Source organism: Nannobrachium achirus (assembly GCF_963921795.1).
Source record: "Nannobrachium achirus genome assembly, chromosome: 10".
NCBI classification, from domain to species: domain Eukaryota; kingdom Metazoa; phylum Chordata; class Actinopteri; order Myctophiformes; family Myctophidae; genus Nannobrachium; species Nannobrachium achirus.
In genome coordinates, this window is record NC_137819.1 from 17,500,308 (window position 1) to 17,552,616 (window position 52,309).

Consider the following 52,309-nt stretch of genomic DNA (forward strand, 5'->3'; position numbering starts at 1 on the left):
TAGCAACCAACTGTTTACCATAGCAACCATGTTTTTTTACCCTAGCAACCAACTGTTTACCATAGCAACCATTTTTTTAGCAACCAACTGTTTACCATAGCAACCATGTTTTTTTTACCTTAGCAACCAACTGTTTACCATAGCAACCATGTTTTTTACCCTACATCCCTCCATATATGGAGATAACCGACGAATCTCACTAAGTCTGACCTCACAAGCCCCATATTTGGACACGAACAACATATAACTCCATATATAGAGACATAGCTGCTGACATCAGTATGACATCACACTGCTGACATCAGTATGACATCACACCGTACACAAATGACCCTTATATAAGACCGGCATTATTTACCGACAGATTTCACGATGTAAAGTCCAGTTCAACATTTCAAACACCAAAAATGGTAAAATACCAAACAATACAGGTTCTCAGGGTTCTTGAAGATCAAGAGTCTTGGTCAAATACTTCTGTTGGTTTCTGCACTGATCATCTATCTATAAATGCGACAAATCTCTGTCTGTTTGTTTGTAATCCGCGTATTTCGAGAACCGTTCGTCCCACCGGCTTCAGATTCGGCACGCGCGTTCCCCGCCGCCGCGCGGAGTGCAGTGCCGGGCCTCGACCCGACCCGACTTGCGGTTTTCCGAAACCGGCGCGAAACGTTCGGAATCTCCTTATGCGGAGCTGATTGTTGACATCAGGCTGTTCCGGAGGAAATCGGCGCAAGCGCTGAGTCATTGTGACATCACTTCATAAAAGGCTCTGACATCACGTACGCCACATGAGTCAACACAAAATCTCTGTGAATGTGTATGTATGTATGTAATCCGCGTATCTCGAGAACCCTTCTTCCCACCGGCACGCGTGTTCTCCAGATATGGGCATAAAGTCTGACATCAGAGTTTTCCGCAACCGGTACTGTGTGTGCAGAGATCTTCATATATGGGCATAAGTGGACAAAGACAAACAGATGGTCAAAACGGGCACGAAAGGTTCGGATTCTGATGTCTGACATCAGGATTTTCCGGAACTGGCACTGTGTCTGCATAGATCTCCATATATGGGCATAAAATGGATGCAGACAGACAAATACAGATATCTCCATATATGGGCATAAATGGACACAGGCAAACAGATGGTCAAAGATCTCCATATATGGGCATAAAGTGGACGCAGACAGACAGATACAGATATCTCCATATATGGGCATAAATGGACACAGGCAAACAGATGGTCAAAACGGGTCCTATGACAACAGGTATAATGGGGTTTGCATTAAGTTTGTCTCCTCCTCCATCTGTTTGTCTGTGTCCCTTTATTCCCATTATGGAGATCTCTGTATCTGTCTGTGCCTCCGACTGTGTTGCAGACACAGTGCCGGTTCCCCCTTTAATGCAAACCCCATTATACCTGTTGTCATAGGACCCGTTTTGACCATCTGTTTGAAAAAGCGACAGAAATCTCATATATGGGCATAAAATGGACGCAGATAAACAGATATCTCCATATATGGCATATATGGGCATACAATGGATGCAGAATCACAAAGATCTCCATATACGGGCATAAAAGGGACACAGACAGACAGATACAGAGATCTCCATATATGGGCATAAAATGGACGCAAATAGACAGATATCTCCATATATGGGCATATATGGGCATAAAATGGACCCAGAACTATAACTGCAGTGATCTCCATATATGGACATAAAATGGACACCGACAGACAGACAGATACAGATATCTCCATATATGGGCATAAATGGACACAGGCAGACAAATGGTCAAAACGGGTCCTATGAAAACAGGTATAATGGGGTTTGCATTAAAGGGCGGGGCATTCATTCCCTATTTACATTGTTCCGAGTTGGCCAGGTCGCCGACTAGAAGCTGGGCCGCCCAAATCAGAGTTTTCCGCAACCGGTACTGTGTGTGCAGAGATCTTCATATATGGGCATAAGTGGACAAAGACAAACAGATGGTCAAAACGGGCACGAAAGGTTCGGATTCTGATGTCTGACATCAGGATTTTCCGGAACTGGCACTGTGTCTGCATAGATCTCCATATATGGGCATAAAATGGATGCAGACAGACAAATACAGATATCTCCATATATGGGCATAAATGGACACAGGCAAACAGATGGTCAAAGATCTCCATATATGGGCATAAAGTGGACGCAGACAGACAGATACAGATATCTCCATATATGGGCATAAATGGACACAGGCAAACAGATGGTCAAAACGGGTCCTATGACAACAGGTATAATGGGGTTTGCATTAAGTTTGTCTCCTCCTCCATCTGTTTGTCTGTGTCCCTTTATTCCCATTATGGAGATCTCTGTATCTGTCTGTGCCTCCGACTGTGTTGCAGACACAGTGCCGGTTCCCCCTTTAATGCAAACCCCATTATACCTGTTGTCATAGGACCCGTTTTGACCATCTGTTTGAAAAAGCGACAGAAATCTCATATATGGGCATAAAATGGACGCAGATAAACAGATATCTCCATATATGGCATATATGGGCATACAATGGATGCAGAATCACAAAGATCTCCATATACGGGCATAAAAGGGACACAGACAGACAGATACAGAGATCTCCATATATGGGCATAAAATGGACGCAGATAGACAGATATCTCCATATATGGGCATATATGGGCATAAAATGGACCCAGAACTATAACTGCAGTGATCTCCATATATGGACATAAAATGGACACCGACAGACAGACAGATACAGATATCTCCATATATGGGCATAAATGGACACAGGCAGACAAATGGTCAAAACGGGTCCTATGAAAACAGGTATAATGGGGTTTGCATTAAAGGGCGGGGCATTCATTCCCTATTTACATTGTTCCGAGTTGGCCAGGTCGCCGACTAGACGCTGGGCCGCCCGAGCTTCTAGTTTATACAATTCAGCTGTGTTTGCTCGTGTCATCATGATGAGGTCATAAATCAGCCATGCCCAAATATAGATTTTACGGGTTTACATGCTTACTCAGTTATTCGTTATGTGAAAGTCCTATGACGTCTATGATATCTGACATCATCATACATACATTCCCTTTTATGCCCATAAATGGAGATCCCCTCTGTAGAACCAGCCACTGACATCACTGTAATGTCAGGGGAACCAAATCCCTTTTATGCCCATATATGGAGATCCCTGTGATGCCAGGGGAACCAACTCCCTTTTATGCCCACCTATATGGAGATATGGAGATCCCCGTGTTGCCAGGGTAACCAAATCCATTTTATGCCCATATATGGAGATCCCTGTGATGCCAGGGGAACCAAATCCCTTTTACGCCCATATATGGAGATCCCTTATGTCATCAATATTAAGCCCATATCTGTGAATATCTATGGGTACCAGATGTCTCCATATATGGTTAAATGGTCCGATATACAGTACATCACTGGCCAGAAGACCAAGAAATGGTGCAACCTCGCCCTTTGCTTTTCTCCCTTAGGCATCTTACTGGTAGGTAGTTTAATGAGGATTGCAGTATGGTGGTAGGTAGGTAGTTATGGCCTTTGATGTAAGATTTTCACTTTCTAGGATAACTATATTTGCTATTCCCAGATGATGCCCTTTTAGGGTACCCCTCATGCCCATATATGGAGATCCCCAGGCTTTACTAATTAACATAAGTTTTATGCCCATATATGGAGATCATTGTCCCCATGTCATCAGATATATGGGCATAAATGGACACAGGCAAACTAGATGGGCTGTATGGATATCCAGATGTGTGATGTAAGTGTTTTATTCCAAATGTGGCACCCCACAGACATATTTCCAGAAACAAATTAAATCCCTTTCATGCCCATATATGGAGATTTCTGATGTCATCAATCCCAGGCCCTGTAAAAAACATGGTTGCTATGGTAAACAGTTGGTTGCTAGGGTAAACAGTTGGTTGCTAGGGTAAGAAAACATGGTTGCTATGGTAAACAATTGGTTGCTAGGGTAAACAGTTGGTTGCTAGGGTAAAAAAAACATGGTTGCTGTGGTAAACAGTTGGTTGCTAGGGTAAACAGTTGGTTGCTAAGGTAAAAAACATGGTTGCTATGGTAAACAGTTGGTTAGTAGGGTAAACCTTCAATGATTTTGACATCTTGTTACTAATCTGTCGGTAGATAATGCCGGTCTTATATAAGGGTCATTTGTGTACGGTGTGATGTCATACTGATGTCAGCAGTGTGACAGGAGATAAGCGACCAACGGTCGCTTATCTCCCGATTAGGGAGTCTTACTGGTAATCATATTTTTGTCGTAGGAATGCGAAAATTACCAAAAAATATTATTGAACTCAAGTCTCCATGGTGTAGATATATAGTCATTTTGGGGGTGAACTACTGCTTTAAGCCTTCATTCGATGAGATAAATGACTCACATGCTGCAACGGAGGAGGAAAGAGAACACATTTTTTATAGGCCTCCTACACAGGTCTAGGTTTTAAGAGCATGGTTTGTTGGTTTCCTTATCATAAACATGAAGTTTTGCCCCAAAAATTGTGTGCAAGTGTTGGACACTTGCGCAATTGTTGCACTGGCACTGCTAATGCTAATCCAATGGCAAAAACACACAAACAATATTTTAAATTTGAAACCTGAATCAAGAATCAACTTCATTGTCACATATCTCTGGTTTACAGATGTAAAGAACTGGGTAGAATAAAAATATTATATTTTGCATAAGCTCCATCATTTTGTTGTTATACAAAAAAGGGAGCAGACATAAAAAGATGCACGTCAAAGAGAACCTCCCTTTTAAAATTTTACTTAAAGGGGTAGGTTTTTTTTTCTATTGATTACTCACGCCATGGAGACTAATTCAATAATATTTGTTTTTTTGTATTTATCGCATTCATAATACAAAAAATATATTATTGTAAATGTACCCCCATTAATTCCGGGTGGGGAATGCATTTGGGTCCCCATCTGTAATCAATGGGGGTAAATGTATTGTAATCAAATTTCTGTCTTAGGAATGTGACAAAAAACTAAAAATATTATTTAACTCAAGTCTCCATGGTGTGAGTAATCAATAGGAAAAAAGCCATTTTGGGGGTGAACTACTCCTTTCAAACATATTACAGATATGTTTCAACATTGTATCAATCTTGGAGGACGTATTGAGAAGAAGAGACATTTTTTACATATTAAAGTACATCCAAAGACAACCCTAAGCCTGTGTCTCAGCCAAGGCAGTCTCTAGACTTTTGCTCCCTGGGTTTGTGGAAGTGTTGGTCTGAGGCAGCTCTTCAGTGAAGGCTTTCTCCATCACTTTCGGGACAGAACTGCGAAGCACATCCTTGAAATTCTGACCCATGACACAACAGCGGGTTCAGGCAGCTGTTGAGAAGTGCCAGGCCGAAGGTTATAGGCATCCAGTAGAGCACATCATACAGTGTTTCACTGAACTCTGTCCCCAGCAAATTCACAAAGTCAATCAGACACATGATGTGATAGGGCACCCAGCACAGGAAAAATGTGGTGATAACAGCTGCAATGATTTTGAAGGGGCGACCTGATTGGCTGGCCAGCGAGCGATTCTTCCTGAGCCGGTAGATGATGACAGAATAGCAGGAGACGATGATGGTGAAAGGGACCACGAATCCCATGAGGAAGCGAGTGATGATCATGACCCCAAGTCGAAAGGTCCACAACTGATACACTGCAGGTTTACTGTCGTCATTGGTGAGTCCATAGTTGTAGTAGCACAGGATCTTATCATTGTCGTAGGACTTTGTGTCCTTAAAGATGATGTAGGGGGAGCTAAGAGCCAAGGCCAGAACCCAGACACACAGACTCACCCAAGACGCCTTTATGACACTGCGGTGGTTCTGGGCCCACACTGGCCACACCACACATATACATCTGTCAACACTGATGACCACCAGGATGTAGATGCTGGCATACATGTTCATGTGGAAAACAGTATCGTCCATTTTGCACATGAATTGACCAAAAGGCCAGTGGCCGTCCAGAGCTGTGTATGTGATTCCCAGAGGCAGGAACGCTGTAACGAGGAAGTCGGCCACAGCGAGGTTGAGATACCAAACAGTGTTGATGGTTTTCTTCATTTTAAAGCCTGTCACCCAGATGACAACACCGTTCCCCAACACGCCGAGCACAAAGACCAGGCTGAAAATGACAAGGGACACGATCTTGAGGGATTCGTTGACATCGTATTCATACTCTTCCCAGAAAGAGCCGCTTCCATCAGACAGATCCATCTCTTCATTGCTATAAACAGGAGTTGTGGTCATAATCTCCATTATCGTCCTAAAACCTAAAATAACAAAACAAAGGTTAATGCTCTGTTTTAACACGCCATGTATTATTATACTGAAAATATTTGGTGCCAGGAATCCCCATATGATATTTGTATTGTTAACATATTTCATTAGTATGTGTGTGTGTGTGTGTGTGTGTGTGTGTGTGTGTGTGTGTGTGTGTGTGTGTGTGTGTGTGTGTGTGTGTGTGTGTGTGTGCGAGCGCGTGCGTGCGTGCGTGCATATATATATATTTTTTTCTATTTTTTCTCCTGCTATGCGGCTGAAATATGGAATGCTCTACAGACTGCCTTAATGGAGTTTAAATCCCTACTCTCCTTTAAAACCGCTCTGAAAAGTCACTTACAGGTGGCTGCAACTCAAAACTGGTAAAAAAAAAAAAAGCCTGATCCTGACCCTTTTACTGTAAATATCAATTATTATCTGTTTTTTCTGATTGTGTCATGATGTTTTTTTTGCATAGTACTGTGTTCATTTGTCTGTCATTTAATGTTTTCATGAATTGAGTACAAAAGACCCCAATGCAAACAAGCCATTGCGCATTCTTGTGGTCTTTAATCGTTTTAGCAGACCTTGTATCTGAACTTTACTAGAGCTCTTCACAGGCCCAAGGATTCCAAAATTAAGGACCCATACGGTTCCGTTCCTTGTGTTTTATCATAATCACTCGGGCGGGTCGGAATCGGTCGCATTGCCTCGGAACTCTGGGTCTGTCTATGTGTAATACACAAGTGGTAACCGAGAAGACCCTTACTACTGTGTAACAGTCACAGGCCCGGCCCCCTCTTGCACCCTCACGCGGACCACCTTTCCCTCCCCTGCGCATCCGTGAAAACCGGTTTTACCAAGTTGCAAATACTCGAAAACAAAGGTGACTTGCTTGAAACACACATTTGCATATGGTTGCAACCTTCACTTAAGCCGTTGAGTCCTACAGTACCACCAGGCCTGGTGTGACTGTGTGTGCACTGATGAGGAGAGAAACGTAATAAAGTGCTGTTTAACTTGTGTGATGTTTGAGGCTGGTTTAGGATTGAGATGTATGCTGTGCAATGCATGTGTAGTGATGCGCAGGAGCGGGAATCGAACACCACTCTCCCACTCGCCAGTCCGACACCCAAACCACTGTGCCAATAGAGCTGAGCTCGATTGGCAGGGCGTTTGCGGGTCGGTTTATTGGCTGGGGCTACAATCACCCCCTCGGTCTTTTGAAGCGTGTCCTCGCGCTTCACACTTCACGCCGCGGACCACCGCACACGACGTCCCTCATGTCCCTCAAGCAAGGATATCACGCTCCTCATCCTGCCGACAACGCCAGATTGTAGTGATGCGCAGGAGCGGGAATCGAACACCACTCTCCCACTCGCCAGTCCGACACCCAAACCACTGTGCCAATAGAGCTGAGCTCGATTGGCAGGGCGTTTGCGGGTCGGTTTATTGGCTGGGGCTACACATGCATACCATACTGCAAGCTGCCAGGTTGATTAGAAAACATACAGGACTTCACAGAATGGCTTAAAGCGATCCTTTCTCCCTTAATACGGCTTTTGTCTTTGATGTTAATATAGATTCCATGGCAACCAGCAAATTGGACAATAATAAACCTACATTTATCCAGCACAAACAAGTTTGCAGATTCTGTTCTGACTTCTGACAGTGGCTGTCAATCAGTGGGACAGCACGTGGCTGCAGTGAGTGAATGGACCTCGGCACATGAAAGGCAGAGGCACGCACAAGGAGGTTTACCGTGACGAGCTCTAAACTGTACTGTCCTGTACTATTCCTATGCAAACTTCTAATAAAGTAATCAATCAATCAATCAATCAATCAATCAATCAATCAGTCAATCAAAGTGTAGAGATGTTTGACAATTTTGGACAAAATCATCTGCTAAGGCTCCTAAAAGGAGACATGTTCTAAAGCACAAATGATCACCTGTTAAGAGACGCTCATTGCTCCCTCTGTTACTGAATCAATATTACTACATACAGCTGAAGAAATTTCACACATCTACATTTTGCTAGTGATATACTTATTTATGTTAAGTCATAAAAAGCTCTACATTCTAGATAACAATCATGTCTATACAATAACAAGTACATTAAAATAAAAGATACCTGTTTCAAAGTGTTGAATAGAGGTCAGTCAGAGGAGTGTCTTGTTCAAACTGTGGTCTGTGTAGTGAGCACTGAGGTGCTCAGAGCAACGTACTGTATAGCAGTGTTTCTCAAATGGGGGTACGTGTACCCCTAGGGGTACGCAGAGATACTACAGGGGGTACTTGAGAGAACATGGAAACATTTATTTTACTGTTATGTTTAATGATAAAACATTATGTGTCACAAATGTATGTGAACGTGCTGCTCTGTATACGTAGCTTTAAACCAATTAAGTACAACTTTTACTGTTACTGAATAGAAAACAGGCTACTTACTTTTATTTTCAACATATTGACATAAAAACTGGACTTTTGATGTCAGTATTTTCTAGTCAAAATGATGTCCAGTGTTTCTCAAACTACCAAATTTCAAGGTATTCCCTTAACTCTGACAGTGTACAAATGGAACCAAATGAACCCGTTGTCATTTGGTTCCACCGGATTCATTTGGTTCCACCGGATCACCGGATTAAAGGGGGCACTTGGATTCAGCAATCAGGAAAAGGGGGTACTGAAGCCCAAAAAGTTTGAGAAACACTGCTGTATAGCACCTTATGGGTGTCATATGCATGACAGCCAACCCTTTGCAGAAAAGTAAAAATAACCACCATGTAAAATTGGGAAGTTGCATTCGTTTATTATTAAAAGCGAGTTTAGTTGCTGCGTGTATTTGTAAGCACTTGAGGAACTGGTAGATTTAGCAATTCTGGGGCTCCAAGCTAAGCTCAAAATGAATCCCCATTCCCACCACCGATTGTACAATTGTACAATTATTTGCTGTCGTAACCAATAACTTTAGCTACTGTTGGATGAATTACCTAATAAATAATTTTAGCTTTTTAAGAGAGTACAGTAGCTACATGCCTACAGGAGAGTAACGCAACTAACAACTCTTAAGGATAATTTAGCTCAGGTCAAGAATCAAGATTGAAATTAATTCCGATGAATTTGTAGGTATCTGCAAGCTCAGCATTTAATACTTCATATTTGAATGTCCTCATAATATACAAAAACATAAACAGCCTACATTTGCAGACATTTCAGTGCTGATTAGACCACGTTAACATTTGTGCAGTGGAACAAGACCCTGATTTATTTTATTTCTTTAGTATTTAAATATACGTTAAAACAACAATATTCATGCTGGAAGACCGCTCAATCGATGTCAACGCATCACTGCATGCAGTGCAGAGTCCATATTGTACAGCTCTGTAGGCAACTTAAGCCATCACTAGATGAGATCATAAATGACTCATATGCTGCAACGGAGGAGGAAAGAGAACATGTTTCATTATAGGCCTCCTACACAGGTCTAGGTTGTAAAAGCATGGTTTGTTGGTTTCCTTATCATAAACATGAAGTTTTGCCCCAAGTGTGCAAATGTTGGACCCTTGCGCACCTGTTATGTGCACTGGCACTGCTAAATCCTATCCAATGGCCAAAACACACAAACAAACATCATTTTTGAATAGTTTTTCCACTGTGTGTACAATTACAAACTCTGAAACCTGAATCAAGAATCAACTTCATTGTCACATCTCTGGGGGCTAGGGCTGGGATGCGATTAAAAACTTTAATCTAATTAATTACAGGCTCTGTGATTAATTAATCGCAATTAATCACATTTTAATCGCACATCGATATTTGACCTGAGAAGCATTTTTTTTCAAGTAAAACACTTTTTGTTGTATGAGTGAATCAACAAGTGAGTTTTTTTAATCTAAATTTCGCATCCTGGGCCAAGCAAAGTGTTCTGATCGGCTACTTCTCCCTTTGCGTTTGTTGTCTCTTCTTGGTTGGTGCATCGCTATGATCGGTATGCCCGAAACTGAAGGTTCTGTGGTGCAAAAACTAAGTGCGATTAACACAATTAGTGCTGCAGGGTATGAAGGGTTAACTTTTCTTTGACGCCACGCAGATCTGCCCATTAGCACACGCTCTTATTGTGAAAGGCCTGCCTGGAATGTGTGTACACACACGGACTGTTGAATGACATCAACGATTACGTCATCTAGTCACATGACATGTGTCATGTGACAGTGTGTCATGTCGGCCGCCAGGCTTGCCTTGCTATTGTTGTTTGGAGCTGTGCTTTGGGTTTAAAAGTCTTATTTGGAGTAAATGAAGTCTCTTTATGGGCCTCTCCATTGACTTAACATGGAGGAGCTTCACTTCGCGTGCACGCCCAACGTGCGTTTTAAACAAATCGCGGACATTACCGATGCGGCCGCGACCGGAGCTACATACTGTAAGTATTAATACATTTACTGTAAATACAGTAAGATTGAATACAGTAAGAAGATTGAGCGCTGTCAATGGCGTCGTGTAGTAACCGGTTTTAATGACGGTGAGGATCGTCAAGGGCAGCAGAACAGTTAAAATGCGTTAATTTTTTTAATCGCGTTACTTTTCTGTAATTAATTAATCGCAATTAATCAGTTAAAGTCCCAGCCTTTATATATATATATATATATATATATATATATATATATATCAGTGGCGATGCGTGCCCCAAGGGACCGGACCTTCGGGGACGCACCACCGCCCCCCCCCCCCCCCCCGCGCCCCCGCGCGGGGGCGGGGGGGGGGGGTTTCTTTTACAAAACTGGTTAACAATGAACAGCAGACTGTGTACAAGGCAAGCACGCTGGGTAGGCTTAACCTACACACATACTCCAAACCAAGACTTCCACAATGCCAATATAAGGATTAAATAGATGTGCGCTGCTGACAGACAGAGCCACACAAGACACAACCAGCGCAACCAATCGAAACGTCCATTTAACATAGCGTGCTTTACAAAGCAAAACGCACTGTCCACCATCATGTAACAACACCAGCTATCAATGTAAAGAAAGACCACGTCAAGAAAGACCCACATTAAATAGACAAAAACAGGCCTAAGTGTATCAATCTGTCTTTCAATGTTATATGAGATACATAAAGTGGTTCCTGTGTAAATAAGCTGTAAGGTTTACTAGGATCTCCTTTTAGCTGACCAGTGATTTGTACTGTCATGAAACTGTACCTTTTCCAATTGCAAACTTCTAATACATTCTTCAATGATCAATCAATGGAAATTAAATGCACAGCGGCATATCCAGCAATATAAATTAATTCAGTTTCTCTCACCAATGAAGTTGTTCACTTGAAGAAAAGAAAAACATCCTCGTGTCCTTTTGGGTGAATTTCTCAAAGATGGGTTCATAAAGCTATCATTCCTTTTAAGTTCTGTCCATCTTTTCATAAAACAGTCTTCTTGAAAAAGGCAACGATAATAATAAATCCACAGCGTTCACTCCAGCTGCAGCCATGTCGCGTCTGTTTACTTTACAAGTTTCACGTGTAGTGCATAGTGAGTGTGAAACATGCTTGTTGTTCCACTCCAAGTCCCGGAAAAGCTGTGTTGTGATTGGCCAGTAGTCACTTGACTCATTTTGATTGGTGGTTGAACGTGGGTGTTCCGTATACCCTTGACCAGAGCCCTCAAAATATGATTGGTTGATCAAACTGACAATCCACACCAAGGCTTGTATTATGGGGAACTGGCTCAGGGAATTCTGGAAGACCTGCGAGTGAGAGTAATCTGCGCAGAGACTCAGTAGAAAAAATCTCTCATTGGCTGTTATTTTCCCCAGCACATAAGCACTCCCTATGCACAGAACTTGGGGAAGAAACAACTACAACGAGTATAGCGAGCGAAACAGTGCAGTTTAACAGATTACCAACACAAATAATTGTAATTATTTTAATAAAAATAATAAAAAATAAAAATATATTTTTTATTTAAAAATAAAAATATTATTTTCTTTCTTCTGAGGATCCCTGGGTCTTCTCTGATTACCCTGAAGGTCCTGAAAATTCGCCACTAATATATATATATATATATCATTGTAAATTTGATGTTAAATAATATTTTTTATCATTCCTAACTTCCTAAGACAAGAATTTGATTACAATTGAATAAATGTACCGCCAGTGATTACGGATCTGGAATCAATGGCGGAAAATTTATTGTAATCAAATTCTTGTCTTAGGAATGATAAAAATATTATTTAAGTCTGCATGGCATGAGTAATCAATAGGGGAAAAAACGTCATTATGCGGGGAACTACTCCTTTAAAACATAATTTTTTTTATTTTTATATTTTAGATATGTTTCATCATTGTATGAGAAGAATTGCCATTTACAGTTTTATATATTAAAGTACATCCAAAGACAACCCTAAACCTGTGTCTCAGACAAGAATGGTGGTTGACTGGTGGTCCCTGGGTTTGTGGAAGTGTTGGTCTGAGGCAGCTCTTCAGTGAAGGCTTTCTCCAACACTTTCAGGACAGACCTGCGAAAAACATCCTTGAAATCCTGACCCATGAACACGTACAACAGAGGGTTCAGGCAGCTGTTGAGAAGTGCCAGGCCGAAGGTTATGGGCATCCAGTTGTAGAGCACATCATTCAGTGTTGCACTGTGTTTCCCCAGCCAATTCACAAAGTCAATCAGATGCATGATGTGATAGGGCACCCAGCACAGGAAAAAAGTGGTGATAACAGCTGCTATGATTTTGAAAGGGCGAACTGATTGGCTGGCCAGCGAGCGATTCCTCCTGAGCCGGTAGATGATGACAGAATAGCAGGAGACGATGACGGTGAAAGGGACCACGAATCCCATGAGGAAGTGAGTGATGGTCATGACCGCAGCTCTAATTTCCCACAACGGTGCAAAGTTGGAGTAGCACTGGACCTTATCATTGTCGTAGGACTTTGTGTCCTTAAAGATGATGTAGGGGGAGCTAAGAGCCAAGGCCAGAACCCAGACACCCAGACTCACCCAAGACGCATTTCTGACACTGCGGTGGTTCTGGGCCCATACTGGACACACCACACGTACACATCTGTCAACACTGATGACCATCAGAATGAAGATGCTGGCATACATGTTCATGTAGAAAACGGTACCATCCATTTTGCACATGAATTTGCCAAAAGGCCAGTGGTAGTCCAAAGCTATTTCTGTGATGCTCAGGGGCAGGAATGCTGTAATGAGGAAGTCGGCCATGGCGAGGTTGAGGTACCAAACGGTGTTCATGGTTTTCTTCATTTTGAAGCCCGCCACCCAGATGACAACACCGTTCCCCAACACGCCGAGCACAAAGACCAGGCTGTAAATGACGAGGGAAGCGATCTCGTGGGATTCGTTGACTTCACCTTGTTCATCACTGGAGTCATCATATTCATACTTCTCATTGTCTTCCCAGAAAGAGCCGCTTCCACCAGACAGATCCATCTCTTCATTGTTATAAATAGCAGTTTTAATCTCCATTACCGTCCTAAAACCTAAAATAACAAAACAAAGGTTAATGCTAATAAAGAATTATGCACTAAGCAGTTGTCCATCGTAGTTCCCTGTAGTGATGCAGTCCCTTCTTATGGAAGGTTTCCCCTTTTTCTATAGTTTATATGCATGCTGACTAAGACTTGCACCTTCTATGGGCCTTTCGTTTGGAAGTGCAAGAGTCCCTTCTCTTTGTTTGTTCGGCACATGAAAGGCAGAGGCACGCACAAGGAGCTTTACAGTGAAGAGCTCTAAACTATACTGTCCTGTACTATTCCTATGCAACTTCTAATAAAGTAATCAATCAATCAATCAATCAGTCAACGTGTACAGATTTTTGTCAGTTTTGGACAAAATCATCTGCTAAGGTTCCTAACAGGAGACATGTTCTAAAGATATATGAATATCCTGTACAAATAATCAAGTGCTAAGAGACACTCATTGCTCCCTCTGTTACTGAATCAAAAATAATACTAATAAAATATAATACTTCATCATAGATAGGCCTACTATTACTAAATACAGCTGATGAAATTTCACACATCAACATTTTGCTAGTGATATATTTATTTATGTTATGTTTTAAAAAGCTCTACATTCTAGATGTAGCAATCGTGTCTATGCAATAACATGTAAAGTAAAATAAAAGCTACCCGTTACAAAGTGTTGAAGAGACGAGTGAGGAGTGTCTTTGTTCAAACTGTGGTCCGTGTAGTGAGCACTGAGGCGCTCAGAGCAACTTACTGTATAGCACCTTATGAGTGTCGTATGCATGACAGCTAACCATAGTGCATCTTTTCAGATAGGTTAAAATAACAACCATGATGAAACGGGGAAGTTGCATTTGTTTATGAGTTTAGTCACTTGAATAAACCACAGGACTAACGCTGCAGAGTGCATTTTTAAGCATTAGAGGCATTGGTAGATTTAACAATTCTGGGGCTCCAAGCAAAGCTCATGTTCGGTCATCAAAATATACGTGCACGGATAAATGCGTCTGTGGTGAGACTTGTCCTTGTCCATGGCAAATGGCATTTGTACACTTTCAGAGTTACAGACCTGTAATGGTCCATTTTGTTCCATTTGTACAATCTCAGAGTTACAGAACTGTAATGGTCCATTGGTTCCATTTGTACACTCTCAGAGTTACAGACCTGTAAGGATCCATTTTCACCACCTTCAAGGAACCTCAAAGGTCGAACCTCTGCACATTTAGGGCTCTTTGTATGCACGAACGCACGCACACACGCATCGCATCGCATCGCATCATCTAAGGCAGCCATACATGGGCAACCGGGGGCCAAATGCGGCCCCCACCTTCACATAATCCCACAGAATATCGGATACAGCTCTTACAATTCCTAACATGCAAACCTGACCTGTTCCGATTACGAATCAGTCTATATTGGTATAGACTGGTAGTACTAGTATTACAATTATATATTTTTTATGTCCAATGTATTTATATTTAAGTTCACAAAGTTAACACAAGTATAATAACAAATGCATTTGAAATTAAAAGAAAAAAAATAGCAGATCTACAAGCGCAAACCCGTCCCGCTTTGAGCTTGTAGATCATCTATTTTTGCTACTTTTGTGTGACACAGAATGACGAAATAGGGCATTATTTACAAAAAAGGTTTAAAGCCAACACTATTATGCACTGTGGCCCTCTGATCTAAGCTGATTAAAAAGTGTCAACAACGACTTTTGACTAAATAATAAAACTACTGGATGGGAACACCAGGTTCCTTCTTCCATCTTCCTTTCGGAAAATGTACAGTTTCGGACATACAAGGTTTCCACCTGACAGCGACGATATGCAAACTCAAAGTTGTATGAGATGAGATGACATCAACCTCTGAAACTACTCTGATGATCTATGTGTGGTTTCACAAGCAGCCCGTTTCCTTTGTGCAAAGGGATTAAAAATAGCAGCTTAGACATCAAGCTGCCATTACTTCCTGTTCAATGGGTGACAGACTTTTTAAATTCAAGTTATTTCTAATGTCAGATTATATACATTCCCTTTTCCCTGCTGCTGCTAGTTACCAAAATGGTTACTAAATATGTTTACAAAATACCATAATATGCACTTTAATAGACGTTAATATATGTTTGGTACACACACTTTATACCTTATGGCTTATTGCGACCGTCAGGGAGCAGTTTACTATGAAAACCTCCACCGGCCGTCCGGCCGTCCGTCCGTCCGTCCGTCCGTCCGTCCGTCCGTCCGTCGGTCACACGTCACACGTCACACCTTTGCCCTGCTCATATTTCCGCATCAGTATGACATCACACCACATGTGTACACAAACCTTTGTGTACGTTGCTGTGGCAACAGTCTGTTGTTGCTGGTCTGTTAGTGTACGTTAGCAACCACCTTAGCAACCATGGTTTTACCCTAGCAACCTCCATATATGGGCATAAACAGGTGACATCACACTGATGTCAGATACTCAGAGCAGGGATTTCTCCATAATATATGGGCATAAAAGGGATTCTGTTAGGGATCTCCATATATGGGCATAAAAGGGATTCTGTTAGGGATCTCCATATATGGGCATACAAGGGATTCTGTTAGGGATCTCCATATATGGGCATAAAAGGGATTCTGTTAGGGATCTCCATATATGGGCATAAAAGGGATTCTGATAGGGATCTCCATATATGGGCATAAAAGGGATTCTGTTAGCTGTTAGTGATCTCCATATATGGGCATAAAAGGGATGCTGTTAGGGATCTCCATATATGGGCATAAAAGGGATTCTGTTAGGGATCTCCATATATGGGCATGAAAGGGATTCTGTTAGGGATCTCCATATATGGGCATAAAAGGGATTGTATCCCAGATGATGCCCTGTTAGGAGATCCACACTAACAGAATCCATTATATGGTCCTACCGACAGCTGCTATAAGCCAACCCTGGCGATAAGGTCTGAGTCGAAGAAATGCTTCTTTCCTGGCAAGAATTTCCCCTTTATACTGTAGGGCTCGTTTGTGTATTGTATGACATCACGCCACATCATCGGCTGAGGACTGTGTGATGTCATCATATCTCCATATATGGAGACATAAGTTGCTCATGCCCAAATATGGGCTGGTGAGGTCAGACTTAGTGTGATGCGTAGGTTATCTCCATATATGGAGATTCAACTTCAATGAGTAACCATGGCAAACTGTCAACTGCCCGTATGTCTTGATAATTGGTAAAACAAACTTTTGGCCTATTTGTGGAGATAAGCGACCAACGGTCGCTTATCTCCCGATTAGGGAGTCTTACTGGTGATAAACTGTTAGTGTTAACTCTATTATTGCGACCGTCAGGGAGCAGTTTACTATGAAAACCTCCACCGGCCGTCCGTCCGTCCGTTTTGTCCACCGGCCGTCCGTCTGTCCGTTTTGAGATAAGCGACCGTTGGTCGCTTATCTCCACAAATATCACAACCTCTACCTCTCACGTCATACGGGTAGCCATAGTTACACCTGGAATGTTGAATCTCCATATATGGAGATAACCTACGCATCACACAAAGTCTGACCTCACCAGCCCATACTTGGGCATGGACGACTTATATCTCCATATACGGAGATGGCCATATATGGAGATACGATGACATCACAGAGTCCACAGCTGATGATGTGGCGTGATGTCATACAATACACAAACAAGCCCTATATAAAGGGGCAATTCTCACCAGGGAAGAGAGCATTGCCTGGAATGTTGAATCTCCATATATGGAGATAACCTACGCATCACACAAAGTCTGACCTCACCAGCCCATACTTGGGCATGGACGACTTATATCTCCATATACGGAGATGGCCATATATGGAGATACGATGACATCACAGAGTCCACAGCTGATGATGTGGCGTGATGTCATACAATAAACAAACAAGCCCTATATACTGATGCGATACGATGACATCACAGAGTCCACAGCTGATGATGTGGCGTGATGTCATACAATAAACAAACAAGCCCTATATACTGATGCGGAGATATGAGCAGGGCAAAGGTGTGACGTGTGACGTGTGACGTGTGACCGACCGACCGACGGACGGACGGACGGCCGGTGGAGGTTTTCATAGTAAACTGCTCCCTGACGGTCGCAACAATTCAGCTGTGTTTGCTCGTGTCATCATGATGAGGTCATAAATCAGCCATGCCCAAATATAGATTTTACGGGTTTACATGCTTACTCAGTTATTCGTTATGTGAAAGTCCTATGACGTCTATGATATCTGACATCATCATACATACATTCCCTTTTATGCCCATAAATGGAGATCCCCTCTGTAGAACCAGCCACTGACATCACTGTAATGTCAGGGGAACCAAATCCCTTTTATGCCCATATATGGAGATCCCTGTGATGCCAGGGGAACCAAATCCCTTTTATGCCCATATATGGAGATATGGAGATCCCCGTGTTGCCAGGGTAACCAAATCCATTTTATGCCCATATATGGAGATCCCTGTGATGCCAGGGGAACCAAATCCCTTTTACGCCCATATATGGAGATCCCTTATGTCATCAATATTAAGCCCATATCTGTGAATATCTATGGGTACCAGATGTCTCCATATATGGTTAAATGGTCCGATATACATCACTGGCCAGAAGACCAAGAAATGGTGCAACCTCGCCCTTTGCTTTTCTCCCTTAGGCATCTTACTGGTAGGTAGTTTAATGAGGAATGCAGTATGGTGGTAGGTAGGTAGTTATGGCATTTGATGTAAGATTTTCACTTTCTAGGATAACTATATTTGCTATTCCCAGATGATGCCCTTTTAGGGTACCCCTCATGCCCATATATGGAGATCCCCAGGCTTTACTAATTAACATAAGTTTTCATCAGATATATGGGCATAAATGGACACAGGCAAACTAGTATAAGGGTCATTTGTGTACGGTGTGATGTCATACTGATGTCAGCAGTGTGACAAGCGACCAACGGCGTTGGTCGCTTATCTCCTGATTAGGGAGTCTTACTGGTATACTATAGTGTGCATATGTACATAGCACTTTATTTAAAATATACCGGTAGGTTAAATGCTTTGATATATCTGTCTGACGTATTGTTGCTGTGTTGTCGGTTGTTGTGATAAATGGTAATTCACCCATTCACACACACATTCATACACCGATGGCGGAGGATCATGCAAGGCACCAACCTGCTCAGCAGTTAGTTTTGGTTTGTTTGTTTTTTGTTGAAGAGGAACCACGATGGAAATAATCCTTCTGTCTTTTTTTTTGTGTTTTCATCCTCAGTGATACAATGACTGTACTTATTTGGGTGCTGTCATGGCCAGCTCATGGGCAAGGGAGATCGATGTAAAAGTAGGTTATAACAAATCATATTTGTACAATAACGTCTAACAAAAAGGCAACTAAAGCGTACTGAAGATATCTTAACGCAACAGCACAGGATAAAGCCAAGGATACAATGAGGTGTGGGTCGATTAAATCAGCTGTGTGTGTGTGTGTGTGTGTGTGTGTGTGTGTGTGTGTGTGTGTGTGTGTGTGTGTGTGTGTGTGTGTGTGTGTGTGTGTGTGTGTGTGTGTGTGTGTGCACGTGTGCATGAATGGAACATGATGTAATGCAAGGTGTGTGGATGGAAAGTAAGTCAAAACCTAAAGTAACAGCAGTAACATGGAGAGCTGAATGTCTTTCTCTAGATCTCACACAGGAGTGGCACGAACATGCATCTACTTACAGTATAGGCTACTTATAGCCTATAAGCCTATAACTTCTGACCTTAAGGGCAAATTTCTGCTAAAAGATAATCCAATGGCCAAAAACAAAGAACCACACTCTAAATTAAAATGTGTTTTGTGACTGTGTGTATACTTATAAACTCTGAAACCTGAATAAAGAATCAACTTTATTGTCACCTCCCTGGTTTACAGGTGTAAAGAAGTGGGTGAAATATTGTATTTTGCATATTAAGCTCCATCATTTTGTTATTATTCATAAAGGGAGAAGAAATAAAAGGAGGGAGGAGAGGTAGAGCAGGGAGAAAAAATAAAACTCAAACATTAAAGATGCACGTCAAAGAGAATCTCCAAACAATACGTTTTATAAAAATGTTACTTCAACATATTATTTGAGATATTTGTCATCATCATTTCAATCTTGGAGAACGTACTGAGAAGAAAGAGGTTTACAGTTCTATACATGAATTAAAGTATATCCAAAGGCAACCCTAAACCTGTGTCTCAGCCAAGTTTGTCTCTAGACTCGCCTGGTTTGTGGAAGTGTTGGACTGAGGCAGCTCTTCAGCGAAGGCTTTCTCCAACACCTTCAGGACAGACCTGCGAAACACATCCTTGAAATCCTGACCCATGAACACGTACAACAGAGGGTTCAGGCAGCTGTTGAGAAGTGCCAGGCCGAAGGTTATGGGCATCCAGTTGTAAACCACATTATACAGTGTTTCACTGAACTCTGTCACCAGCCAATTCACAAAGCCAGTCAGACTCATGATGTGAAAGGGGGCCCAGCACAGGAAAAAAGTGGTGATAACAGCTGCTATGATTTTGAAGGGGCGACCTGATTGGCTGGCCAGCAAGCGATTCCTCCTGAGCCGGTAGATGATGACAGAATAGCAGGAGACGATGACGGTGAAAGGGACCACAAATCCCATGAGGAAGCGGGTGATGATCAGGGCCCCAAGTCGAAACTTCCACAACTGCATCGCTGCGGGTTTACTGTAGTCATCGGTGAGTGCAAAGTTGGAGTAGCACTGGACCTTATCATTGTCGTATGGCTTTGTGTCACTAAAGATGAAGTAAGGGGAGCTGAGAGCCAAGGCCAGTACCCAGACACCCAGACTCACACAAGACGCCTTTCTGACACTGCGGTGGTTCTGGGCCCACACTGGCCACACCACACATACACATCTGTCAACACTGATGACCACCAGGATGTAGATGCTGGCATACATGTTCATGTAGAAAACGGTATCGTCCATTTTGCACATGAATTGACCAAAAGGCCAGTGGTCGTCCAGAGCTGAGTATGTGATGCTCAGGGGCAGGAACGCTGCAACGAGGAAGTCGGCCACGGCGAGGTTGAGATACCAAACAGTGTTGATGGTTTTCTTCATTTTGAAACCTGTCACCCAGATGACAACACCATTCCCCAACACGCCGAGTACAAAGACCAGGCTGAGAATGACCAGGTACGCGATCTTGAAGGATTCGTTGATCTCCATTATCGTCTTAAAACCTAAAATAACAAAACAGAGGTTAATGCTCTGTTTTAACACGCCATGTGTTATTATTGAAAATATTTGGTGCCAGGGATGGGATCCCCATACGAGATTTGTATTGTTAAAATCTTTCATTTTATATATATATATATATATATATATATATATATATACTGTACATACATACACACATCACACATACATACATACTAGAGATGCGCGGATAGGCTTTTGAGGCCATCGGAATCCATCCGATCCAATTAATTATCCGCCCATTATCCAACCGCATTAATTTCATTATCCAATTTATATATCCGCATCCATCCTCATCCACAACTTCCATGATGTCAAATTATTATTATTTTCTGGTATTCTCAGAAATGTATTAATTGATTTAGCCTACAGAATCTCTCTTCGTCTTTTTTGTGCTGCGCTACGCTGATGCAGTCAGACAGACAGGCAGGCAGGCACGTACACACATAGACATCAAAGGGGGCTTGAGCCCCTGCCAGATCAGTCTGTAAAAAGTGCCCATGAATGCATTTTTTTACTATGGTAAAAAAATGCAAATGTTCCCAGGCCCTTTCCATACCATAACTGAAGGCTGCATTCAAGAGAATTGTCCACCAAAAGGCCCTTTTAGAAATATCAGCCTCTCTAAAATTTCTCTGCACGTCCCTGCAGACAGGCACACACTTACCGAGAGAGACCGAGTGAGACGAGCGACAGAGAGAGAGGAACAAACAAACACACACACACACACACACACACACACACAGCTTTTTTGTGGGAAGTTTAACTTACCTACAGTTGCCTATACTTTGTAATTTGCGTGAGGTGGTGAAGGATCTATGAAAGAGATTCAACTTCGTTTAGCGCAACAAGGCATGCCGTGATGCTGATGCCTTCAAGTGGTCGCAGCTGTATCGTTGGAGCACTGGTGCCAGGAGCCCTGCACGGGTCCAATTTTGACAACCCGCGCCCGCCCGGCCCGTTATTAATCAGATCCGTGGACCACCCGTTACCCGTCATTATTTAAAAATCAAAACCAGACCCGCCCCGCCCGTCAAAAATGGACCCGTCGCCCACCCCGTTACCCGTGGTTACATGCATTGAATAAATAGCCTACAGCCGTGCGTGCGTTCTTCCAATGGCATCGCACTCCATTTTCACTCCATATAGTTGATCCCCCTGCACGCCATCGGAAAATGCTGTTATTAAGCTTATTATTAATAGGTATATTGTTATTTGGATAAAGTAGAACAACCTTTAAAACCAATCATAATCATTTAAAATCGTATCATGATCTGTCACGACAGCTTGTTGCTGCTGCTGCTTTCTGCCTCCGCTGATGTGTGCAGTTGTATTTGTCATACGATGGTGTCGCGCATTGAAAATATCAGAGCTACAAGCTCACAACATGTCGGAACTTGAAGCTGTGTGAGCTTGCACGTCTGCTATGCTCGACATGCACCGTCATACGGCGAAGCACATATCCAGCTTTTCACAGCTGAAGGGAACTTCACTAGCGCTGTCTGTCTGTCTTGTTCGCTCGAGTCGTCACTGTTTAGGCTACTGTTATGATGATAAACAGCCAGAGCTAATCTAAACCAAACCGGACCCATATGTGACGATAATAAAAAAGGGATTGGAACTCCTAATAGTCGTGGAATCACGTGGATATTATACAATCATGCACCTTTCTGATCGCAGCAATGGATGTGGTTGAATTGGACAAGTTGATTGCAGGCAAGTCATCCTTCCTCGCGCCCCATCATCATGACATAAAACAAACACAGTCCCTCAGACTTGTAGGTTTGCATATAATAAGGTTTAATGGTCGCGCTAGGCAAGCAGTTCACTCGCGCGTGCCCACTTTATTCAGTTGTGTGTCCTCCTCACTGACTGTGTGCGCTCCAGCCGGCAGTCGCTCCATGTGTGTGACTTGACGTTTAGGTGAAACAGTGCTGTATTAAGCATGCAGTGGTTTTCACAGTAAAACCCGCCCGTCAACCGCCTGTCTTTAGTCGCGCACCGCCCATCCCTGTACCCGCACATTTATAATAGTATATATTCCGCCAGTCTCCGCCTGTCAAACACGGGTACCCGTTGCAGGGCTCTGCTGGTGCCTCGTTATGAAACATTAACAAATTACACAAAATAACACACACTCACACAGAGTCACAGACACAAGCATTCAGAGATTTAGATTTTTTTCTGTTAGATATATTATGTCATAATTTATTTCCTGCATTATTTCATCCGCGGTTATCAGAAATGAATTAATAATTAATTATATTTGATTGATCCAAATCCGCCCTCACCGCGGTGCACCGCGGCTAAAACCGCGAACGGCGCATCTCTAATACATACATACATACATACATAGCCTACTGTACATATACTGTAGCCAACCTACAAGCACACAACGTTTTGAGCTTGTAGATCACCTATCACCTGAATCTGATACTTTACTGATCTTGATCACCTGACTTCAAAGATTTGGCACAAACAAAAGGTTAAATTTGTTCTCCTGCTATGTGGCTGAAATGCGTAATGCCCTACCGACTGCCTTAATGTGGCAAAATCACGCTCTTTCGAACGACCATCATTTCGACCGGAGGGTTAGCGACTCATCCCACGGAGGTTAAGGTTAGGGTGAGGGTTAGAGTCAGGTTTCGAAAAGATGACATGTAGTAACAGCGACACGCTCCCCCTTAATGTAGTGTAAATCCATACTCTCCTTTAAAACCGCTCTGAAAAGTCACTTACAGGAGGCTGCAACTCAAAACTGGTAAAAAAAAAGTCTGATCCGTATCTTCCCCTGACCCTTTTACAGTAAATATCAATTATTATCTGTTTTTCTGATTGTGTCATGATGTTTTTCTGCATACTGTGTTTATGTGTCTGTCATTTAATGTTTTCATGGATTGAGTACAAAAGGACCCCAATGCAAACAAGCCATTGTGCATTCTTGTGGTCTTTAATCCTTTTAGCAGACCTTTGTATCTGAACTTTACTAGAGCTCTTCACAGGCCCCCCCCCCCCCCCGATTCCAAAATTACCCAAGGAAATTACCCAAGGACCCTTACGGTTTTGTTCAGTGTTTTATAATAATCACTCGGCCGGGTCGGAATCGGTCGCATTGCCTCGGAACTCGGGGTCTATAATTATGTGTAATACATGAGTGGTTCCGAAAAGTCCTGTACTACAGTGTGACAGTCACAGACCCGGCCCCCTCTTGCACCCCGGTGCACCCTCACGCGGACCACCTTTCCCCTCCCCTGCACATCCGTGAAACCGGTTTTAGCAGATATATATATCTGCTAAAACCGGTATAGCTTGTAGTTTCAAGCTTGTATACAAGCTTGTAGATCTGCCCTTTAGATATTGGTCCAAAGTTCATGTGTAGAATGTTTCGTGCACAAAAGTCTTGTTAATAAGGCCTGTAATAGGGCCTGCCGCATTTCAGGCTTTGTCCCAAATAAAATATAATACCTATATAGTCCTACCTTTACTAAATACAGCTGAAGCAATTTCGCTCATCAACATTTTATAAGTTAAAAATACGTTTTAAATAACTCTATATTCTAGATAGCAATCATGTCTATACAATAAGAAGTAAAGTATAATAAAAGATACCTGTTTCAAAGTGTTGAAGAGATGTCAGTCAGAGGAGTGTCTTTGTTCAAACTGTGATCAGTGAACACTGAGGAGCTCAGAGCAAATTATAGCACCTTATGGGTGTCGTATGCATGACACCCTTTGCAGAAATGTAAAAATAACCACCATGCAAAATGGGGAAGTTGCATTTGTTTATTATTAAAAGCGAGTTTAGTTGCTGCGTGTATTTGTAAGCACTTGAGGAACTGGTCGATTTAGCAATTTTGGGGCTCCAAGCTAAGCTCAAAATGAATCCCCACCCCCACCACCGATTGTACAATTGTACAATTATTTGTTGTCGTAACCAATAACTTTAGCTACTGTTGGATGAATTACCTAATAAATAATTGTAGCTTTTTAAGAGATTACAGTAGCTACATGCCTACAGGAGAGTAACGCAACTAACAACTCTTAAGGATAATTTAGCTCAGGTCAAGAATCAAGATTGAAATGAATTCCAATGAATTTGTAGGTATCTGCAAGCTCAGCGTTTAATACTTCATATTTGAATGTCCTCATAATATACAAAAACATAAACAGCCTACATTTGCAGACATTTCAGTGCTGATTAGACCACGTTAACATTTGTGCAGTGCAACAAGACCCTGATTTATTTTATTTCTTTAGTATTTTAAATATACGTTAAGACAACAATATTCATGCTGGAAGATCGCTCAATCGATGTCAACGCATCACTGCATTCAGTGCAGAGTCCATATTGTACAGCTCTGTAGGCAACTTAAGCCATCACTAGATGAGATCATAAATGACTCACATGCTGCATCGGAGGAGGAAAGAGAACACGTTTCGTTATAGGCCTCCTACACAGGTCTAGGTTGTAAAAGCATGGTTTGTTGGTTTCCTTATCATAAACGTGAAGTTTTGCCCCAAGTGTGCAAATGTTGGACCCTTGCGCACCTGTTATGTGCACCTGTTGTGTGCACTGGCAATGCTAAATCCTATCCAATGGCCAAAACACACAAACATCATTTTTGAATAGTTTATAAGTTGTATAGTTGTATAATTACAAACTCTGAAACCTGAATCAAGAATCAACTTCATTGTCACATCTCTGGTTTACAGGTGTAAAGAAGTGGGTGAAATATTATATTTTGCATAAGCTCCATCATTTTGTTGTTATACAGAAAAAGGAGAAGAAATATATGCACGTCAAAGAGAACCTCCTTTTTAAAATGGAGTATACTAGTTCACCCCCAAAAATTTTCTTCTTTTTTTTCCCGCATTCCTAATACAATATATATATATATATATATATATATATATATATATATATATATATATATATATATATATATATATATATATATATATTATTGTAAATTTACCTCCATTGATTCTGGATCCGTAATCAATGGGGGTACATTTATTGTAATCAAATTCTTGTCTTAGGAATGATACAAATATTATTAGTGGCCAAGGCCACGAAGTGGCAATGCCTTGGCCACTCATTGTTATTGGACTTCATCACTATTATTATTATTATTCCGCCACTTTTGCTCTAGCGGCTAGACCGTGCAGTCGCTTTTTACGAAACTCGGCGGTATGGCAGAGGACTATGCCAAACGGCTAAAACGCGAAGCTCGCAACAATCGGCCAAAGGGTGGCGCTGTAGGAAGCCTTGGAAAGTGCAAACTTTGAACTGGTGTAGCTCATGCCCTGTTTCAGGTACAGCAATGAAACCTGTATACACTTATGCGTCTCCTCATGCCGAACAACTTTTACGCTCTGACTTTTGACCTCTGACCTTTACCTCTCCCACAATTTTGAATTATATGAAAAACAGTAAAAATGTATCTCCTCCTGGGATTTTCGCGTAACGTGCGCGAAACTTTTTTTACATGAACTTTGGACCAATACGGTCTGAAAACTTAGCCGGATTTTCTTTAAAGCGAAACATTATTTTTTAATAATTCACTCAATGTTGCAGTTATATGCAAATTATTCTTCTGCCTCTAAATCATACATGCAAAGTGACACGTTCATGGCATTTGGCAAATATGTAGAGGGTTATTCCAAATATCACTGAAAGCAATCTTACTCCAATTGGCCAAAGGGGGGCGCTATACGAAGCGTTTGAAAACTCAAACTTTAAAGGGGCATAAGTCATGCCTCGTTTCGTTTGAAGACATGCAACTTGCTTACACACGTGCCTTGACTCAAGCGGAAGACATCTGTGTCTTTGTTAAGTAAGCTCCGCCCTTAGAGTTTCCGCAATTTTGAGCAGTTTGTAAAACACTTAAACCCGCTTTTATTCCGGAACTTTCGCGTCACGTGCACAGAACTTTTTTTACATGAACTTTGGACCAATATCTAAAGATCTGTCAGATCGTTTTTTTTTTTTAATTGAAACATGCTTTATTAATAATTCAATCAACATTGCAAGTTTTATGCAAATTATTCTTCTGCCTCTAAAACATACATGCAAAGTAAAATGTTCATGATGAACTACCGTAGAGGGTAAGTCCAAATATCACTGAAACCAAAAAGAATCATATTTGAACTGGGGACCCCCCACCCTGACGTGAGTAGGGTTTTCCCATGATCTGGGCCTTAGGCTAGATGCAGAATAGAGCTGGGACGTTCGCGAACGAATCGAATCTTTTGAACGGCTCTTTGAAGTGAACGTTGGGATCCGGTTCGCGCAGTAGAGAGCCGTTCATTTGGGGGGAGACCCCCTCCCCCCAATTCAACATCTCCTTGCTACTCCACTGAGTACTGACTGAGTACAGTGAGTGAGTGAGAGAGAGAGAGAGAACAAGTGGAGGAGCGAGTTCATTGTTGCCTGCTTGTTTTTTTTTTGGTGTTTTATGAATAACAAAAGTCAAGGTAGCTTAATTTACACACACATTTTATGAAAAGGGTAAATACTAAATTGTGATCTCAACTGTCAGCAGAGGAATGTGGTGCCACCTTGTGGATTCATGTTTAAACAAATTCTTCTTAAAAATATATAAATATACAAGGAGCCAAATGAGCCAGTCTTTTGAACGGCTCTTTTCAGTGAGCCAGATCGATGGTACTGTCTCACTTCAAAGAGCCATAAATCCCACCTCTAATGCAGAATGGTTAGGCACAGGTGTGTGTGTGTGTGTGTGTGTGTGTGTGTGTGTGTGTGTGTGTGTGTGTGTGTGTGTGTGTGTGTGTGTGTGTGTGTGTGTGTGTGTGCGGGTGTGCGTGCGTGCGTGCATGTGAACTGAATCTAACTGATGGCTTAGTTTGGTTTTCAGAAAAACTACATTTCCCAGAATGCAGCAGCTAAGATGGCTGCTTGTTGCAATCAGTTTGATTTGTCAGCACCTGGCCGCAACACAGCTTCTCCGAGTCAGGCAATCCAAATGTTTTTGCTCTTAACCACCGAGCTCTGCTTCACTGTGTAGCTGGCTCTCGAAGGGACTCTTCCATCGAGCAGTAAGCAAAACTCCACTATGTTCTCCTCTGTCGCACATTTGCTCTGTATTTTGCCACATTGCTAATGGTGGTTCTATCTGTTCCCATTGTAGGCAAATTAGGAGCTGCATCTGAGTCTTGGAAGAGAAATGGCATGTGTTAATGGAAGCAACGGCATACTGTGAAACATATGTTTCGAATGTAACCCCTGTTTGTTAAGTTCTGGAAAGAAGCATATTTTGAGTTAAAAGCCCCGGTTTTGGGAAGAACTTTATTTCATGTTTTAGGGGAACGCCCCATTGAATAAAACAACGCTTATTGCGTTTTCACCTTGAGAACTGTTTCCGTGTGCTGGTTTGGGTTCAGACTTCACAATACTTAATGTTTAAAAACTTTATTTGAAGACGTTTACTACTTGAATTATTTAAAAACATTGTGATTTAAAAGACATGCCTGAAAATGGCTAGGTTGTTAACCCTCTGTATTGAAGGTTTACAACCTGATGACCAACTCTTCAACAAAGACTTAGACAACTAATGAAAAAGTTGGAAAATAAAGATATTGAGTTAAAACCTAGAGGAGTTCTTTGGAACTATTTTATGTCTGTTGCATATAGTCTTTTGCATAGATGTTGTGTAGAGGTCAATTTGTGCTTTTACCAATAACTATGCCGATTAGTGTAAAATCGGCAGAGTCTCTGTCATTTATAGCGCCACCAGAAGGCCGAAAACGCATTCTTCAATATTACTCCTTCAGATTTTATCCGATAATCACACAAATGGGCACACAGTATCTCTACAGTGATGTAATCATGACGGATTTGTCCAATATCATATTCTATCTAATTGGATAACATTGAATTCCAAGGTTTGCAGGATTGCTCCTTTTTGAACAAAATGTCTCAAACGCAGCCTGCTATTTGTGTGAGATTCTGCACGCACATTCCCACTAGGCCAAGGAACAGATGCCACCCTTCTCACATTGGCCTGTTATAGCGCCACCAGCGGGTCAATTTTTGCAAAACCCATTTTTGGAACAAAATGCCTCAAATCCCGCATGCAGCGTCCGATTGCCGTGAAAGGCCAAAGAACATGTGGTACCCTTTTGACTTTTGCCTATTATAGTCACCACTAGGCCAAAAAAAAAACACCTGACCTGCCGGAGACCTGTTCGGAAGAACACTGCTTCCAGTTTTTCTTTGATGTCTTCTTTGCTTTCCCTTGATGCTTTTTTGCTTTCCTACTTTTTCTACCTTGGCCACTTTATCGCTGCTTGCAGCTATATTTTAACTTAATATTTGTATTTAACGTGTCAATGCTCCTGGATTTCCCAGGAGTCTCCTGGATTTTGACCCCATCTCCTGGCATGCTCCGAAGGTCGCCGACTCGGGCGCCCTAGCTAAATCATTAGAGCATGCCCTGGGCTACATCTGTGCAAAATTTGGCGCTTTTAGACTGATTAGCACGAGAAAAAAAAACCCTATAAGGCCTCCGACTAACATGAATGCTCACCCATACATGCATCGTTTTCTGAGGCCATTTATAGCCCAAGGAATGTTTTTTGTCGGCGACCTTCGGTGTGCAAAACAAATGCTTGCAATGGATTCAGCATCATGACACCGAAGGTCGCTGACTCGGGCGCCCTAGCTAAATCATTAGAGCATGCCCTGAGCTACATCTGTGCTAGCCTTCCCTAACACAGGTTGATTTTGGTCTAGAAGGGGCGGATCCACCGGCTGAAAACAGCCGGTGGATCCTATTGGTTCATGATCTGTGCCATGGCCCGCCTCCCACTTCCTATGCCAGAAATTGCAGCAGGTTACCCCAGCCTTTTATTTTTCTTCCTATCGCCAAAATAAAAGCCTGGGTTTCCGAGGCTACATCTGTGCAAAATGTGGCACTTTTAGACTGATTAGCGCAAAATATCCCTAACGCCCCCGACTACGTAAAGCAAGCCTGATAGAAATATCAAACAAGCACACAATTCAAAAGAACACAGGAAAATATATCTGTTAAGAAGTTTTGGGGAGAGGACCCCCAGACCCCGGTTGGGGAGTTCCGCGCACCCCCCAAAAAATAAATCTCCTGGATTCTGACCGCCCAATGTTGAACTACTCCTTTAAAACATTATTTTAAATATGTTTCATCATAACACTAAACCTGTGTCTCAGACAAGGCTGGTGGTTGACTGGTGGTCCCTGGGTTTGTGGAAGTGTTGGTCTGAGGCAGCTCTTCAGTGAAGGCTTTCTCCATCACTTTCGGGACAGAACTGCGAAGCACATCCTTGAAATCCTGACCCATGAACACGTACAACAGAGGGTTCAGGCAGCTGTTGAGAAGTGCCAGGCCGAAGGTTATGGGCATCCAGTTGTAGAGCACATCATTCAGTGTTGCACTGTGTTTCCCCAGCCAATTCACAAAGTCAATCAGATGCATGATGTGATAGAGCACCCAGCACAGGAAAAAAGTGGTGATAACAGCTGCTATGATTTTGAAGGGGCGAACTGATTGGCTGGCCAGCGAGCGATCCCTCCTGAGCCGGTAGATGATGACAGAATAGCAGGAGACGATGACGGTGAAAGGGACCACGAATCCCATGAGGAAGTGAGTGATGGTCATGACCGCAGCTCTAATTTCCCACAACGGTGCAAAGTTGGAGTAGCACTGGACTTTATCATTGTCGTAGGACTTTGTGTCCTTAAAGATGATGTAGGGGGAGCTAAGAGCCAAGGCCAGAACCCAGACACCCAGACTCACCCAAGACGCATTTCTGACACTGCGGTGGTTCTGGGCCCACACTGGCCACACCACACGTACACATCTGTCAAAACTGATGACCATCAGAATGAAGATGCTGGCATACATGTTCATGTAGAAAACGGTACCGTCCATTTTGCACGTGAATTTGCCAAAAGGCCAGTGGCTGTCCATAGCTATTTCTGTGATGCTCAGGGGCAGGAATGCTGTAACGAGGAAGTCGGCCATGGCGAGGTTGAGGTACCAAACGGTGTTCATGGTTTTCTTCATTTTGAAGCCCGTCACCCAGATGACAACACCGTTGCCCAACACGCCGAGCACAAAGACCAGGCTTAAATGACGAGGGAAACGATCTTGTGGGATTCGTTGACTTCACCTTGTTCATCACTGGAGTCATCATATTCATACTTCTCATTGTCTTCCCAGAAAGAGCCGCTTCCACCAGACAGATCCATCTCTTCATTGTTATAACAGCAGTTTTAATCTCCATTACCGTCCTAAAACCTAAAATAACAAAACAAAGGTTAATGCTAATAAAGAAGTATGCATTAAGCAGTTGTCCATCGTAGTTCCCTGTAGTGATGCAGTCCTTTCCTTATGGAAGGTTTCCCTTTTTTCTATAGTTTATATGCATGCTGACTAAGACTTGCACCTTCTATGGGCCTTTTGTTTGGAAGTGCAAGAGTCCCTTCTCTTTGTTTGTTCGGCACATGAAAGGCAGAGGCACGCACAAGGAGCTTTACCGTGAAGAGCTCTAAACTATACTGTCCTGTACTATTCCTATGCAAACTTCTAATAAAGTAATCAATCAATCAATCAATCAGTCAAAGTGTACAGATTATTGTCAGTTTTGGACAAAATCATCTGCTAAGGTTCCTAACAGGAGACATGTTCTAAAGATAAATGAATATCCTGTACAAATAATCAAGTGCTAAGAGACACTCATTGCTCCCCTCTGTTACTGAATCAAAAATAATACTAATAAAATATAATACTTCATCATAGATAGGCCTACTATTACTAAATACAGCTGATGAAATTTCACACATCAACATTTTGCTAGTGATATATTTATTTATGTTATGTTTTAAAAAGCTCTACATTCTAGATAGCAATCGTGTCTATGCAATAACATGTAAAGTAAAATAAAAGCTACCCGTTATAAAGTGTTGAAGAGACGAGTGAGGAGTGTCTTTGTTCAAACTGTGGTCCGTGTAGTGAGCACTGAGGCGCTCAGAGCAACTTACTGTATCTGTATAGCACCTTATGGGTGTCATATGCATGACAGCCAACCATAGTGCATCTTTTCAAAATAACAACCATGTGAAATGGGGAAGTTGCATTTGTTTATGAGTTTAGTCACTTGAATAAACCACAGGACTACCGCTGAGTGCATTTGTAAGCATTAGAGGCATTGGTAGATTTAACAATTCTGGGGCTCCAAGCAAAGCTCATGTTCGGTCATCAAAATATACATACACGGATAAATGCGTCTGTGGTGAGACTTGGCCTTGTCTGTGGCAAATGGCATTTGGACACTCTCAGACTAATAGACCTGTAAGGGCCAATTTGGTTCCATTTGTACACTCTCAGAGTTAAAGACCAACTCAAAGGTCGAACCTCTGCACATTTAGGGCTCTTTGTCTGCACGCACGCACGCACGCACGCACGCACACACACACACGCATCGCATCGCATCGCATCATCTAAGTCAGCCCTACATGGGCAACCGGGGGCCAAATGCGGCCCCCACCTTCACATAATCCCACAGAATATCTCTTACAATTCCTAACATATATTACAAACATGACCCGCTCCGTTTACTTCAGTTTATATTGGTCATTTGGTATAGACTGGTAGCTTAATGAATTGTAAAAAAAAAAAAAAAAAGGAAAAAAAAGAATCCTATAAAAAAAATGAATCTGCAAAAAATAGCAGATCTACAAGCTCAAACCCATCCCGTTTTGAGCTTGTAGATCATCTATTTTTGCTACTTTTGTGTGACACAGAATCACAAAATAGCGCATTGTTTATGAAAAAGGTTAAAAGCCAACAGTATTATGCAAAGTGGCCCTCTGGAGTGAGTGTAGAAATATACTGGCCCTCTCCATCATCAAAGTTGCCCACCCCTGATCTAAGCCAATTAAAAGTGTCAACAACAACTTCAGACTAAACTAGAAGCAGTGCTCTTCCGAGCACAGGTCTCCACCAGGCCACACAAATCGGCCTGTTATAGCGCCACCATGAGGCTGATTTAAAAAATGTGGGGCAGAGGTTCTGAATTAGCATCCAGGGAGTGTGTGTGCTCAGTTTGGCAGCGATCGGGCCAACGGCGCCGGAGATTAGCTGGTAACAACCAGGCCACACAAATCGGCCTGTTATAGCGCCACCATGAGGCTGATTTGAAAAATGTGGGGCAGAGGTTCTAGATTGGCATCCAGGGAGTGTGTGTGCTCAGTTTGGCAGCGATCGGGCCAACGGCGACTGAGATTAGCTGCACACAAACTGCGAGGACACACGGACACACGGACACACGGACGGACGCACGGACGGACGGAGGGGAAAACATACTCTCCCTCAGCCTTCGGCTGGTGGAGACAATAAAGACTACATTGGATCCATTGGATCACTAGGTTCCTTCTAACATCTTCCTCTCGGAAAATGTTCAGTTTTGGACATACAAGGTTTCCAGCCGACAGTGGTGGGAAAAGTACTAAAATGTTTTACTTGAGTAAAAGTATCAATACTGTAAGTAAAAATCCAGAATTCAAAATGTACAAAGTATTGGCATCAAAATGTATTTAAGTACCAAAAGTAAAGTACAAAATGTTTGAGAATAGCAGATATACAAGCTCACAACGATGTGACGCGTTGTGAGCTTGTAGATCTGCTATTTTCAAATATCCAAGGTATAGAATAGGGCTATAGTGCATTGATGTATGTTTTATAATATAATCATTTATATCTGCAAAGTAACTAGGAACTAAAGTTTTCAAATAAATGTAGTGGAGTAAAAGTACAATATTTGTATCCGAGATGTTATTAGTGGAGTAGAAGTAAAAGTACTGAAAACTGGAAATACTCAAATACTAAAGTACAAATACCTCAAAGCTGTATTTAAGTACAGTACTTAAGTAAATGTACTTAGTTACTTTACACCACTGCCAGCCGACAACAACGATATGCAAACTCAAAGTTGTATGAGATGAGATCACCCTCTGAAACTACTCTGATGGATGATCTATGTGTGGTTTCACAAGCAGCCTGTTTGCTTTGTGCAAAGAAATAATAAAAAAAAAATACCCGCTTACACTTCAAGCTGCCATTACTTTCTGTTCAATGGGTGTCAAACGTTTTAATGTCAAGTTATTTTTAATGTCAGATTATATACATTCCCTTTGCCCTGCTGCTGTTAGTTACCCAAATGGTTACTAAATGTTTACTAAATACCATAATATCCACTTTAATGCCGGTACACACACTTTATACGGTATGATAAACTGTTAACTCTATTGTATACTACTAGAGGTTCGCGGCCCTTCGGGCCGAACAGCCACATTGCAGCGGAATTGCGTGTGATATGGTCAAATAGATAGCTGTAGAGAATACATAGCATATTTTGGTGTAGGCAAATTTATTTGTGGATGTAATAGTAGTGAGTGACATGAAATGTCCAGAGTATAAAAGAGTGTTGTGTAAAGATAAACCAGTAAGACTCTCTTATCAGGAGATAAGCGACCGTCAGGTCGCAGCGTGATTTTAGGCCAAATCTGTAGGAGTAGTGTCCAAAAATGTGTTTTAAAAAATCGGCCTGAAGGTGGCGCTAAATGGGACAGATCCATGTTGATGACATGAGTGTAGAGCAAGTGTGTACCGATTTGCGTGATTTTAGGGGCGAAATTTGTAGGAGCAGTGTCCAAAAATGTGTTTGAAAAAATCGGCCTGATGGTGGCGCTATATGGGACAGATCCATGTTGATGACATGAGTGTAGACATACTGTGTAGCGATTTGCGTGATTTTAGGGCCAAATCTGTAGGAGTAGTGTCCAGAAATGTGTTTAAAAAATCGGCCTGAAGGTGGCGCTAAATGGGACAGATCCATGTTGATGAGATGAGTGTAGACATATTGTGTACCGATTTGCGTGATTTTAGGGCAAAATTTGTAGGAGCAGTGTCCAAAAATGTGTCAGAAAAGAATCGGCCTGATGGTGGCGCTATATGGGACAGATCCATGTTGATGAGATGAGTGTAGACATACTGTTTACCAATTTGTGTGATTTTAGGGCAAAATTTGTAGGAGCAGTGTCCAAAAATGTGTTTTGCAATAATCGGCCTCATGGTGCACACACACACACACACACACACACACACACACACACACACACACACACACACACACACACACACACACACACACACACCTCTGTTGTAATTTGATACTCTACTCTGCTCCGCTCCTCTCCCCGTCTTCTCTCTCTCTCTCTCTCTCTCCCCCCTCCCTCTGTAACTTGATACTTTGATGATCATTTTGACATGTTAGCACTGGCCAGAATGGCCAGAATACTCCATCAGGACTGGCTGCTTTGCGTGAGGCGAGATTTTGTTAAATTGAAATAAATGCGGTTCAAAGAGTGGCATGTTTAAAATGTGGACAGTGTGAAATTTTCATGTTTGTTCGACGTGGTGGCTATGTTTGTGAGAGGTGTTGTGAGAATATGTAGCTAAACATTCTGTTTTAGTTTTGCCTCCACTTGCTCCAATGTATATGCTGGGATAGTGTACAGTATGTACAGTACATAGCACTTTATTTAAAATTTAGGTTCAATGCTTTGATATATCTGTCTGACGTATTGTTGCTGTGTTGTCGGTTGTTGTGATAAATGGTAATTCAGCCATTCACACACAGATTCATACATATGAGGAAACCATGCAAGGCACCGACCTGCTCATCGGCAGCAACTATGGGTTCAGTGTCTTGCTCAAGGACACTTCGACACCCAGGATCGAACAAGCGGCCGCTCTCTACCTCCTGAGCCACTGCTTTGTTTTTTTTGTTTTTTTGTTGAAGAGGAACCGCGATGGAAAAGAATCCTTCTGTCTTGTGTTTTCATCCTGATAAAATTACTGTATATCAGAAAGTGCTTTTGTGCTAAATGTATTTGGGTGCTGTCATGGCCGGCTCATGGGCAAGGGAGATCGATGTAAACTATTCAGGAGTACACCTGAATAGTTCACTGGACTGGTCGGACAACGCGCAGGCGATTCACAGCAAGGGGAAAAGCAGGCTGTTCCTCCTGAGAAGCAGGGGCGGGCATTTGCTCTACGCAGACTACGCAACTGCGTAGAGCCCCTAGGCAGAGGGGGCCCCCTGCTGGGCTCATTATTCTGAGCATTTAGAAAAAAAAAGCAAGTCTCTAGCTCATTCCTGTCAAAAGTTATGATTTTTTAAAGAATTGACCAACTGCTCACTGGAGTCAATAGGTTTCACACAGAGATCAAACTTCCTTCGCCAAACAGGAAGTGCCCTTCACCAAACAGGAAGTGCCTCTATATCTCATGAACCGTTTGTCGTACAGACTCGGGGCTGGTGTCATATGACTTGATTAAGAGTCCTTAACCTTAATTGGCGCTTCCTTCGCCAAACAGGAAGTGCCCTTTGCCAAACAGGAAGTGCCTCTATATCTCATGAACCGTTTGTCATACAGACTTGTGGCTGGTGTCATATGACTTCATTAAGAGTCCTTCACCTTAATTGGTTTAACTTAGTTCCGTCCCCTCTTCTGATTGGCTGTTGCCCCTTGTGACGTGGGTAGAGCTGCGAGGGCCCGGTCATTGCTGCTTGCAGCTTTAATTTTATCTAAATTTTGAAAAATAATAATTAAAAAGGAATTGTAAAAATATCATTTTAAAGTATTATTATCCACTGATATTCCCTTATTGTTATTAAAATAATTATTGTCCTGCATCAAATATGTCCTGTATAAAAATATACATATAGGCCTACTCTATATACCTTTGATTACCTTACTTACCTTACTGTACTCTTCTTAAATTAATCCAATAGATCCAAAATGATTGTGGTTAGGTATTTAAAACCAACCATAATGACAACAATAGGCTTCCTCTGCCTCTGCTCTTCATTGTCTTGTCAAGTTCATTGTCTTGTCATGCTAAATCATCACTTTTTCAGAATAGGTATTGAGTTGGAGGGTGGCATTTTTAATTCCTGCACTTCGCGCGCGGCGCGCGCATACTGTTTTTTCACGCATACCTATTTTTCACGCGCGCTCATGGGGGGGCCTCTTTTACTACCTTTGTGGGGAGCCCCCAGTTTATAAAAACCGCCCCTGCTGAGAAGACTGAGATCGTTTGGGGTGTGCAATAGGATGCTACAGATGTTCTATCAGTCTGTCATGGCAAGTGTCCTCTTTTTTGGTATAACATGCTGGGGTGGCAACAACAGAGCAGGTGACACTTTAACCTAAACAGACTGGTGAAGAAAGCAGGCTCTGTCGTTGGGTCCTCTCTGCAGGGGGTGGAGGAAGTAACCAGGGTGCGCACTGCGAAGAAGCTAGATTCCATCTTGGAGAACTCCTCCCACCCCCTCCATCTAGAGATCACCAGTTACTGGAGTAAGAGAGGAAACGACCGCTTTACCTACCCAGTACGGAGATGTGAGAGATTAGGAAAATCTTTTGTACCGGCTGCCCTTAAGCTGTACAACGAGACACATAAAGGACGCTTGAAAAGGTCTCCCTTCCTAACTTAGACTTACGGAACCATTGCTGTATTGACTTTGACCTCTAAGGAACTATTGCTGTATTGACTTTGACCTCTAAGGACCTTCCAGGAAGAGTGCTCATGTGCGCCTTGCGGTGACACGCTTCCTAGTTTCTTCTTTTTTTTCGCACTGATTTTTGACACTGCACTATTAGGTTGTTAGTGTTGGTAGTTTCTGAGTATTTTTGCTTTGTTTAACAATGACTGTGAGATACTTGTTTGCACTAACTAGCATTGACTGCTATGGTCTCTTTTGCAAGACACTTTATGTATATATACTTATATATTATTCGCCCCCTCTATTGATGCACCTTCGCCCCCTCTATTGATGCACCTTCTCTTTATTGGTACTGTACTGCTCTTGTCTTTGTTTTTTGTTTTTCTCCCTCTTATCTATCTTTTCTTACGTCTCTGTAACTTTGTAAATAACTGTATACTTCTGGACAACTGAATTTCCCCCTTGGGATAATAAAGGTATCTATCTATCTATCTATCTAAAAGTATAACAAATCATATTTATACAATAACAAAGGCAACTAAAGTGTACTGAAGATGTCTTAACGCAACAGCACAGCTAGGATAAAGCCAAGGATACAATGAGCCAATGAGGTGTCGATTGATTAAATCAGCTGTGCGTGTGTGTGTGTGTGTGTGTGTGTGTGTGTGTGTGTGTGTGTGTGTGTGTGTGTGTGTGTGTGTGTGTGCGTGTGTGTTTACCGGTATGTGCGCATGAATGGAACATGATGTAATGCAAGGTGTGTGGATGGAAAGTAAGTCAAAACCTAAAGTAACAGCGGTAACATGGAGAGCTGAATGTCTTTCTCTAGATCTCACACAGGAGTGGCACGAACATGCATCTACTTATAGACGGGTTTCTGGTCCACGTCACACTGATGGGTAAATAGAAACCATGCAGCGCTCCCCAAAACAACAGGTTTGGGGATTGGACGGAATTGATTACATGATACAGTCAGCTGTGCATTTAGTCTCAATGTTTGTAAACAAGAAACCCGTCTATTAGCCATGCATAACTTCTGCCCATAGGGGCACATTTCTGCTAAAAGCTAATCCAAAGGCCAAAAACAAAGAAACAAATACTAAATTAAAATGTGTTTTATGACTGTGTGTATAATTACAAACTCTGAAACCTGAATCAAGAATCAACTTTATTGTCACATCACTGGTTTGCAGGTGTAAAGAAGTGGGTGAACTATTGTATTTTGCATATTAAGCTCCATCATTTTGTTATTTTTCGTAAAGGGAGAAGAAATAAAAGGAGGGAGAGCAGGGAGAAAAATAAAAACTCAAACATTAAAGATGCAGGTCAAAGAGAATCTCCAAACAATTGGTTTTATAAAACTGTTACTTCAACATATTATTTGAGATATTTGTCATCATCATTTCAATCTTAGAGAATGTACTGAGAAGAAAGAGGTTTACAGTTCTATACATGAATTAAAGTACTGAATATCCAAAGGCAACCCTAAACCTGTGTCTCAGCCTAGTTTGTCTCTAGACTCGCCTGGTTTGTGGGAGTGTTGGTTGGTCTGAGGCAGGTCTTCAGCAAAGGCTTTCTCCAACACTTTCAGGACAGACCTGCAAAATACATCCTTGAAATCATGACCCATGAACACGTACAACAGAGGGTTCAGGCAGCTGTTGAGAAGTGCCAGGCCGAAGGTTATGGGCATCCAGTTGTAGAGCACATCATACAGTGTTCCACTGAACTCTGTCCCCTGCCAATTTACAAAGTCAATCAGATACATGATGTGAAAGGGCACCCAGCACAGGGAAAAAGCTGTGATAACAGCTGCAATGATTTTGAAGGAGCGACCTGATTGGCTGGCCAGCGAGCGATTCTTCCTGAGCCGGTAGATGATGACAGAATAGCAGTAGACGATGATGGTGAAAGGGACCACGAATCCCATGAGGAAGTGAAAGATGATCATGACCCCAGATATAACGTCCCGCAACTGCATCGCTGCAGGTTTACTGTGGTCATCGGTGAGTGCATAGTTGAAGTAGCACTCAACCTTATCATTGTCGTACACGTAGGGCTTTGTGTCCTTAAAGATGAAGTAAGGGGAGCTGAGAGCCAAGGCCAGAACCCAGACACCCAGACTCACCCAAGACGCTTTTCTGACACTGCGGTGGTTCTTGGCCCACACTGGCCACACCACACATACACATCTGTCAACACTGATGACCACCAGGATGTAGATGCTGGCATACATGTTCATGTAGAAAATGGTACCTTCCATTTTGCACATGAATTTGCCAAAAGGCCAGTGTCTGTCCATAGCTCTTTCTGTGATGCTCAGGGGCAGGAACGCTGTAACAAGGAAGTCGGCAACGGCGAGGTTGAGGTACCAAACGGTGTTTGCGGTTTTCTTCATTTTGAAGCCTGTCACCCAGATGACAACACAGTTCCCCAGCACACCGAGCACAAAGACGAGGCTCAAAATTACCAGGTACACGATCTTGAGGGATTCCTTGACCTCCATTATCGTCCTAAAACCTAAAATAACAAAACAAAGGTTAATGCTCTGTTTTAACACACCATGTATTATTATACTGAAAATATTTGAAGCCAGACCTTTACTAAATACAGTTGATGCAATTTCGCACGTCAACATTTTTTATATGTGTCCGAGGCTGGTGGAACCGTCCAAATGTCGGCAATTTTAAAAGTCAGAAAACGCGAAAACAAGAGTGATTTAGTTTTTTCTTTGTTTTTCGTTTTTTTGATATAAACACAGTTTGAATATATTAGAGGGTTTTCATTCCATAAGATATCTTTGTTAAGGTTGCCAAATGTTAACACTGGTGTAGTAAAGTTGCCTTACTTTGGAAGAGATTACAGACCGTTTCTGGAGGCGGAGAAGTCAGCTCTTTAGATTTGCATAGCGTTTCGATTGGCCGACGGAATCCATTGTTCCTCAGGTTTCACTCGTGTTCACGCTCTGAGCACCGCCCATACAGCATGGTGCATCTGGTTCTAGTGTGTAAACACTCTCTCAGTGACTAACTTCATCTCGCTAATGTTATTGGTTTGCAGAAGACAGTATTCTGGAAGGATTTATTTTTTGATTTATACGTCGTGATCTGACTCTCTGAGTCGCTCTCGGGCACACAAAGAAAGACGCAGCGATGATGTCTTCTCGGAATGGAACAGCCGGCGCTAGTGGGAAGCTAACGCTATACAGCGTATCTCACATCTCAGCCTCTCGTCTGTGGTAAAAAATAAAGCCCCACCGCTCACGAACGCTTCTTACCTTTTGTGAACATTCTGTCCAAAAAGTAAAGGTCCTATACACTTCTCTCAACTGTTTACTTGCGTGGAAGAAAATCCAATCAGCGTGTTGAAATAAAGAGTTTATATCGCTCATTTTGTCAGCCGGTGCATTATTTTCCCCTCTATTATTCGTTGTGTCTATACCACGTGACCACGGGAGGCAGCATGTCTAAAAACAAAGGACCGGCTGACAAAAATGAGCGATATAAACTTTATTTCAACAAGTTGCTTCGATTTTCTTCCACGCTAATGAAGTAAACAGATGAGAGACCGGCATAGGACCTTTACTTTTTGGATATAATGTTCACAAAAGGCAAGAAGCGTTCGAGAACGGCGGGGCTTTGTTATACTACAGATTAGTGGCCGAGCTGCGAGATACGCTATAGCGTTAGCTTCACGCAGTTAGCAGTGGCTAACGGTTAACGCTAACGTTAGCTAGCGCTAGCTGCAGGCTAACGTAGGCATTGTTGTATAAAACGCGACCAAACTCTATTTTTGCTCTTCTACAAGCTCACAACGCGAGGCGGTTAAGCGTAGCCTGTAGATTGTGGTTCATTATCAGAGTCAGATGATCCTTCAATCTGACTGAAGTTACACAAACACTCGACGATGTTATATTTGCGCACGTAATAAATTCACTTCAACCTCGTGTTGAGCAGTTAAACCTATTTGCTACGTACGTCTACAAAAACGTTCATATTTCAAAGATAAAGTGCTGTCTCACAGATGTCACAGTATGGTACGCTCAAGCAGAATTACCCGTATCTTTCGTATTGTTTAATAAACAGCATTTTAATCCGATCAGACGCCATTTTCTGTTGTTTTTCAGCCATGCGACCCCATCGGTTGCGAGGTGTACTGCACTTAGATACATTAATACCTTTTTAAGGAAACGACGACCGATCGGATTAAAATGCTCCTCGTTAAATAATACGATCATTACGGGACATTCTGCTGGAGCGTACCCTATGGTGACATCCGTGAGCCTTCACTAAGCAATTTATCTTTTTAATCTGACCGTTTATTGTCATACCTCCAGACAAGGTCCCCCTATGGGATAACAGCGCCATCTGGCGGTGCAACAGAGTAAACTCATCTACTCCCGTACGAAAAATGTCATTTGTCGGAAGGGCTGTCAATCACAAACGAGGGCGCCGCCCCCGAGTGTATATAAACCCCCTGGGCTATCATGACTTCCTCTTCCGCACCTCTGCTAACCTGCAACTAGGGTCGCGAACTCAGCCAATATAAGTATTAAATTCTGTAAAGTTTTAGCCTAAAGCGACAGCTAGGAAGTCGGCCACTGGCCTTTATAGAATTTCTCCCGTACGTTTTCTCTTCTATATTCTTCCTACAGTTCGGTGTTTTCTTCGCTTTTGTCTTTGAGTCTTTTACTTCTTCTCTGTACGTTCTGCCACGTGTTTCCCTGCCCTAGCTTAGCTTCGCTTAGCTTCGGTTAGCTCACGATGGCGGCTCGTCGGCCCACAGTTAGCAGCCTGCTAGCCAGGGTACCGAAGAAGTGCGGCCTTCCCAGCTGCAAAGGCCTCATCGCCAATGAAGATACTCACCCGTTCTGCATTGTCTGCATGGGGGTAGGACACGCCTTGGCCTCTCTGTCCCCTCCGGCCCCGGCCACGGGGGTGAACTGTACTGACTGCCTCCAGTATGATGTTCCAGCCCTCGAGGCCCGCTGTGAGATCGCTGGCGCTGGCTACGGCCTTCACACCACGGTCTCCGCCGGATCCCTCCCAGACACCTCTCCTCGTGTGCCGGACAGCACTGCACGCCACAGCGCTGCTTCTCGCCACGTGGTTAGGCCTCCAGCGGCCTCGCCCTCAGCTAGCTTCGGTAGCCCCGAGGCTAGCGGGTCTGCTGCCGCTGCTACCCCTGCTGTTTCTCCGACGGGCTCGACTGGTGCCGTGCCCAAGAAGAGAACATGCAAGACCGCCCACGTTGCTCCACCGCCAGCTGCAACCTTGGCCGTCCCTTTCAAAGAATTCCACCCGCTAGTCGTCGGTGACATTCCTCTCTCCTTCTCCGTCCCCCAGCTCAGGGCTATGCGGCCATCTAGCCCCGTCTCCTGGCATGATAGCGACGGAGACGAACCGGAGCAAGAGGACTACGACATGGACGAGGTGGACACGGAGGTTGAGTACTCGGAGGAAGACGAGTCCACGCTCCCCTCCGGCCAGGGCGGAGACGCGGCCAGGGTGGTTCCTCATGCCGAGGTCCCTACCTCCGCCGCGTCCTCCCCAGCCCCTTCTGCCTCTCTCCCCCCTTCCATGCCGGCTGGGGCGAGAGGGGCAGCGGCACAAGACCCAGACTCCATCCCCATGGACGAGCTCTCGGTGCTGGAACGTGCTACCATCCGTTGCGGCCTGGAGCTGCCGCTCGGAGACGCGCCACTCGGACCACGGGCTAGAGTTCCCCTCCTTGGCCAGGATGTGGAAGCCTCTCCCCCGCCACGAATGGAAAAGCTCCCACTGGTCCCAGGCTTTGCAGAGGCCCTGCATTCGACCTGGACCACACACAAGGACCCCCCCAAGCTCCCCTTCTTGGTCGACTGCCACGACGCAGAGAAGGCGGGAATCCCCTTGTGCCCCCCTATGGACAAGCTGATGGCTCAGTCCCTAATCGGGAGCCTCAAGCCAGCTCATGAGCGGACCGGTCCTGGAGGCCGCAATCCCTTCACCCTGTCCGTAGGGAAGAAGCCTCCCGGTTTTGCCATCCCCTACGACGACAAGCAGTCGTCCAGGGTCAGGAACTCTTACAGAGCCTCCGCGCTGGCTGCCAGGACGATGAATGCCACCCAGCTGCTGCTCTCCTCCACCAGGCGCCTCCTTAGCGGGATGCGGGAGGTGCCTAGCGATGCGGTGGAGGAGATGGACAAGTCGCTGCGCATGCTGATGGACCTGAACGTCCACGCCATCGAGTGGCTTGGACACGGTATGGATTACTGCATCCAGGCGGAACGTGCCAGGTGGCTTGAAAAGGTGATATGTCCTGGCACTTCCGAGGGGGAGACCGAGAAGGTCCTGCAAGATCTCCCCGGTCATCCTACCTCCCTCATGGGCGGTGGACTGGATCTTCTCCGCCAGGAGGTAGCGGATAAGAAGATCACTCTGGAACTCCTGGAGGCCACGACGGACCCCCAGGTACCCAGAAAGGAGAAGAGGCAGGGACGAGCCAAGACCCCCAGTCAGGCCGACAGGGGGCGCTCTTCCTCCAAGCAGGGGAAACAAAACAATCCCCCTAGGACCCCCTCTTCTTCCTCCGCGGGACCCCCTCGCACTGCAGCGGGGGCTCAGGCCCGCTCTCAATCCCGCCACCCTCCCAGGCACGGGATACCGGCTGGCACCCACAAGGCCCGTGGGAAGCCGCCGCGAAAGTGACACTGGACTCTGGTGGGGTCCCCCTGATCATTCAGGGGACCCCCCCTCTCAAGCGCAAGCGAGTGAAATGTATGAACAATATTTCTTATGCCAAGAAAATGTCATTGTCTCCTCCTCTGTGCTCTCCTCCAGTGCCTGTAATAAAGCCTGTGTTGATAAAACAATGCTTGTTTCTTTCAAACCCACCTGCTTTAGTACAGACGACCCCATTTTGCATGAATTTAGCCAGTGTAGAGAAGTCCAGGCTGGATTTTCTTTCCACTCAGAAAATATCGCTTTCTCCAGTCACGCAGACAGGTTACAAGCAGAATATTTCTCTTTGCAAAATGTTCCCAGACAAGCTAATTCCTATTCACAATGGTATGGTTTCACTAGTGTGCAATACCCCTCTGTCTCCACCGAGCGGCACTGTTATGCCGACTCTAGTTCAGGACAGGAGTTTGGTCTTAGCGTCAGGGAAGAAGCCAACACATATCAACACCCAGGGTCGGCCTCGTCTTCCCGTAAGGAAGCATATAAAGGCCTTAGCACAGGTTGTAAACGTAAATACATTTCCCCGAGCCGGGGATTATGTTACTTATGCGATAAACCCTGTCCCCCAGGCTCCACGCTATGTGCCGCCTGTATTATTAACAAGCGAGGCTTCTCGGAGGTCACGTGTCCGTCTCCCACCGGATACGGAAATAAGCGTACCGGAAACGGAAACGCTCTTTCCGCCGGTGTCTCCGCGCCTTCCGGCCCGGCGTCTAGCGGATACGGAAACGTGCCCGGATACGGAACCTCTCGGTCCCGTCCTTCCTCTCCCTCCCGGCCCAGTAGTCCCGCTCAGGCGGTACAACCCCAAGGCTTCTCCGTTGCTCAGCAACACGTTAGCACAGTGTGCAGAGCAATGGAAGCGTTGCAATCCGAATCACTGGGTGTTTCGGACGGTGACACGGGGCTACAGACTACAGTTCGCGGAAATACCCTCCCTATCCAGCAAGGTTATTTACACTCGAGCCCGCGGCTTGAAAGCGGATGCCTTGAGGGAGGAGATAAGCTCACTATTGCGCAAGGGCGCTATAGTGGAGTTATCACGCGACCAGAGCCGTTTAGGCTTCTGGAGCCGTTATTTCCTGGTTCAGAAAAAAGGGGGGGGGCTGCGTCCGATTATGGACTTACGTGCTCTGAACAAGCACTTGAAGAAGTTCAAATTCAGGATGCTGACGTCAGAGTCACTGATGAAATCAGTGAGACAGGGGGATTTCCACTGTTCAGTGGATCTGAAGGACGCTTATCAGCACATCCTCATTTATCCCCCACACAGGAAGTTCCTGCGGTTCGCCTTCGAGGGGCGCCTGTACGAGTACACGGTCCTCCCTTTCGGCCTTTCCCTGAGCCCTCGGGTTTTCGTGAAAGTGACCGAGGCAGCCATTGCTCCACTGAGGCATCAGGGAGTCAGGCTGGCGAACTACATAGACGATTGGATGATTTCCGCCGCCTCCTGCTCAGAAGCGGCGCGCCATACCAATCTGGTGTTGTCACACCTGAAGGCCTTGGGTTTCAACGTCAATTTTGGCAAAAGCATGTTGTCACCCTCCCAGCAGATTTCCTTTATAGGGATATCTCTGGACTCGGCCACAATGTCCACCCGCCTCTCCCCGGAGAGGGTGGACAGGTTTCTGACTTGTCTCAACTCCTTCCGACTGAACCAGGTGGTCAGGTACAAGGAGTGCATGAAGTTAGCTGGGCTGATGGCATCAGCGGTGCAACTTCTGCGTCTGGGCAGGTTTCATATGAGACCTTTCCAGCGGTGGTCACTGGCGCTCAGGATTCCTTCCCTGCAAGGGTACAGGAAGGTGACAGTCAGCCAGGTCTGCATGGACGCTCTGGCCCCATGGAGGGACCAGGCGTTGTTGACGAGTGGGGTCTCCATGGGCGAGGTGGTGTCACGCAAGGTGATCACCACAGACGCCAGCCGCTCGGGGTGGGGCGCCACCCACGAGGGGCGTTCGGCCAGGGGTCTCTGGACCCCGGCCATGTTGGAGCGCCACATCAATTATCTGGAGTTAATGGCGATCTACTTGGCGCTCAAGCATTTCGAGCCATTTCTTCAGGGTTGTCATGTTCTGGTCAGGACGGACAACACGGCGGCCCTGTATTATCTCAACAAACAGGGTGGCCTCGCCTCGCGCGTGCTGGATCAGCTGGCGCGCGAGATGACCCTCTGGTGCTTGCCTCGTCTGAGGTCCATCAGAGCCTCCCATGTTCCGGGCCTTCAGAACGGCGGCGCCGATCTGTTGTCCAGGGGGGAGCCTCGTTACGAGGATTGGTCTCTCCACCCTGCGGTGGTGAGGCAGATTTTCTCCAGGTTCGGTCAACCTCGAGTCGATCTCTTTGCCTCCCAGGAGAACGCGAAGTGTCCCCTTTACTTTTCAGTGAGGGGACCTTCTCCTCTGGGGACGGACGCGTTTGCTTACGAATGGCCACAAGGTCTTCTCTACGCGTTTCCACCCCTGGACCTGATCCTTCCCACTCTGGAGAGGATCAGATGTTCCAACCAGGAGGTTCTTCTGGTGACACCATCCAGGGGAGTATGGAGGTCTCTGATCACCCCACTGCTCTCTCGACCCCCTTGGCGGCTCCCCTTGCACAGGGATCTGCTGCGCCAGGCAGGGGACGAGATCTTCCATCCAGACCCACGGGGCCTAGACCTGTGGGTTTGGCCCGTGAGAGGGAGAACCTGCTCGCAGCAGGCTTCTCACCGACGGTTGTAGCCACTATTCAGAGTGCTAGAGCCCCCTCCACTAGGGCTGTGTATGATGGAAGGTGGAATGCCTTTTTGGACTGGTGTGAGCTACAGGAGCCACCTGTGGTGGCTCATTTAGCTTCGGCCCAGAGGGTGTTGGATTTCCTGCAGGACCGCCTGGACCTTGGTCTGGCGTTCTCTACACTGAGGGGTTATTTAGCGGCTATTGATGCCTGCCACCTGGGGGTGGCAGGTAAAGGCCTTTCTAAAATCCCTGAGGTGGTCCAGTTCATGCATGGTGTTGACCATTTGAGACCTGTGACCAGAGCCTTGTTTCCTGTTTGGGATCTACAAGTGGTTCTTGAGGGCCTTTGCGAGGCACCTTTTGAACCGATTGGGAGGACCTCTTTGAAACATTTAAGTTTCAAGACGGCTCTCTTGCTTGCCTTGTCTACGGCTAAGCGTGTGAGCGACCTTCATGCGCTCTCTGTGAGCCCTGATTGTATGAGGTTTCTCAATAATGACTCCAAGGTTCTTCTTAAACCTCATTTGGGTTTTATTCCTAAGAACCGGGTGGTCCCGAAGGAACCTGTTGTTTTGACGGCTTTCCATCCTCCTCCGTTTGCTTCAGAGGAGGATAGGCGTCTTCATTGTCTTTGTCCAGTAAGGGCCCTGAAGGCCTACTGTGACAAGACGGTGGACAGCAGGTCTACTTCTCAGCTTTTCGTGGTCATGAATGCCCGTCAGCGAAAAGCGGTGTCCAAACCCACTCTGTCGAGATGGCTTGTGGATGCTATTAGGTTGGCTTACACCCGGTCTGGGTCAGAAGTGCCGGAAGCACTTAAGGCCCACAGTACTAGGGGTGTGTCTACCTCTTGGGCTTTGTCCAAGGGTGTCTCCATTGAGGAGATTTGTGCAGCGGCGAATTGGTCTTCGCCGTCCACCTTTGCCACCTACTATCACCTGGACGTTGCGCCTTCTGCTATGGCGCATACGGTTCTGGGTGCTGCTGTCCCGCCTACTATGTAGTGGGGCGGCTCTCTCCCCTTCCTGAGACAGCATGCTACTGTCTCTAGGATACATGGGGGGGGCCCTGAGTTTTTCCCTTATATTACTGTAGTATTATAAGGCGGACCTGTGTCTGCCCTTAGTGCATAAGGCAGGCCTCGGTCTGTCAGGGTCTCTTTTTTCTGTCTGAACACGCCCAGGCCCTGTGGGCCTGGGTCGGATCAGTCCTGGGAGGGGTCACGTCGGTTGACGGGACCTCCTTCCGGGTGTGGTCAGTGTGCACGACAGTCTTGTCGGTTCATGGCTTCTCGGGGAGTGTATGAGTCCCATAGGGGGACCTTGTCTGGAGGTATGACAATAAACGTATAGGTTCCGGACAGAACCATGTTTATTTAATACCGGAGGACAAGGTCCCCCGAATAAAGCCCCTCGGTTCGCTAGTTGCGGGCGCAGAGGTGCGGCTTTAGAGGAAGTCATGATAGCCCAGGGGGTTTATATACACTCGGGGGCGGCGCCCTCGTTTGTGATTGACAGCCCTTCCGACAAATGACATTTTTCGTACGGGAGTAGATGAGTTTACTCTGTTGCACCGCCAGATGGCGCTGTTATCCCATAGGGGGACCTTGTCCTCCGGTATTAAATAAACATGGTTCCGTCCGGAACCTATACGTTTGTGTAGACGTACGTAGCAAATTGGTTAAACTGCTCAACAGCAGATTGTGTTGAATTCACGGTTGGTGCAGCGTAGCGTCTTTACATTTAGCCCAATAATGCTAATCTACAAAGCAACTAAAGTTTAAAACATACATAAACCACTTTAGCCCTATGTTATACCAAGGCTATTTGAAAATAGCCGATCTACAAGCTCACAACGCATTGCGGTGCGATGCGTTGTGAGCTTGTAGATCTGCTATTTTCAAACATTTTGTACTTTTACTTTTGGTACTTTAAGTACATTTGGATACCAATACTTTTGTACTATTACTCAAGTACATTTTTAATTCTGGACTTTTACTTGTAACAGAGTGATTCTACATTGCAGTATTGATACTTTTACTTAATTATAAAATGTAAGTAATTTTGTAACACACTATTTTAGTGAAAAATAAAAACTACAAAAAGAAGAAAATGACAGGATGAGCATATAAGGAGGGGAGGAGGTAGAAAAGACCACTGGCCACTATTTCTGACATGGCTGCAAGCACTATAGCACAATATATTACCACGGGTCTACTACTAAATAGTAGTTTTAAATAATTGTAGTAAATAAAAGTAAATTTGAAGTTGACAGCTACCACTGTGGGTGTGGTTTGACTTGGGGGAGTGATTTAGGGGTGTAGGTAAGTACCTATTGTCCCTCCCATTGTCACACCCACTTCTGGCGACCTAGAGGTGTAAAAATGTTCCTGGCATTCAAATGGCTTTTTAAGCACTTTGGGGTTTATGGTGCAACAAGTTTAAAATGTCCATAAGAGTTCATTTGCAAAAACAGATAACTCCGTTTTTATAAATGTTCACAAATCCATTTTTTTTATTGTGCACTCAAAGTAATATCAATCAAACTGAAGTTGGGTGGATTTGACTAAGTAAAAATGACTTAACAAAATAGATGTATCATAAAAAATGTAACTTTATTAGAAAATAGTTTTTCTTTTAATTTAAACTTATTTTTTGGGCAAAAACAGATAACTCCAACAGTCGTTTTTTATCAAAAACAGATAACTCCACAATTGATGTTTCACCATTGAATTTGGCCATATCGAGGACGCAAAAAGGATTTCCAGAATTTTACAGGAGAGCAAAAACAAAGTTTTGACAACATACTTAAGTAGTCTGTACTTTTATAGGGGCCACATGTAGCCACCAGGGGGCACAATAGGGGACAACTCAGGGGCCCCTGGGGTGCTAAAGGTGCACCGTTGCTCCAATCTGCACCAAACTTGGCACAACCACTGTTCAGGGGTCTACCATGACAATAGTCACACCAGGGGCCACCTCACAGGCCACACCAGGGGCCCCAGTGTACCATATCAAGGGCCCCCGGGGGTCCCAGGGTGCCAAAGGCACACCATTGCTCCAATCTGCATCAAACTTAGCATGAACACTGTTTAAGGGTCTGCCATGACAGTAGTCACACAAAGGGCTAAACCAAGGGCCCCAGTGTACCATATCAGGGGCCCCCGTGGGCCCCGGGGTGCCAAAGGCACACCATTGCTCCAATCTGCATCAAACTTAGCATGAACACTGTTTAAGGGTCTGCCATGACAATAGTCACACAAAGGGCTAAACCAGGGGCCCCAGTGTGCCATATCAGTGGCCCCTGGGGTCCCCAGGTGCCAAAGGCGCACTGCTGCTCTGATCTGCACCAAATATGGCACAAACACTGTCCATGGGTCTACCATGACAATAGTCACACCAGGGGCCACCTCACAGGCCTCATCAGGGGCCCCTGTATATCAGGGGCCACTGTGAGCCACACGCCACATGGGGCCACATGGTAGACCCCTGAACATTGTTTGAGAAAATGTTGGTGCATAATGGGGCAACAGTGCGTCTATGGCACCCAGAGGCCCCTGGGGGCCACACATGGCCCCTGGGAGCCACACATGGCCCCTGTTAAGACTATCTTCATGGCAGACCCCTGGAACAGTGTTTGAGACAAGTTTGGTGCATAATGGGGCAACAGTGTGCGTATGGCACCCAGAGGCCCCTGGGGGCCACACATGGCCCCTGGGAGCCACACATGGCCCCTGGTGTGACTTTCCTCATGGCAGACCCCTGAACAGTGTTTGAGACACTTTTGGTGCATAATGGGGCAACAGTGTGCATAATGGGGCAACAGTGCGCCTATGGCACCCAGAGGCCCCTGGGGCCACACATGGCCCCTGGGAGCCACACATGGCCCCTGGTGTGACTTTCCTCATGGCAGACCCCTGAACAGTGTTTGAGACACATTTGGTGCATAATGGGGCAACAGTGTGCATAATGGGGCAACAGTGCGCCTATGGCACCCAGAGGCCCCTGGGGGCCACACATGGCCCCAGGGAGCCACACATGGCCCCTGGTGTGACTTTCCTCATGGCAGACCCCTGAACAGTGTTTGAGACACATTTGGTGCATAATGGGGCAACAGTGCACATAATGGGGCAATAGTGCGCCTATGGCACCCAGAGGCCCCTGGGGGCCACACATGGCCCCTGGGAGCCACACATGGCCCCTGGTGTGACTATCTTCATGGCAGACCCCTGGAACAGTGTTTGAGAAAAGTTTGGTGTATAATGGGGCAACAGTGTGCCTATGGCACCCAGAGGCCCCTGGGGGCCACACATGGCCCCTGGGAGCCACACATGGCCCCTGGTGTGACTTTCCTCATGGCAGACCCCTGAACAGTGTTTGAGACACTTTTGGTGCATAATGGTGGCAACAGTGTGCATAATGGGGCAACAGTGCGCCTATGGTACCCAGAGGCCCCTGGGGGCCACACATGGCCCCTGGGAGCCACACATGGCCCCTGGTGTGACTATCTTCATGGCAGACCCCTGGAACAGTCTTTGAGAGAAGTTTGGTGCAAAACGGGGCAACAGTGTGCATGTGGCACCCAGAGGCACCTGGGGGCCACACATGGTCCCTGGGGGCCACACATGGCCCCTGGTTTGACTATCCTCATGGCAGACCCCTGAACAATGTTTGAGACAAGTTTGGTGCATAATGGGGCACCATCTTGGATCACATGGTCTAAACACGCTGCCCAATGGATTTATCTGTTTCTGCAAACAAAGAGCTATGTCACTTGTCTGTTTTTGCTACAAAACCTGATCTTTGAGGGCGTTTAGAATGGGATATATATGCCTTAACAACAAAATTGATTTTATATTCTAATAAAACTCTAACTTAACTGTTATTTACAATAGTCATCTCATTTTTTTCCAAAATGGCTTTTATCTGTTTTTGCAAATTAACTCTTCTTCAAATATGCTCCAATTCCAACAAATGATACATCATATGAAAGCTTAGATTCTGTACTTGGATAATCTGTACAAAAAAGAAAAATGACCAATGCAGACATAAGGAACAAAGTACCAGACCTAGTCACATATGTTAAAAATATGTTTAAATAACTATATTCTAGATAGCAATCATGTCTATACCAGGGGTTTTCAAAGTGGGTGCCGGGGCACCCTGGGGTGCCATGACAGCAGTCCACGGGTGCCGTGAGATAATTTGATAATAT

The 52,309-nt window shown here is 44.4% G+C and overlaps 4 protein-coding genes across 4 annotated transcripts; all 4 read right to left on the reverse strand.

Moving 5' to 3' along the window:
• Positions 1–12,715: 12,715 nt before the first annotated feature.
• Positions 12,716–13,774, reverse strand: LOC308292867 (chemerin-like receptor 1; the record flags this gene model as incomplete). Its single annotated transcript, XM_080735291.1, has 1 exon — positions 12,716–13,774. The coding sequence occupies one exon, from the start codon at positions 13,772–13,774 to the stop codon at positions 12,716–12,718; it is 1,059 nt and encodes a 352-aa protein (XP_080591417.1).
• Positions 13,775–20,040: 6,266 nt separating this feature from the next.
• On the reverse strand, positions 20,041–21,051 carry LOC308292868 (chemerin-like receptor 1; the record flags this gene model as incomplete). The annotated part of the gene is made up of 1 exon (XM_080735292.1): positions 20,041–21,051. The coding sequence occupies one exon, from the start codon at positions 21,049–21,051 to the stop codon at positions 20,041–20,043; it is 1,011 nt and encodes a 336-aa protein (XP_080591418.1).
• Positions 21,052–30,272: 9,221 nt separating this feature from the next.
• Positions 30,273–31,145, reverse strand: LOC308292869 (chemerin-like receptor 1; the record flags this gene model as incomplete). The annotated part of the gene is made up of 1 exon (XM_080735293.1): positions 30,273–31,145. One exon carries the CDS (start codon positions 31,143–31,145, stop codon positions 30,273–30,275), a length of 873 nt encoding a protein of 290 aa, XP_080591419.1.
• An 8,006-nt stretch (positions 31,146–39,151) lies between these two features.
• Positions 39,152–40,159, reverse strand: LOC308292870 (chemerin-like receptor 1; the record flags this gene model as incomplete). The annotated part of the gene is made up of 1 exon (XM_080735294.1): positions 39,152–40,159. The coding sequence occupies one exon, from the start codon at positions 40,157–40,159 to the stop codon at positions 39,152–39,154; it is 1,008 nt and encodes a 335-aa protein (XP_080591420.1).
• Positions 40,160–52,309: the final 12,150 nt, after the last annotated feature.